Source organism: Canis lupus, chromosome X, assembly GCF_011100685.1.
Source record: "Canis lupus familiaris isolate Mischka breed German Shepherd chromosome X, alternate assembly UU_Cfam_GSD_1.0, whole genome shotgun sequence".
Taxonomy (NCBI): Eukaryota; Metazoa; Chordata; class Mammalia; order Carnivora; family Canidae; genus Canis; species Canis lupus.
The window spans coordinates 75,155,223-75,227,311 of NC_049260.1; the positions used below are offsets into that span (position 1 = coordinate 75,155,223).

At 39.6% G+C, this 72,089-nt stretch overlaps 2 protein-coding genes across 7 annotated transcripts; one reads left to right on the forward strand and one right to left on the reverse strand.

Annotated features, from left to right (window-relative positions):
- Positions 1-6,844: 6,844 nt before the first annotated feature.
- Positions 6,845-30,660, forward strand: CSTF2 (cleavage stimulation factor subunit 2). Of its 4 annotated transcripts, none has more exons than XM_038587849.1 (16): positions 6,845-7,000; positions 8,038-8,116; positions 8,646-8,815; positions 9,516-9,652; positions 10,116-10,235; positions 10,350-10,487; positions 12,356-12,479; positions 17,518-17,580; positions 20,163-20,222; positions 20,403-20,489; positions 20,870-21,011; positions 21,976-22,151; positions 22,694-22,986; positions 26,397-26,507; positions 27,647-27,772; positions 30,445-30,660. In XM_038587849.1, the coding sequence occupies exons 1-15, from the start codon at positions 6,943-6,945 to the stop codon at positions 27,767-27,769; spliced, it is 1,881 nt and encodes a 626-aa protein (XP_038443777.1). In that variant the 5' UTR covers positions 6,845-6,942; the 3' UTR covers positions 27,770-27,772; positions 30,445-30,660. The 4 variants fall into 4 exon arrangements, with proteins under 4 accessions (XP_038443777.1, XP_038443778.1, XP_038443779.1 ...); XM_038587852.1 differs by lacking the exon at positions 6,845-7,000 and adding an exon at positions 7,024-7,188 and having other exon boundaries at positions 30,445-30,649; XM_038587850.1 differs by lacking the exon at positions 20,403-20,489 and having other exon boundaries at positions 30,445-30,649.
- A 416-nt stretch (positions 30,661-31,076) lies between these two features.
- NOX1 (NADPH oxidase 1) lies at positions 31,077-60,106 on the reverse strand. Of its 3 annotated transcripts, XM_038587853.1 has the most exons (13): positions 59,903-60,106; positions 54,540-54,635; positions 49,673-49,783; positions 49,352-49,436; positions 48,859-49,010; positions 48,574-48,755; positions 48,354-48,486; positions 39,423-39,515; positions 38,057-38,292; positions 37,695-37,857; positions 37,145-37,291; positions 36,841-36,965; positions 31,077-33,738 (listed from the first exon to the last, which is right to left on the reverse strand). In XM_038587853.1, exons 1-13 carry the CDS (start codon positions 59,945-59,947, stop codon positions 33,612-33,614), a joined length of 1,695 nt encoding a protein of 564 aa, XP_038443781.1. In that variant the 5' UTR covers positions 59,948-60,106; the 3' UTR covers positions 31,077-33,611. The 3 variants fall into 3 exon arrangements, with proteins under 3 accessions (XP_038443781.1, XP_038443782.1, XP_038443783.1); XM_038587854.1 differs by lacking the exon at positions 49,673-49,783; XM_038587855.1 differs by lacking the exon at positions 37,145-37,291.
- Between the last annotated feature and the right edge of the window lie 11,983 nt (positions 60,107-72,089).

The window sequence follows — 72,089 nt, forward strand, 5'->3', positions numbered from 1 at the left end:
ATCTTCAAAAAGAAGAAAAAAGCTGGAGATAAAACAATCGCAGATTTTAAGGTATACTACAAAGCTGTAATAATCAAAACAGCATGATACTGTCACAAAATATATATAGATTAATGGAACAGAATAAAAAACCCAGAAATAAACCCATGCTTATATGGTCAAATTAATCTAGGACAAAGGAGACAAGGATATACCATTTGTCTCTTCAACAAATGGTGTTGGGAAAACTAGACAGCTATGTGCAAAGGAATGAAACTGGGCCACTTTTTAATGCCATTCACACACACACACAAACTCAAAATGGATTAAACACCTAAATGTGAGACTCGAAACCATAAAACTCCTAGAGGAAAATATAGGTAGTAATTTCTTTGACATCAGTTGTAGCAACATTTTTCAAGATATGCTTCCTCCAGCAAGGGAACCAAAAGCAAAATTAAACTACTGGGACTACAAAAAAAGAAAAAACTTTTGTACAGTGAAGGAAACCATCAAAAAGCTTCTAAACAATAAAAGAAACAAACAAAACGAAAAGGCCACCTACTGAAAGGGAGAAAATACTTGCAAATGACATATCTAATAAGTAGTTAATATTCAAAATATATAAAGAACTTATATAATTCAACACCACAAAAAAGAATCCAATTTAAAAATGGGCAGAAGACATGAACAGTTTTCTAAAGAAGACATATAAATGGACAAAAGACACATGAAAAGATGTTCAATATCCATTTTCATCAGAGAAATGCAAATCAAAACCACAATGAGATACCACCTCATACCTATCAGAATGGCTAAAATAAAAATAAAAAAATAACAAGTTTTAGCAAGAATGTGGGAAAAAAGGAACTCTTATGCATTACTGGTGGTAATGGAAACTGGTGAAACCACTGTGGAAAGCAGTATGAAGGTTCCTCAAAAATTAAAAACAGAATTACCATGTATCCAGTAATTCTACTACTGGGTATTTACCCAAACAAAAGAAAAACTCTAAATTGAAAAGATATATGCACCCCTATGTTTACTGTAGCATTATTTACAATAGCTAAGATATGGATGCAATCCAAGTGTTCATTCATAGTTGAGTGAAGAACATATGGTATATATACAAACACATAAACATATACATACACATACACATACACACACTCTCTCTGAAATATTACTCATCCATAAAAAAGAATGAGATTTTTGCCATTTGCAACATGGATAAACCTACAGAGTATAAAGCTAAATTTAAAAAGTCCATCAGAAAGACAAATACCATACGATTTCACTCATATGTGGAATTTAAGACATAAAACAAAGGAACAAAAAAGACAATAAAAAAGATTCTTAAATACAGAAAAACTGGTCGTTGCTTGAAATAAATGAGATCAAGAGTACACTTATCTTGATGACCAGAGTAACATACAGAATTATTCATTATATTATATTCCTGAAACTCATATATATAACACTGAATGTTAACTTTACTTAAATACAGACATTTTTAAAGAAGAGTAAATTTAATAAAGGAGATGCCTTTAGTGCTAAAAACTAAAAAAGGTTGCTGAAAGAAATTAAGGAATACACAAAATAAATGGAAAGATGGCATCCCATGTTCATGAGTTGGAAGATTCAATATTGGTACGATGTTAATGCCACTGAAAGCAATCTACAAATTCAAAGCAATCCCTATTAAAATCCCAATGACCGTTTTCAGAAATACAAAAATCCAACCTAAAATCCATATGAAATCTCAAGGGATTCTGAATAGTCAGAATAATCTTGAAAAAAAAAAAGTTGGAGGTCTCACACTTCCACATTTCAAAACTTACTAAAAGCTACAATAATCAAAATGGCATGGTACTGGCATAAAGACAGACATGCAGATCAATGAAATAGCCCAGAAATAAACCCTCACATTTATGTTCAAATGATTTTTCAACAAGGGTGCCAAGACCATTCGGGGGGGGGGGGGGGGCGGGGGCGGAGAAAAACATTCTCTCCAACAAATGGTGCTGGGACGACTGGATATCCACATGCAAAAGGATGAAGTTGGACCCTTACCTGAACCATATATAAAATTATCACAAATTATCAAAGACCTATATGTAAGAGCTAAACCTATGAAACTCTTAGAAGAAAACATAGGAGAGAAGTTTCATTACACTAGATTTGACCAAGATTTCTTGGATATAACACCAAATACACAGGCAACAAATAAAATATACATAAGTTCGATTCTATCAAAGTTAAAACCTTTTGTGCATCAAAGGACACTGTCAACAGTGAAAAGGCTACACATAGAATGGGAAAAAGTATTTGCAAATTATGTATCTGATGAGGGATTAGTATCCAGGATTTAAAGAAAAAAAAAGACTCCTACAACAACAAAAAACAATCCCATTAAAAAATAGAAAAGGGGGCAGCCCAGGTGGCTTAGCGGTTTAGCACCACCTTCAGGCCAGGGTGTGATCCTGGAGACCTGGGATCGAGTCCTATGTCGGGCTTCCTGCATGGAGCCTGCTTCAACCTCTGCCTGTGTCTCTGCCTCTCTCTCTATTTCTCTCATGAATAAATAAATAAAATCTTTAAAAAAAATAGAAAAGGACTTAAACAGACATTACTCCAGAAAAGATATACAAGTGGCCAACGGCAGATGAAAACATGTTCAACCTCACTCATCATAGAAAATACATATATGGGTCTCTGCACCTGGCTCTCCATTTAGAACTCCTAAAACCCTTATAATTTCTAAGTGATAAGAGCATTAGTTGTGTCTCTTATTCTAATATTTGGTACTTGACCCTGTCCCTGATACAGGGCTCCTAAATCCCTTGTAAATTCCTAAGTGATAACAGCATTAGGAGTATTGTTTGCCCTAACGAGGCAACTCTGGGTGGATTCCTAGATGGGGGCTGGTCACCAAATAACTAAGCCATAATAAGATGTTGGAATTTTCAGCCCCACCCTTCGTCCGCCAGAGAGGGAAGTAAGGTTGGAAATGGAGTTAACGACTGATCTTGCCTAAGTGATGAAGCCTCCATAAAAATCCCAAAAGTAGGTAGGGAGACTCACAGAGCCTCCAGGTAGGTGAACACATCCGTGTACCAGGGTGCCACATCCCAACGCCATAAGGACAGAAGCTCTTGCACTCAGGACCGTCAGAGCTCACCTTATGTATCTCTTCATTTGGCTATTCACCTGTATCCTTTATCATATCCTTTAAGAAACTGGTAAATATTAGTACCTCTTTTCCTGAGGTCTGTGAGCTACAGTAGCAAATTAACTGAACCGAAGGTTATAACCAATCAGTGAGAAGCACAGGTGACAACCTAAACTTGCAATTGGCATCTGACGTGGGGTGGGGGCAGTCTTGTAGGATCTGTGGGATCTGACACTCTCTCCAGGTGTCAGAATTGAGTTAAATTATAGGACACCCATTTGGTATTGCAGAAAATTGCTTGTTGTGGGGGAAAAAAACCCACGTATTTGGTCACCAGAAATGTCAAAATTAAAGTGTTCCATTTGAAAGCAAAGGAAACACACAGGAGATAACAGTAGGTTTCCCAATATAGTAGTGAAAAGCAAATCAAAACCACAATGGAATACCACTTCACACCTATTAGGGTGGCTATCATTCCAAAAACAAAAAAGTAAATAAGAAATGTTGGTAAGGATGAAATGGGAACCCCTGTGCACTGCTGATGGAAATGTAAAATGATGTAGCCACTGTGGAAAATGGTACAGTGGTTCCTCAAAAAATTATACAAAAAAATTACCATATGATCTAACAATTACACTTCTGGATATATATGCAAAAGAATTCAAAGCAGGAAAAAAAAGAATTCAAAGCAGGAACTCAAACAGGTATTTGTACTCCCATATTCATAGCAATATTATTCACAATAGCCAAAAGGTGGAAGCAGCGTAAGTGTCCATAACAGATGAGTGCATAAACAAATTTTGGTGTGTACATACAATGGAATATTATTCAGTCTTAAAAAGGAAGGAAATTCTAACACATACTACAACATAGATGAACCTTAGAAGACACTATGCTAAGTAAAATAAACCAGTCACAAAAGTAAACATAGAGTGAAGATTCCACTTACGTGAGGTACCTAAAATAGTCAAATTCATAGACGCAGAAAGTAACACGGTGGTTGCCAGGGGCTGGTGGGAGGGGATGATGGAAGATTAAAGTTTAATGGGTATGGAGTTTCCATTTGGAAAAATAAAGAAGTTCTAGAAATAGGATAGTGATGATGGCTGCACAATATGAATATACTTAATGGCACTGAATTGTACATTAAAAATTGTTAAAATGGCAAATCTTATTATGCATACTTTGCTATAATAAAAAAATATGCAGCACACTAAAATAATCTGCCAGGTTTTGTGAGACTGAAGATCTATGTAGAAAAGCTTGGTAATTTGTACAGCCCTTCACAAATACTAGCTCTTTTTAATCATTTTCACCCTGTTTACCCCAACCTGATACCATTATCCACATGTTCTGTCCAGTCATGTTCACTCAGCAGTACACTGTTGGTGTTTAATGTGGTACAGTGATATCCACCTTCGATATCCACCTTCCACGTGTCACTCCAACAGGCTCCCAGAGTTCTGGTTCTGAAACAGAACAAGCCCCCCAAAAGACAAGTTTTAGACAAGCCTCATTAGACTCTAAGAGAAAAAACTTAGAGACTTCCTCCTCTTGCCCAGTTTTCCCCAATGCTTGGTTTGGAAGCAGTCCTCATTCAGCAGCAAGAGGTCACCATGCCATTGCCAAGAACAGGGAAAATCTTCCTCCAATTCAGCTGACCACCTAACTCCCTGGCCTGCTACCAAGCAATATATCTTGTAATGCAGCCCTGGAGCAGGCGAACAATTGGGAATCTTCTGGATTCTAGAAAACAAATATAGGAAATGTATTCATTGAGCATGAATTGAGAATAAAAGTAATAAGAAAAAAATGAAAATACTAAAATTAAAAGACCAGAATGAAGAGCTTGGATGAACTGACAATTCTCTATATTGTAGCCTCAAAGCTGAACCCTCAAATACTCACAGAAAGAATACTGCTGCAGAACAAATGTGATAATGCAGTAGTGCAAAATTTAGGAATGATGTTTCTTTCTGAAAAGCAGGCTAATTGGGACCTACAACCAGATATTTACCAGGATCTGTGTAAGCATTCAGGTGCTACTCATTGAGAATTTCTCCTAACATGAGTAATGCCACAGTGCCATCTGCAATCTTTTTCATGCAATGATATATATCCAGGAGTTGCTGCCTTTGCAGATATTCCCAGGAGGACCTATGAAAGATTTTATTACATGGCTCTTTGGGGAACTTTAAATGTAGATCAAACATGAAGTGGTACTTACCCCCAGCCTTGGAAGTTTGACTTTCTATGACCAAGTCTCTGTGCCCTCACAATGCTAAATGTCTTCGTTTCACTTATGACTTAACCAAGATTCTTATTATCATCAAGACTAAATAAGAATTCGGGACTTTCCCACAAAACTTTCTGCCAATGCCCCACAAATCTTTGTGGCTTCCCAAATTCTTTGACTCTCCTCCAGGCATCCTTTCTCTTCTGCACAAGCTCCCAAATAACACTTATTCTAAATATAGTCCCATTTGTGTAGAAATGCACCTTTCCTAGTTTTTCCCCTTACCTCTTCATACTACACCTATACTCTTGTGTAACTGAAGTTCAGTCATAACACCTACAACAACATCAGACACCCTATCTTCTGTCTTCATTTTGTTATAATCTATAGGCTAAAGGTATGTGTCACTCCAAGAGTGTTGCAGTGAAGGAAAACGACTCTGAGGGACAACAGGCACTAAGGCAGGAGTCACTAGCACACGGCCTGTAAATGAAACCCAAATATACAAAAGCAAAAGCTTAGGAAACATCCCTTGCACACTCCTCCTTTTTTAACCAGTAAAGTAGGGTTGGTTGATGAAGTGAGAGAACCAACAGTCCATTCTCTACAAATGATTGATGGCAGCACAACAAGCCCCTGGTTATAGATGCCTCAACCTGTACTAGCGAAGTTCATTGTTATGAGCCACTGTCCCACAATCCCCAAGTCATACGGTCTAAATCGTTTTCCAAAAATGGTAATAAAATATGTCGAGTCATTCATATTCCCTCAGTTATACTGGGAGGCAATAGCTACAGCAGCTAAGCATTCAGTCTCTGAGCCAAAGCAACTTGAGTTCAAATCATGCTTTAGCTGCTTGTTGAGTACCAGCAGTCAAAGACCTTTTCTAGATACCCCTTTGCCTCCGCCTTCCGCCACCTTGCTCCCTCACCACCACAGAGCACATGGAACCCAGGGGCAGACAGGGATCTGTTCTCCCTTTACCTCCCCATCTCCTCAGCTACGGTGACGCCTTGAATCTGAGCGATCCTCATTCTCATTCCCTAGACCGCCACTACTGTTTCCTCACGTTGCTTGGTACACTCCAGCCTTTACAAAATAACAGGCAAGCTGCGGGGGTGGGACCAAGCACTTTTCCCTGAAAGGGCGGAACTAAAACCAAAGCGCTAAGGTTATTAGCAAATGACTTCCCTGTTACCATGGTAAAGCGGCAGCCGCCATCTTTATTGTGGTCGATGATTCCTCGTGTTGGTCTCAGAAAAAAAGGAAAAATAAGGAATTTTACAGATTAAAATCCTGGAAGCTAGCCTGGGGCCGCTCAAACCTAGTTCGGGAAAGAGTTATCCTCTGGTCGCAACTCAGCTCGGAGGGGTTAATGCTCTTGGGGACGGAAAGCGCGCCGGCTGCAGACCGAATGACGCCAGAGGAGGGGCCATGCTGTTCGGCCCGCCCAGGTGCTTCCGGCTTACGCGCCGTACAGAAGCGTGTTTAGCGCAGAGCTCATGCGCCGTACACAAGTGTGCTCCGGCGCACCGGAAGCTTCCGGAAGAGAGCGATGGCGGGTTTGACTGTGAGAGACCCTGCGGTGGATCGTTCTCTGCGTTCGGTGTTCGGTGAGAGGAATTCGTGAAGCCAAGCATCGGGGAGGGACAGAAAGAGACAGGGTGCGGCGAGGAATGCCCCCTGCACCTCATGAATCGCCGGAGAAGCTGGTGATGGGTCGAGCTTGCAGCTCTACCTGCCTATCCTGTGGGGCGGCCAACCTAGTGGACTCGCGGGCAAAGTGATGCCTCCCCCTGAGGTCTCACTGCCTTTCCATGATGTGGCAGAGGAAGTTAAACTAGCATTCAGCTTCTATGCATTTCTTCTTTCATGAGCTTCACTTATTGTCTGGAATCGAGGGCGCATGGCAACTGTCCCTTACTACTTTTCACCCTCTACCCTAAAATACAGATTATATGCTGAGTGTCTATACGCTCCTTGTGTCCACTTCCCGCCCTTTTATAAGGACTTTTATCCTCTGTTGTTTACTGTGACATTTTAGTTCGATATTGATTGTGGCCACCTTACGTCTTAAGGTGGATTGTAAATGAATGAATGAACGAATGATTAAGACCTTGTCGAAGAAATTTTAAAGAGGATCATAATATTTTGTTTAAGTAACTGTAGTGATTTTTAAAGCTTCTTTTGGAAAGGACATGATAAAATAGTTTAGAATAATTTTTAAACATCCTTCACTACATTCATGGTTATTCTTTGTGTGCGTGCGTGTAGAAATATGGACATAATGAGCCAGTTTTTAAAATTCCAATTGCTTTGGTATTTTTAGTAGTTATTGATAAGACTTGCAGATCTTCAGGTAAGTACCAATGCCAAACTATTTTCACTGAAGTTAAGGAAAATCATCACACTTGTCAGATGAGCCTGAGAACTGATATTTAGAAGTGCCTATACCTTTAGTCTTAGCAGTTTATATGTTTTGTAATTAAAGTCAGCAGACAAGATTGAAATCATGCCGAAATACCATGGAACTGCAATTGTAGGAACACTATTTTGAGATATTTGTTACATTTTCAGTAGGTGGACACTGTTTACTTACAAGGGAAATAGATCACAAACTCAGAATTTTAATGTCTATTTTCTTCCATAGTGGGGAACATTCCATATGAGGCTACTGAAGAACAATTAAAGGACATCTTTTCTGAGGTTGGACCTGTTGTTAGTTTCAGGTGAGATTCTCCTTTGACTACTTGGGGTTTTCTTTAAAATCACAAATTTAGGGACACCTGGGTGGCTCAGCGGTTAAGCGTCTGCCTTTGGCCCAGAGCGTGATCCTGGAGTCCCCGGATCGAGTCCCACATCAGGCTCCCTGCATGGAACCTGCTTCTCTCTCTGCCTGTGTCTCTGCCTCTGTCTCTGTGTCTCTCATGAATAAATAAATAAAATCTTTAAAATAAAATAAAATCACATATTTGGCCCTTAGCAATAATGGCAAGGTTTTTACTGGTGACTTTTCACATGCATCCTTCTGTTTGTAACAGCCTTATTCAGATATAATTCACATACCATATAATTCACAATTACTTTTACTAAATGATACTTTTTTTCATTTAAAAATGTTTTAAAAATATTTCAGCAAAGCAATCAGAGTAATAAAGTTATTTGTCTTACAGTGAACCAAATTAGAACATGGCCGTGTTAGCAGGAACCCTGTATGTGTGTAGCATTTGTGCCTGATACTTGGTTCTACCCTTCCAGGTTGGTGTATGATAGGGAGACAGGAAAGCCAAAGGGTTATGGCTTCTGTGAATACCAAGACCAGGAGACGGCACTTAGTGCCATGCGAAACTTGAATGGACGTGAATTCAGTGGGAGAGCCCTTCGAGTGGACAATGCTGCCAGTGAAAAGAACAAAGAAGAGTTGAAGAGTGAGTATAAACCTGATTTATATGCAACGTGAGTTAGTAAAGATGTAACAAGATTTTTCCATTTATGATGTTTTTAGCACCTGCTGAAATGGTTAGGCACATAGCTTCTTGACCCACTTGAGGCACCTGCATTAGGGAATTGTATATCTTTGAGAAATAAAGTTGACTTTAGGAGTTGTTCAGGTGTGAAGGAGTTAATTTACAGTTGAAGATGAATTCAGGTTCATCAAACCATTAGTTGCACTAACTATGTCATTAGTTTACCACTGCTGTAACTATTTGCCAGATATGTAATTGGTGGGATTACTAAGGCATTCTGGGTCTTTTCATGTGGTAACAGACCAGGAATTCCATTTTGAAATTAGCATCTTTTTCTATTATTTTGTTTCTAAAAATTAGCATCTTTATTGTTTCGTTTCTGGAGTGACTTGTTAGAGGAAATTAATATGCCTCATCCCTAATTAGGTTAACATTTTCCATCTGTGTGATCCTAGTCCTAGCTTTCTTCTAAGAGTGGAAAATATACTCTGTCACTTTCCTCTACAGAAATAAGAGACTTGCAACTCACTTATTTCTCAGTTCCAGAAAATGTAAAGTTACAATGGGTCCTAGAAAGAAAGTGGCCCTAGAAGGTAGATACTTAAAATGATTTAGCTCATAATTTTGCCTCCTTAACTTTTTGTACTTTCTTCCCGATCAGGCCTTGGCACTGGTGCCCCTGTCATTGAGTCACCTTATGGAGAGACCATCAGTCCTGAGGATGCCCCTGAGTCCATTAGCAAAGCAGTTGCCAGTCTTCCACCGGAGCAGATGTTTGAGTTGATGAAACAAATGAAGGTGGGAGGAGGCATTAGGTTAAGAACAAATCAAATCACATCAAATTTTCATAACTTTTGTTAATGGAAATAATTCCCTGAGCTCAAATATAAGGTGTGCCTGTTGACCACCATTTCTTGCACCTTTGATATGCCATACGTGCATAGCATATTTTACATTTCGTGAAAAAAGCTTTCCATTTTTGTACACTAATATAGCTATACAATCTGGCTTTTTGTGGCCCATGGATATCAGATATAGATATTCAAATGTTAACTTTTCTCCTAAATGGTGGTTTTATGGTATTTGAAATGCCTCTTCCTTCTCTTGCCTGTCATGACCAAAATTTTGTGTGCTGCGCAAAAACTGATGATAGTTTAAAAAGCCTCTTGAGTATTATATTTCTCAGATGAAAATAGTTCTAAGTCACTGTTACTTTCTAAGTAATTATTGAACCTGATGATGAATCCATTTATCTTCTCAGCTCTGTGTCCAGAATAGTCCCCAGGAAGCACGGAACATGTTACTTCAGAACCCTCAGTTGGCTTATGCTTTGCTACAAGCACAGGTAGTGATGAGAATTGTGGATCCAGAGATTGCCCTGGTGAGTGCTTCTTATTCTTCTATGGAAACACCATGGTAAACCTTGAGTGGGGTAGGAACTGCCTGTTTGCGTTGTTAAACAGACAGATCATAGATTTGTCTTTTCATTTTTTAGAAAATTCTGCATCGCCAGACAAATATCCCAACGCTGATCGCAGGCAACCCTCAGCCAGTCCACAGTGCTGGGCCTGGCGCAGGATCCACCGTGTCAATGAACCAGCAGAATCCTCAGGCCCCTCAGGCCCAGTCTTTGGTAGGGCTTTATCTCTTAACATTTCATTTTACCTGTTTGAGAATGCCATTTTCATTTTAGTTCTTTAGACTAAAAGAACAGTCAGGAGCTGACGATAATTTCAGTTCCTGGACATAAAAGCAATTTTCAGTTTGCAGAGTACATGACCTCTGAATGAATATAGATTTGATGCCAAGTTTGTGAAACAAAGAGATCCTTCCTGTGTGTCCTTTTATATAGGCTAATTTGGTGTTTATGTGCATGTGTAATACTACGGTTGGCACTTTGTTATTCTGCATACATTATTTCTTTTAGTATTTACAGCAATTGTATGAGGTTGGCACTCTTATTATCTCCTTACCAATGAAAAGAAGTAGAGCTTGCTTTCCAAGCATGACACAAAACTAAAGCCATAAGAAAATAAATAAATTTGGGACACCTGGATGGCTCAGTAGTTAGGCATGGTACCTTTGGCTCAGGGCATGATCCTGGGGTCCCAGGATCGAGTCCCACATGGGGCTCCTTGCATGGAGCCTGCTTCTCCCTCTGCCTGTTTCTCTGCCCCTCTCTCTCTGTCTCTCATGAATAAATAAATTAAATCTTTAAAAAAAATACGTTTGAAAACTGAAAAATTTCTGTATGGAGAAAAAGAAATAAACACAAAGACAAATGACAAATTGGGAAAAAGTATTTGCCACACACATGATGGACAACAGGCTGATTAACAGTCCTTAATCATGGGCAGCCCGGCTGGCTCAGCGATTTAGCACCTGCCTTCAGCCCAGGGCGTGATCCTGGAGGCCCCGGGACCAAGTCCCACGTCAGGCTCCCTGCGTGGAGCCTGCTTCTCCCTCTGCCTGTGTCTCTGTCTCTGTCTCTCTGTGTCTCTCATGAATAAATAAATAAATAAAATCTTTTTTTAAAAAAAGAGTCCTTAGTCATGTTCAAGAATGTTTATTGCCACATTATAATAGTAAAAAGTTGAAATATCCTTAATATACATCAGTGGAAGAATGGGAAAAATATTGCATATTTATTCAGTGGAACACTTATAATGGTTAAATAAAGGACACGTGTCACCATGAATGACTTTCAACAAACATAATTCCATATAGCAGTAAAGATAAACTAGGATATATGGTATCAACACAGATAACTCAAAAGTGAAAAAAGTGAATGTGAGAGCTTTCCCAACATATGGGATATATGTGTTTTCATATATCCCAAAAACCCGTTGAATGAGTTGCAACTATGTTTAGTATGTAATGATTTACATACAATTTCAAAACATCTGTAAAAATTCTTAAGTGGAAAAAAAATTCTTTTTTTTTTAAAGATTTTATTTATTTATTCATAGAGACAGAGAGAGAGAGGCAGAGACACAGGCAGAGGAAGAAGCAGGCATCATACAGAGAGCCTGACATGGGACTCGATCCAGGGTCTCCAGGATCACGCCCTGGGCTGCAGGCGGCGCTAAACCGCTGTGACACCGGAGCTGCCCCGGAAAAAAAAATTCTTAAGTGGTTGTCTTAAGAAAGGATGCACTTGGGAAGACCATACGGGAGATTTCAAATATATATATTTATTTCCTAAACTGTACGTTTATTTTCTCTACAATTTATATATCTGGAATGTTTCATAATTAAAGTGTTCAACCTCAAAATACGGTAAACATAAACAGAAAGAACAGTAATTACCATTTTTACCATTCAGAGTGGGGGAGGTAAACAACTTGAAGTCAACCATAGGTGCTCCATATGGCCTCACAACTGATCAGATTTGTCAGTCTCTTTTCAGATTATGGTCCATCTTAATTGTGTTCTATTAACCAGGCTCATCATGTGTATTGTCCAGAGGTGTGTACATACTCTATTTTTTCTTTTGGTCAGGGTGGAATGCATGTCAATGGTGCACCCCCTCTGATGCAAGCTTCTATGCAATCTGGAGTTCCAACACCAGGGCAAATACCAGCAGCTGTAACAGGACCTGGTCCTGGTTCCTTAGCTCCTGCAGGTATGTTTCATTTGCAGTCTTCACCGTTTTGGTATTTTGCTAAAGTTTTGTTGTAGCAAATGTTATAATGTAGCCAAATTATTACATGGTAATGAGATCTTGATATAAGATTAATATACAGGGGTGCCTGAGTGGCTCAGGCAGTTCAGCATCTGTCTTCAGCTCAGGTCATCATTCCAGGGTCCTAGGATTGAGCCCCATGTTGGGTACCCTGCTCAGCAGGAATCCTGCCTCTCCCTCTCCTTCTGCCATTCCCCCACTTGTGTGGAGTCTCTCTGTCAAATAAATTAAAAAAATATTTTTTAAAATAAAAAAAATTGTATATAAAATTAACATACAGTTAGGAAATGTGTATCGTAGGTGGAGGAAATAGTTGATCTCTTATACACGGAAAGCAGGGAAAAGGACCACAAAATGAAAAAGTATGGTAAAACTTCCAAATTAACAAGGGGGAAATAGAATGAATGGAAACTAGATTAAGCCAGCAAATAGAAGGAAAAGAAAACAACATTGTGAAGTAAGTAATAATAAATGTAGAGTAAGGAGGAAGGAATAAATTTTCATATAGTTGTTATTCTGCTGAATGTGAATGGACGGAATTTTCCCACTAAAAGCCAGAGACTTATATAGGTTAAAGGGACATTTAAAAAACAGACACAAAATACATAGTCACATTTGTTATTATTATATTTAACAGATGTGAAATTACATTTCATTAAATATAATCAGACCAAACAACAGAATTTTTAGAACTGTATTTTCATTGAAAGTAAAACTCTATATTTTCTTTGAAAGAAATTAATGGAGTATTGCTATTATGCTTGTAGCTTTTTGTCATTCAGCAATCATAACTACAGGCACTGAGTGGGGCACATGACGGGATGAGCACTGGGTGTTATGCTATATGTTGGCAAATTGAACTCCAATAAAAAAATGTAAAAATTAATTAATTAAATAAAAAATAAAAAGAATTGAATGAAATAGCGATTCCCTATATGAAACTCTTGTATGAACACATGACATATATCAATATTTAAAGTTTTTTATGCAACAGATTTGCCTCTTGTTAATTATCTAATCTGGGTTAGATTGACTACAACATACTCATAGAGGATAATTGAATCTACATTGTTCTGTTCTGGGGCATCTGGATGGCTCAGTAGTTGAGCTTCTGCCTTTGGCTCAGGTCATGATCCCAGGGTCCTGAGATCGAGTCCCACATCAGGCTCCCTGCAGGGAGCCTGCTTCTCCTCTGCCTATGTCTCTGCCATCTCTCTGTGTCTCATGAATAAATAAAATCTTAAAAAAAAAAAAAACCTTGAAATATCTTTCAATGAGGGGCACCTGGATGGCTCAGTTGGTTAAGTGTCTGCCTTCAGCTCAGGTCATGATCCCAGATCCTGGAATTGAGCCTCACATTGGGCTCCCTGCTTGGTGGGGAGTCTGCTTCTCCCTCTCATTCCTCTTCACCTCCTCAACTAAATAAAATCTTTAAAATATTTTTTTTTAATGAAAGAAGTAGATTCTGTATTTTATATATTTTTAAGTTATGGGTGCCTAACTTTATAATATCTTAAGTGGTCCTACAACACATGACAAGTATGCAACCCATGACATGTGTAGCTCATAATGTGAGTTGAAAAACACTCAAAGTGGTCTATATCTTTTTCAGTGAGACAAGTGCATTGATCATGCACTTGGATGTCACAGGAGTGTCAAACTGTTGTAAAAGTTTCTAAGTGTCTGCTCTCCATTTCTGCACTTATATTGTCATAAATTGTTAACATGCAGTGTGTGGATCAACATTGTCTGTGGACCACACTTTGAGTACTTTTGTACCAATAGACAAAAAATAAGACACTGAGGGAAAAAGTACTGGAACCAATAAGCATGATTTATCATGATTTATATTGGGAGATTTATATCTTCAAAGAATACACTTTCGCCCCCAAATGACCTTGGAATAGTAAAAAAAAAAAAAAAAAAAAAAAAAAAAAGAAAAAAAAGAATGACCATGTACTTGGCCATAAAATAAAAACAAATTTAAAAAGTAGAGATTTTACATTCCATGTTCTCTCGTTATAAGCCAATAAGATTAGAAATAATTAAAAGATGACTGAAAATAACCTTTACTTGGAAAATTCAGGAACATATACTAGGTAATCCTTGAATTAAAGAGAAAATAAAAGGAAATTTTTAAATCATCCAAAAGATGACAAAAAGTAGTGTACTTTATACAAAAAAAGTATGACAAATAGTGATGGCAGTACTTGAGATGAATATCTTCAAATGCCTGTGTTGTTAAAGAATAAAGGAACTCTACTAGTTTTAAAAAATTAGGAAAATAAATTTTTTAAAGAAACAAGATACCAAGAAAGAATTAGGAAATATAGAAGCTGATGGGGTGCCTGGGTGGCATTGTCGGTTAAGCGTCTGCCTTCAGCTTAGGGTGTGATCCCAGGGTCTTGGGATCGAACCCCAGTTAGGCTTCCTGCTCAATTGAGAGTCTGCTTCTGTCTCTGCTTCTCCCTCTGCCTCTCCCCTGCTCATGCTCGCTCACTTCCTCTCAAATAAATAAAATCTTAAAAAAAAATAAATACAAAAGTTGAAAATAAGTGTGAAAGGAACTTAAATTACTGAATTTTCAGGTGGTATTTTTTGTGAGCTTGTAGCATTTCTGTTTCTTAAGTTACTAAAACATCACTAAGATTCTTGAAATACCCTGTACAAAACTCTATGACAGTTGAGGAGGAGGAACAGCCTAATAGAAAAAGTAGGCAAAGAAAATGAGTAGGCACTTCATGGAAGAGCAAATCCAAATGGCAACAAAATCAAGCTCATTTGTAGTCATGGGATTGCAAATTAGATAACAAGATTTCACTTAAACCCATCAGACTAGCAAAAGTTTCAAAGAGAGATGATACTATTGGTGGAAAAGTGGTATCATAAATTGCTAGTGGAACTGTGAAAGTATTCAGCCTTTTAAGAAAATAGTCTATTTAAAATAATCATGTACTCTTTGACCCACCAATTCCACTTCTGGGAAGCTAGCCCATACAAATAAAAGTGTCACCTTGTGATGGAGTATAACATGAGAAATTATGCCCATAAGTCCTGCCACTGCTTTCCTCAGACCCTAAATCTTTGTATTGTTTTAGCGAATGGTCTGAATAAATCATAGAATGGTTTGTGGTTAGAAGAGACCTTTGAAATTATTTAGACCTGTGGTTCTCAAACTTTAATGTACATTAGAATCACTTGATTAGCTTATTAAAGTACAGATACTGGTCCCCATCACCAGACTTCTAAATCAGCAGGTCTGAGGTCGGGCCCTGGAATTTGCAGTTCGTGGTTTTGTTTTGTTTTGTTTTGTTTTTTGTTTTTAAGATTTTATTTATTTGAGAGAGGGAGACAGCAGAGCAGGGGGGAGGGGTAGAGGGAGAAACAGACTCCCCCCAGGGAGCAGGGAGCAGAATATGGAGCTCGATCCCAAGACCCTAAGATCATGACCTGAGCTGAAGGCAGATGCTTTACTGACTGAGCAACCCAGGCACCTCTGGAATTTGCAGTTCTAACAATTCTTTAGTGATATTGATGCTTCTGGTCTGAGCACCACATCCTGAGGACAACCGGTTTAGACCAACTCATTTACTTTACAGATGAGTAAGCGTGGGCGTATGTTAACTTTATTAAATCACTTGTTCAGAATCACAGTCACTTAGTAGGAGTAGGGCTAGGACAGGTTCAGGCTCTTAATCCATGCTTTTGGTGCCTGGCATGTTAAATAGAACAAGAGAATATGATGTGTACTTGATATTTTAGTTAAGCATTAATGAAGTGCAAATAGTTCAGCTTGTCTTTTCTCCCTACTCACAGCATATGTATTTCCTTTGAGGAAAAGAAAATTGCTATGTAGAAAGGACAAGACAAGGGCTTGTGGCACATAATTATTCTTTGTATAGCAGTCCTTATATCCCACCTGGTTAGTGTAGGGTAGAGCAGTGGTTCTCAACTCTACTAGACCCTGTGGCATCTTTTCACAACAGATATTTTGCAGTGACTTTTTACTATCCTGAAATGAAATGCACCAGATGTAATCTACTTAATGTGATTTCCAAAAAAATATAATACCTAAACTATAATAGAAAGAAGTAAAAGGAAATTAACGTATAATAGAAAATATTTTTAATATTCAAGTGTTCAGGCACAACTACATAAGAAACCAAAAGTAGCAGTCAGGTACTTGCACTTACACCATCAATGTAAAAGCTACAGATGTAGACAAATACATTGGTATGTAGGTATCTTGTTTGGCAATGCAAATGCCAAAAGGACTGTTGACGTTAGTGTTGTGATTGTCTCAAATGATGAAAACTCTTGGTAAAGTTCTTAACAAAACAAAATGCAATGCCTGTAATTGACTCAGTAATTGTATTTCTGAAAAATTCAGTATGTATGTGTACATATGTAAATAGAGAAAAGAATTTTTTTTTCTTACAACTACAACAGGCTTAGGTTCTAAGTTCAGATGACTGTAAACAGGTTTTCATTTGTGTTAATGTTCACCAAGACATTTGAAAATTTTGCAAGACAAGATAATTCTGGATTTGGGAGGACTATCTCAGACATTGCAGGGCACCTAGTATCCCCATTGGCTTCTCATTAAATGCCAGCCATGCCCCATAAATCTTTTCATAACTAAAACCCACACATTTACAAAATACCCTAGGAATAGTATTGTCTCGTGTGAGAGGAATTATGTGGGTGAGTGCCATTGTTCCTCTATATAACAGAACTTCTCCCAAGGTTTTGGAAGCCAGTGAGATTAAGTATTCTCCTTTAACTCACTTTTCTGTCACTGAAGCATAGAGTTTACTAACAAACTTTACCTTCTGTACAACTGCATTGTTTAGTGGTAGCTGTGATCTTTGTAGTTTTCTGCCTATGAGGCAGAAAAAGGAAATTTGTTAACTCAGCCACTGTCCTTTTTCTCCACTGTCCTAATTTGTGTTTTTCTTTCCTTCCCTTCATCTCCTAGGAGGAATGCAAGCCCAGGTTGGAATGCCAGGAAGTGGACCAGTGTCCATTGAGCGGGGACAAGGTAAATAAATATCAATAACTGAGTAATGTGGACTGGACTCAGAAATGTTGCATATCTGCACTATCTTAATATGGCAGCCACTAGCCATACATGGCTATTTGAATATTTAATTAAATTTAAATCAAAATTAGGTGGAACTTAAAATTCATTTCCTCATTCACTCTAGCCACATTCTTTTTTTTTTTTTCCTAGCCACATTTTAAGTGCTCAGTGGCCAACTGAGGCTAGTGGATACCATTACTGGATATTGCAAATATGGAATATTTCCCTCATTACAGGATATTATTGAACACCTCTAGTCTAGACTTTCCATCTAGTGACTCAGAGCCAGCTCTACAAGAATTGATAAAGCAAATGCATCCTTTGTTTCTATTTAATTTATGTCACCTTTTCCTAATAGTCTAGTAATTCTGCTGACATGTTCTGTCCCACTCTGTGGATATCTATTGATCAAGTAAGCCATTTTAATAATGAGCATATAACATGTGGCTGGGCATGTAGAAGCTTAAATTTAAACCTCAGAGAAAACTGGGAAGGGAATCAAAGGCCTATAAAGCCCACTCGATAAGGGTATGTTGTACTGTGGCAGTAACACTGGGTACCACAGCAACAGCCACTCCAAAATCTCCATATTATTTTCCTCAGTTGCTGGAGTTTGAAGAAGCAGAAAATGCAGTGGTTTGACAACATTAAGAGGAGAGAGAATAAGAAAACAGAAAGAACTACCAATAAAACTGAGTGCATACTATAGGCCAGGCACTTTAATGTTCATAAACAACTGTGAGTTAGGTGGCAGCACCTCAGTATTCAGGTAGAGATGGAAGCTCAGTTTTTTTAAATAATAAATTTATTTTTTATTGGTGTTCAATTTACCAACATACAGAATAACACCCAGTGCTCATCCCGTCAAGTGCCCCCCTCAGTGCCCGTCACCCATTCACCCCCACCCCCCACCCTCCTCCCCTTCCATCACCCCTAGTTCATTTCCCAGAGTTAGGAGTCTTTATGTTCTGTTCTGGAAGCTCTGGAAGCTCAGTTTTAAGTTACTTATTCAAGGGGACGTGGTAAGTAAATCCTGCCATCTGAGTAGGGTGGATGGGACTTGGGGCACTCACCTCCTCCAGCTAGTAAGTGGCAGAACAAGATTCTGAGGTCTCTGACTAAAATCTTCCTCTTTCTGAAAATCCACACCGCCTCAATCAACTTCCAGAAATACTCTTCAGTGTCTTCTATTCCTTGTCATCTTCTCATTGTGATGAGAAAGAACTGCTTTGGACAGCATAGAGAAGTTTAAGTTCCTTCTTCTTAGCATATGGCCTATAAGTGAAACCCATTTTTTAAAAGCAAAATATTTAGAGGCCTGTGTACTATATTCCTTGTCTACGGTTAGTTCATTAGGGTTGATTGCTGAAGTGACAACTAAGAATCTTGTCAGATGTTTGACAGTGGGACAAGCTCTTAAACAAATGCCTCATTTAAGCAGCCTGTGCTTTTGTGCTGTCATGGCCCATGCCCTTGGCCTCTCTGAGTGTGTGTAACCAGAGTATTTCTGCATGAGGGAGAAGGAATTGGGGTTTCAGGCATATTTTTCTTCTTCCCAATCCATCAGTCATTCAAACTCTAGGTGTTTAATACATATTTCCACAAAGACATATTCTTTCCTGCTATAGTTTTCTTCACCTCTCCGGTCAAAAGCTAGCAGAGGGAAATGACTTGATTTTTGAAGGTATATCGAGTATGTCTTCTTGAAGAGAGAAAATGAGATGAGTTTCCCTTTATAGTTTTTCTTCAGTACCCAGCAGAGGAAGCAAGAATCTTTCCACTTGTACCCAGTTTTCTTTCTTTTCCTGGAATCTATGCTTCTTATATGCTCCTTTGTAATAGTGAAAGGAGATAGTGAGATGCTTAAGAAGATACTTCTTGCCTTCTGCCACCTTTGTATAGTGTTAACACCCTTGTCATCTCATTAGTCTTTGTTTGCTGTTGTCATGGTGTTTGGTTATTACCAGAGACCTATAGTGGCAGTGTTTTTTGAGGAGTGGTAGTGTCTTTGTCTAAAGTTCGTTTGCTGCATTTCTTGCAGAAATTTTTGTGCTTTAAATTATGGCAGAAATAGTACGGTCCATCTCTGTTATGGGCCTCTTCAGAATAAATCTTGCCTTCTAGATTCAGTACAATTTCTTTCATGTTTTGTTTATGAAAATATGTTCTTTGCCTAGCTAGAGATTCAGAACCATACTTTTTATATTTTGCTTCTTTTCTTACAATGGCATAAGGAGATTTAGGTGGGCTCATAGTAGCAGAGGTCAAACTTGAAAGGGGCCTAATAAAATCAGTGGCCCACATATTTCACCTTAGGAGACAGTCTCATTACAGCAGAACAGTTTCAGATCCCCAAGAAGCTACTATAGTTTAGGAAGATGTTGTAGTCTGAGGCGGTTCCTGAACTCTTGGCTTTTTTATTTACCTGTGTACATCTCCAGTGCCTGTATGTGTATGATTGTCTGTGTATGTGCGTGTGTGTGCGTGCAAGCTATTTTAAGTGTCTGCTCTTTCTCCTTTTGAACTTACTGCTCACCTAGGAACCCTACAGCACTCGCCCGTGGGACCCGCCGGGCCTGCATCAATTGAGCGAGTTCAAGGTACCCATTGTATCTACGGGTTTCCTTTTGCTTATGGTGTTCAGGGTGGGACGTTGAGAGGACAAGGGCTGCTTGGCAGTCATCCTCACGTTCAAAACCCAAAAGGGTAGTGTTTTGGGCTTTTGTTTTTAAATTTTTTCCTGTTGGGGCCACAAGCCTAAGATTGACCTCTTCACACAGGGCAGAGAACATGGATGATATGGGCATCTGTCCGAGGCTGTACTCCCTCCCTACTGGTGTCAGGAGGCTTGGATGGAATAGCAGTCTGTAAGGAGACAGCAGGTTCTTGCAGAGCCATGGCAGTGTTCACAAATGCCAAGACCCTACCTCTCTTTTGTGACTCTGGTCCTTGAACTAAGGTTGATTATATAAGGAAAACCAGGAGCATAAGTTTCTACAGGTTGAAGTGCTAGTCCTTGGCAGGTTGCCCCCCACTTTGCTCTTTATATAATTCCATCCATACCTCTGACATGGCACAGATTCTGCCTACACCCTGCTTCTGTTCTTGAGCTGCAAGAGGAGTCTGCTGTGGTGAGGTTTCACCCACTCTCAGGTGTCTGAATTATGTTGTCAGTGGTATATAGAGTCATTTCTTGTTTCCTCATGTGTCCTTCACAACAGTAACTCCCTGTTTGTTTCCCTGTCAGTGCCGATGCAGGACCCCAGAGCAGCTATGCAGCGTGGGCCCTTGCCTGCCAACGTCCCAACCCCTCGAGGTTTACTAGGAGATGCTCCAAATGACCCACGTGGAGGCACTTTACTCTCTGTAACTGGAGAGGTAGAGCCTAGGTAAGCACTAACATAGAAAGGAAAGATTGAGGGAATCTTTCTCGATTTGAGAACACAGTCTTTCTGTACCTATTTGCCTACTTCAAAAGGTAAGTAAATATTCACGGCCGCTGTCCAAGGCTAAGCACTTCTCCTTGGACAGAACTATGTAGTTGATTATGTCATTTTGAATGAACCATGGCTACTCCATCTTTAGAAATTTGAAATTCTCAGGTGCCTGGGTGGCTTAGTCAAGTGTCTGCCTTCGGCTCAGGTCATGATCCCAGGATCCTGGGATTGAGTGCCGCATCGAGCTTCCTGCTCCGTGTGGAGCCTGCTTCTCCCTCTCCCTCTGCCTGCCATTCTGCCTGCTTGTGCTCTCTCTTTCTCTGTCAAATAAATAAATAAAATCTTTAAAAAAAAGAAATTGGAAATTCTAACACATATCTAAACAGGAAAATCTTCTTGCTTATCAGTAGTAGTAATAATAATAACAATAATATAATGATGATTGATATTAATGAGGATTATGCCTCTGACTACTGTGAGTACTTAGATTATTTCATTAAATCCACATTGACAGTAATATCAGTCCTATTTTACAGATAAACTGAGGCATAGAGAAGTCAAATAAATGTGCTCAAGATTACACAGCTAATAAGTGATAAAGCTTAGATTTGAACCCATACAGTAACCCGTGTTCTTAAGCACTGTACTCCATATTCATTCTGTACAATGGATGTCCATAACCTCCTCCTTAATTATGAGTGCCCTGACCAAATATAAAATTCCAGGATATACAGGTTTATTTATCCATAGCTGTTGTTTTGTTTTGTTTTGTTTTTTACCTATTTGGTGTTAATCCTCTTAGCATTTGTAACTAATGTTAGCATCAGTTCTTTGATTTTTTTTTCTTACTGATCTCCTGGTTGACACTTTTTTTGTTGTTCTATTTTAAAATATAACTTTTTTTCTCCATCTCTAGAGGTTACTTGGGACCGCCTCATCAGGGTCCACCCATGCACCATGTCCCTGGCCATGACAACCGTGGCCCACCCCCACATGAGATGAGGGGAGGACCATTAACTGAGCCCAGACCTCTAATGGCCGAGCCAAGAGGACCCATGCTAGATCAGAGGGGTCCACCCTTGGATGGCAGAGGTAAGGGGAGACCACATCACAAGGCTGACTGCTGGTTGTGGGCTGATAATAAACCCAGCTATCTTAGGTTCTAATCTTGGATAAAAGAAGGCTAGGGCAATGGGGTTGACAAACATTTTTAAGATTTATCTGTAAAACTGAGACAGAAAGCAGTCCCTGAACAACACATTTGAACTACGCAGGTCGATTTATACATATTTTTTTTATAAATACAGTACAGTACTATAAAGGTATTTTCTCTTTTTTACAATTTTCTTAATAACATTCTCTTTCCTCTAGCTTATTTTGTTGTAAGAATGCAGAACATAATATACAAAACACGTATCAATCAACTGTTTATGTTTTTGGTAAGGCTTACCATCAGCAGTAGGTTGTTAATAGTTAACTTTTGGGGGAGTACTCCAATCCTTGCCTTGTAAAAGGGTCATCTGTAGTTGGGGGGAGATGTGACTGGAGAAATAAATTTCTATCTTTGACTATTGGTTCTTTTTGCCATAAAGATGAGTAGTTACACAGTGGTTTTCTTACAACTTTCTTTATAGGCGGTAGAGATCCCCGAGGCATAGATGCACGAGGGATGGAGGCACGAGCCATGGAGGCTAGAGGATTAGATGCCAGAGGATTGGAGGCTCGAGCAATGGAAGCCCGTGCGATGGAGGCCCGTGCAATGGAGGCCCGTGCAATGGAGGCCCGTGCAATGGAAGTCAGAGGGATAGAGGCCAGAAGTATGGATGCAAGGGGCCCAGTCCCTGGCCCTAGAGGCCCTATGCCTAGTGGAATCCAGGGTCCCAGTCCAATTAACATGGGGGCAGTTGGCCCCCAGGGATCCAGACAGGTATGTGCAATACTTCTTGCTTCTATATGAAATCTTGATCTATTCAGGAATTAACTATTGAAGCTGACTGTTACTGCTTTCCGACTTGGACTATTTCTCAGCTTGTTAAAACAGGAAGATTAGAAACTCCCTTCCTCTAGTTTCACTGTCCCTTAAGATGGTTATTTTCTGGCCACCATTGTAGCAGCTTTGTCCTACCATTTAAGGAACTCTTCCATTCAGAGCAGAGCACCCACAGATTTAGGAGGCAGCGTGTGTATCACTAGAATCTAGGCATGGATATTTGAAAAAACCTCCCCCAGGTGATTCTAATGTACAACCGTAAGAGCTGCATTAGAGCATGTGAAGAGCTGTTAGTAGTCATTTCGATAATCTTAGGTTTGCAGAAACCTATTTTAATTTGCTTTCATCACACAGCCTAAGTGGACAGTGGAATATGAAAGGCAGTTTTTACTAATGTTCACCTTAAAACCTGTGGAACTGAATTCTTATCTCTTCTTTCTTCTTATCTGGCTCTCTCTAGCTATGTGTATGTATATGGTGATCTCTGATTATCTGTGTGTTGTTATCTCCTCCCTCTTCAAACACAATTGGTTGTGGGGAGATGGTATGTGAGTGTCTTCCCTGAATTTTTACGTGCTGGCACCTTCAGCTCCCTCTTGCCCCTGCCAACCTTCCTTTTTCTGTATGTCTTCCTCCTTCCTCTACCATATGTTATGTGTCTTGGTCCTGTGTGTGTGTGTGTGTGTGTGTGTGTGTGTGTGTGTGTGTAAGGGTGGGGGGAGAGTGTCACTGGAATGGAATATGTCAGTCATCCAGTTCTCTCATTTCATAGGTTTGGAAACTGAGATCCAAGAATTCAGCTGACTTGTCCAAATTCACACAACTAAAAAGTGACAGAGCAAGGACTAGAACCCGCTATTTTTTTTCACTGTACCACTCTGTCCTGTTAGCTGCACATTATGTATGTGTATGTGTGTGTCTACCTCCCCCTCTTTAATAGGAAATATGAATATGTTGTTTCCTGGTATGTGTAAAAGAAAACTGTTTTCTATTTTTTTTCCAAGTTGTGTTTTTTAAACATGTGTTTGTGGGCCTTGATGTTTATTCTGCCCTCTATGATCAGTAGCTTTGTAATAAGAATGGGTTTTATGCATCTATTCAGTCCTTCAACACATATTTATTGAGCATTTACTGTGTACCAGAGAGAGCTCTAGATAACTGAGGATATAGCAGTGTGAACAAAACAAAGTCCCTGCCCCTTGGAGCTTGCATTATAGTGGAGGAAACTGACAACAAATAAGTACATGATGTCCTTATATAATTCTGTCAGTCGTTTTGTGGAGAAACACATTGAAAATAATGGTTGGAAGACCATTTCTGGATTAATGTCTTGCTGTTTTATCTCTGCTAGTGCTTGAACTCATTCTGTAATATTGGATTCATACAGTTTTCATTAGTAGATTGTATAAAGCCTATTAGATCTGAATAGAAAAAATAAAAATTTTATCTTCATTTTTATATTGTTTAAATTAATATGTTCACTCACATATAAAAGATATACAGTGAGAACCTTGCTTCCTGCCCTGTATCCATCTCCCTTGTGACCCCAGTCCTAGAGAGAATTGCTTTTATTCAATTTTTGATGTATCTTTCTAACAAAGAAGAGTATATTATTAGGAAAAATGCATATATTTTTCCTTTCACTGTTCAGTGCCTTGTTTTTTCACCTAATGGTATATCCCTAATTCATAATTTCAAATCAGATTTTATTTTATTTCTTTTATTCATGAGAGACACAGAGAGAGGCAAAAACAGAGAGAGAGAAGCAGGCTCCCTGTGGAAAGCCCAGTGTGGGACTTGATCCCAGGACCCCAGGACTACGCCCTGAGTTGAAGGCAGACGCTCAACCACTGAGCCACTCAGGCACCCCTTAAACCAGATTTTAAAATTAATTCCAGTTCACCTAGTTGGGAACTTGTCAGTAAAAGGCTTATTATTACTAGGGTGATTATATGACTTATCCAAACAGGGACATGTTTGAGAGTGAGAGTATTTATTAAGTTGTTACTCTGGGGCAAAAGCATAAGCTGGGACTATCTTAGGTAAACCTGGATGTGTGGTCACCTATATTGTGACTTGTCTGCCTAGAACAGGCACTCCTGGAAACTTTAAATGACCATTATTGAATGGTTAGATCACGATATAATACCTCAAATTAGTATTAACTGAAGCTTCAAAAATGTTATGGATGTGTCAGATCTGTAACATAACATTAAGATTCGGACCAGTCTGGATTCAGTATTGATAAGAACAGAAAGTGATAATGCAGTGTATTATGTTTCCTTCCCTTCTTAAACAAGATATGAAAAATGATTTAACCATTTCTGATTACTCAAGATTATCATTAAATGTACATATTATTGTATATGCTATAATAGAAAATATAGTCATCTCCTGTTTGGTTTCTGGTCTCCTTCACCATCAGGCTGTCGCCTGGCTCTTCACATTGTTGTCACGGTATCTGCTCCTAACAGTTTATCCACGTTTCTTTTTGTGCTTTGCTGCTTCTAATCTGCTGGGGAAGCAGGTAACAAGTTTGTTAACAGTTTGTGTTTCTTAAGAGTACCTAAACTCTGGGTGAATGCCTGAGTGTGAACATAACAACATAGGGCCTTTAACAGTTATTCTAGGTGCTCTGAGAAGCCTTTTCTCTTTCCTAAGATCGAACTCACCAAAGATCTTAAATAAGTGTGATACAACTGCATTTTGTTCTTTTAACCTGGGTCCGTCATGTTTCTTGTTCTGTATTTAGCGGAAAACATCTGTTGCACATTCTCTCCAGAAAGTACTAAAAAGCAAATGTTGGGCTAATAGTCTTTTCCACAGAGGCCTTCCCATCTCCTTCCTGCCTCTGCCATTATGATCATCTCTGCCTTACTTGTAGGATAGGGCCCTTTGGGACCAACTGCCTATGTCTGATTGAACTAGAGGTAGGCAGTATCTCTGTAAATGTAGCTTCCCCAGTGGACCAACATACAGTATCTCTAGAATCTGCTGGCTTTCATTTCTCTTTCCACTGAGCACTAGTTTCTAGGATGCTGTCAGTTTTCTCTGTGCTTATGCGGCTGGATTTTGCTTGATTTGGTGGTATCTGATTGTGCTGTGTGATATTTGTTGATGCTGGAGCTGTTGTAAGCAAATGTGTCTATAACTCGCTAGTTGATCTCTTGCTAAACCCTGCCTTCTGCCATTGCTAACAGTAGGAAATGATCTTCTGAGTCATTAATTTGCTTTTTTTAATTTATATCTATAATCAGATCATATTTTTCACGTTGCTCTTACTGGATTCTGAATACCTCTGTGAGAAGTTCTGAAAAACCTCTCCTCGTCTCTCTTTGTGCCCATAGGTTCCAGTCATGCAGGGAGCAGGCATGCAAGGAGCAAGCATTCAGGGTGGAGGTCAGCCTGGGGGCTTTAGTCCTGGCCAGAACCAAGTTACCCCACAGGACCATGAGAAGGTAAGCAATACTATCTATCTCCAAAGGCACACATCTGTTGGATTCCTCTTTTCAGTTATGATGTTCCTTTAGAGTTCCTTTAGAAGTCATGTTTACTTTTACTTTTGATGAACCTGTTACCTGAAAAATGTGTAGGCCTGATCTTAAATGAAATTAAAATTCTTAAATCGATGTATGTACATGGGAGCTTATCTTATATTTCAGAGTCATCAGCCAATAACTTTTTTTCTGCAGGCCAGAGTGACCTGAAAATCCAAGTACCCCCCCACCCCCCATTTTGCCTTATCCCTAAAAACAAGAGCAGATTCCCCATGAGGATTATCCCTAAAAACAAGAGCAGATTCCCCATGAGGATGTCTGTTCCTATATTTGACCATTGTGGGGAGCTCGTGTCTGATGAAAAGACTTAAACTTGTGAAATAGAGACTTTTAAAAATGGGATTAAAGGGACACCTGAATGGCTCAGTCATTTAAGCATCTGCCTGAATTCAGCTCAGGTCATGATCTCAGGGTCCTGGGATTGAGCAGCATCAGGTTCCTTGCTCAGCGGGGAGCCTGCTTCTCCTTCTCTGCCCCTCCCCTCCCCACCACCCCACCACCGCTCATGCTCACTCTCTCTGTCTCTCAAATAAATAAATAAAATTTAAAAATCTCTAAAACGAGATTAAGGGCACCTGGATGGCTCAGTGGTTGAGTGTCTGCCTTTAGTCCAGGTCATGATTCTGAGGTCCTGCGATCAAGTCCCACATCAGACTCCCCACAGGGAACCTACTTATCCCTCTGCCTCTCTCTGTGTGTCCCTCATGAATAAATAAATAAAATCTTTAAAAAAATAAGATTAAAAACAAGACTTCCCAAGGTTCATAGATACCATGTTAGTTTACAGGAACTTTGGGTTCATGTAGTGTCTTTCTGATTTGAGTCACATAATCTTAGGTCTTACCGTACTTGAGCTTTTCATTGGGCCTTTTCTCATCAGCCCATTTTGGTTTGATTTGATTTGGGGATTTTGGGGGGGGGGGGCGTTGTTTTTGCCTGCAGTATTCCATGCGTGAAGTATCTTTCCTTTTTGGATGGGAGCTGTGGTGTTTTTTTTAGCTGCTGTCATTAAAACTCATTCCCTTTTTTTCTCTTCACAGGCTGCTTTGATCATGCAGGTTCTTCAGCTGACTGCAGACCAGATCGCCATGCTGCCTCCTGAGCAGAGGCAGAGTATCCTAATCTTAAAGGAACAAATACAGAAATCCACTGGAGCACCTTGAAAGGTGAGCAGACTTAACCTGCATAAGTTGGACAAGCTGCTTGTGCCTTTGGAGTATTAGATACTTTCTTTTTTTTTTTCTTTTTAAATTTTTATTTATTTATGATAGTCACACAGAGAGAGAGAGAGAGAGAGAGGCAGAGACACAGGCAGAGGGAGAAGCAGGCTCCATGCACCGGGAGCCCGACGTGGGATTCGATCCCGGGTCTCCAGGATCGCGCCCTGGGCCAAAGGCAGGCGCTAAACCGCTGCGCCACCCAGGGATCCCAGTATTAGATACTTTCAGCCTTAACCAGCAGCACTGTCCTAATCTAAACACTGTCTGAGGACTACACTCCTGTTGGCTAGATTCTTCACCCTTCATTAAGTCAGTTCCTGTCAGGATAGGGGAAGGCAATAGGAGATCTGTTCAGTTGTCAAGTTGGTTGTAGTCTTGTTTAATCTTTCTTCCCTAATGGCAAAAGTAATGTGATCACTTTTACAAAATTAATCATACAGAAATGTAGAAAGGGCAGGATGGGAAGCTCTGCTTCCTGAATCTCATTCCCCAGACAACCTCTAAATATAGCTTGGTGTGTCTCCTTCCAGAATCAGTTGTGTTATTTTATTCCAACTGTCCCATCAAAATGGAGAAACTACAAAGCATTTCAATAAAATGTATAAATATTTTGGTTTCCAGTATTATTTATATTGACTATTTTGATGTTAAACTGTTAGAGTGCATATTTCAGGGTAGTAACTATACACCACCACCATCAATGTCCCTTTACATTTTAGAGGTTGCTGTCACTGCTGCCCTTTATTTTTCTTGCTTATCTGTTAGGTAAAAGGGATCACGATCATGGAATCCCTTAACATCTTATATTTCATAAATAATTGTTTTTTTTTCTTTAAGACTCTTCTATTTTCTTATTAAAGATTTTTCTTATTTTTAAGTAATCTTTGTACCCAAGTTGGGGCTCAAACATAACCCTGAGATCAAGAGTCATATATGCTCTACCAACTGAGCCAGCCAGGTTCTCCAATAATTCTGTTTTCTAAAAAACAGCTTAAAAAATAAAATAAAATAAAATAAAATAATAAAATAAAATAAAATAAATAAAAAATAAATAAAATAAAAACAGCTTAAAATTTTCATTGTCCCAGTATCAGCTGGAATATCACATTTTGAATTTCTACTTTTTACCCCATCTGTATTATAATTCCCATCCATATATTATATAATAGTGAACTCATTTACGCTAATTACCAATCTTTACTAAATATATTGTATTTTAATCCATATTTGCAATATCATTAAAACATCCAAACCGGAAACATGCATCTTATTTGTAGACTTAATTTTTTTTAAGATTTTATTTATTTATTCATGAGAGAGGTACAGAGAGAGAGAGGCGGAGACACAGGCAGAGGGAGAAGCAGGCTCCTCATAGGGAGCCCGATCACTCCCTGAGCCGAAGGCAGATGCTCAACCACTGAGCCACCCAGGCATCCCTGTATTTAGACTTTAAATAACTAAACTATAATAGGAAGCTATCATAGATGCATAGCTAGCTAGACTTTTGATATGACCAGTACTTTAACTTTTTAGTCCAGATACCTGAGGCATTTTCTTTAGTAAAATTATAGGCTATTTTATTCAGATGAATACATTAAAAACCATTTCCCTCTTTTACTTTTTCTAATTTATTTATGTCATAGAAGGCATTCCTTACAATATGAGGAAATTACTATTTTTGGATAGTGGAGATAGAAATGTTTTTAAAAGTTCTTCCATTACGTATTCTAGCTTATAAAATATTTCAGAACCCTTGCACATAAACCACAGAGCAAGGGTTTTTGTTTTACATTTTATTTTGGAATAATTATAAATTCACAGAAGGTTGAAAAAATAGTACAGAGAGCCTTATGTACCCTTCCCCCAGTGATAACCTCTTCAGAACCCATTGTGCAATACCTTTTTGGTTTGTAGTACAAAACCCAAAAACTGACATTGGTATATTATTGTTAAGTAGACTACAGACCTTATTCAGTTTTAACCATTTTTATTTAACCATTTTTAAAACCTACATTAATGGGAGGAGGTGGTGTTATGTGCATGTAGTACTATACAGTTTTACATGGGGGAGGTTTTAATGTATATTTGCTGTTACTTGTGCATACTGCGGCCAAAATGTTGGTTCTCCATCCATCCTGCACCTTAGTAGTTGTGATCCATTTCTGCTATCACTTGACAGGCTTTTATACCATTAACATTAGATTAATAGTTCTCAACCAGAGGCAGTTTTGCTCCCTATGGGACATTTGGAAATGTCTGGAGACATTTTTCATTGTCACAACTTTAGGGGGCATGGTATACTACTGGCATGCAGTGGAGAGCAACCAGAGATGCCTTTGAACATCCTATAGGATATCCACCCCTCACACCCCCCACCACCCTCCACATAACAAAGAGTTATCTATCTCCAAATGTCCACAGTGCTTAGGTCGAGAAACCGTGCTGTAAGAGGTGATTACTGTGGGGATCCTGGAGGCAGACACCTTAGCAATCTCTCCCTGGTAATTTGCTCTTTTGGCATAGCCTCCCTCCCCCACTTTAAATTTTTTTTTCCTGATGTTTGGGGAAGAGAACTTTGTCTCCATCTCTAATAGCTTTCTCCCAACTTTTCCTTACAGGTTTTCAAAAATACCTGGCAACAAATCGGGACACTAATTCCATAACTTTGTTGGAACGTTGCAAAAAGATGACTTCTGCATCCTAACCCTTGAATGACTCAAATTGGTGCCAGGTGGAGGATTCACATCACCTTCTCTCAGAACAAAATCAGTTCATTCTATTGTCTTAGTTTGTATATTTTCTGTGACTTGAAATAAACTTTGAACACAATTTTAGTATACTGTAAATTGATATACACGACCTTTTTGCTTTTAAAAAGCTGAACACCAGGGGTGAAACCTTAGATATGTTTTCAACCCTTACCGCAGTACTGTGCTTTAATGTTATATTGCCATAATTCTGTTTTTCCTTTAAGTTAACCACTTATTCGTCTTGGTGTTATTTGAGAATTTCTTAGAAGCAATGTTTTCTAGAACTTAGTTTTTTGCTTTGTTTGCTTCCAGCAGGAATAATAAGATTTTCCCTTTGAGAACTTGCTAGAGCTTCTGAGTTTACTGGGAGAAAATAGTCCATGCTTAGAGCTATAAAATTGTCAGAAGGCCCACAAAGCAAAGAGCCTAGTAGAGCAGTGTATGTACTTAGTTTAGAAAAATCCAATGATCAGAATGCACTTTTTTCAATCAATAGCAGGTTTATTCACATGCACCATTCAGAGTTAAGACAAAAATGTTGTATTGGCACTGGTTCAGGTGTATCGGCAACACAAGAGACTGTTGACATTTACCTGTCTTAAAACTCTTCAGTCTCAGTAGTCAACCATAAAAGTTTAAAAAGCCACCAATTTTTCACATGTTCAAAATGAAATAAAAACAAAATAGAAATCAAGTGAACAAAATACATTTCATTCTGCCTTCTAGATAATCACTAACCTACAGCCTTCCCCCTATAACCAAATTTATTCTGGGAAATTAAAACATAGAAAACCCTAAAACTTTTACATTCTTCTCACTTATTTTAAGAGGACCAGATGTAGAGCATAAGAGGTCAGATTGCCCATTAGGCCTGCCCCTGCCTGCTGCCTTGCAGATAGATGTGACAATAATTAGTGCCACTTGCTCTAACCTATGGCTCCTCCTGCCTAGTATTCTCTCATAGTGGTGTTAAGGAGGAACATGATTTCTCTCCATCAGGCCAACCTCAAGAGGTTAAGAGATGCCTTAATAATTAGTAAAGTTCCACTGGAACTATTCTTTGAGCCTATTTGTATTCTCAGAATCCTACCCCCTTCTGGGTTAGGATTATGGTCAAGTGAATTAAAAGCCTGCCATAGGCTTAGAGAATGTAATAGCATATTGCTTACATGTCAAGCAAAAGAATGCAAAGATAATCAACTTTATGAGAGACATTGAAATTGTGAGGGATTTTTCTACTCTGATGTAAACATTTACTACCAACAAAAGTTTGCTGAATAAGCTACTTCATATTACAACCTAGGAAGAAAAACTTGCTCAAAACAACTGAGGAGATTTCTGGGTATCCTGCTCATCCCTAATTCTGGCTTGGATGTTGATTATACATAGGATTTATTATTATTACCTTTTCTGCCTACTTCCATGAATATTCTAGGCCTTAATATGTTGATTTTAGCAGCAGTCATATCTTGAAGTATTGATATATTTAGACATTGAAGCCAAGAGCAAAGCCCTTTTTATCAGGAATTCATAAGTTTCAAGGAACCCTAAGATTCCAAATCAGAGTCAATGAAGATCAAATTTTATGGTCAGCAATTGTCTAAGGAATCATCCAGATTCAATTGTGCATTTTCCAAAAGCCTTATTCAATTTAATTTAGGTAGTTGAAATCCAGGAAATCAGCAACAGCAGGGGTATTCTAATCTATTCCTATGTAAGTACCCAGTACTATTTTTTCCTGATGTCCAGTTAACAAATGGAACATGATTAGCCACTGTGAGTTCATGACACCTTTGTTTTGTTCAGACTAGTTACTGAAAATGGATCTTACTAATCCTTCAAGTCATACAAGTTTCTGGATAATTCAAAACAACAATTTATTCATTTTTGGTCACTTAATTGTAGAAGAAATAGGTTACTAAGTTAGAATACTAAATACTAAGTCAGTAGAAACATTCTTACAAATTTAATGAGTGGACTTGTCTGGGCACAACAAAGTAAGGGTTTTTTTGGGGTTTTTTTCCCCTCTCTTTTAAGGGCCCCAGTCTTTGCTTCTACTGACTCACTGGGACTACTAACATCCCCGAGCCAGGTGGATGGGGAAATAAAAAGCATTTTGATAGGAGAAAAGACATGTTGCTTATGTCATTAGGTGAATGATTCTTTAATAAAGAGGGAAGAGCCCCAAAAAATGGTATCAAAATTGTAAATTACCTTTTTAAAAAACTAAACATTAATAAACCCCCCTTAACAAAAATGGCGATAAAGAGCCCCTGTTGACCAAGTCATCTTAAGATGGAGTTCAAGTTTTTGCAATTATTTCCAACAGAACAATGTAAGCTAATGACAATATATCTTTCAGTTATAATTTCCATTATAATTAGCATAGCTCCCAAGATTTTCTTTCCCAAATGGGAGAACCTAGATTAAGTAATCAAAGATTCATTCATTAAGCAAAGGAAAAGCAAGGATAAGTAAGGCATAAATTGCTATTCACACTGGATAAGAACGTGTTTAAAATAACAGTAAGAAAAAAAAAACAGTAAGAATGTACATAGTGTTATATAGGGATGGAGTTCTTGGTGATTTTATGTTCATTTATTATTTATGCTTATTATGTTTTGTCATTAATTCTTCAATAAATATTTTATTTAAAAAAATCACCCTATTTAGAAATCTTCTTTGAAGGTGAGAGGGAGGGGAAAATATGACCAAAGGCTGGGAGATACTAACTCTTGGAATCAACGATATCCCCCAGGGCCAAGTTGTGTAACTGTCAACCACCTCTGCTATCAGGCCTTGTTAAAGTCATGGCATTCCAGAAGGATTTATAGTTCTTTTCCTAAGAAAGGATCCATGACCTTTGCAATTATCATGACTTCATGAAAATCAGTGATGTCCAAGTTGAATCCAGTCAAAAACAGGGTGCCAGGGAGTCAGAGCTTAAATGGCTGTCCCAACCCGATCAAACCAAGTAAGTTGCTAGAGATTCAGAGGGGAGACTAAATGCAGATGATCATCCTTGTTCCTGTAATTCAGAAGTTTTCTTTGTTGAAGTAGAATTGAACCTTCCTGGGATCCAGGCTGGAATATTGGCAACAGCATTTGCTCAGGCTCTTTGCCAAAGTCTGAGGACCGCATAGGAAGACTCCCACCACAGACCTGCGGGAATAGAACAATCGTAAGGGCTAGAATACAGCAAAAGCTTCTATGCTAGTGAGGATGGAGAACCTGCCTCTGCTAGGCCTCTACTGTTCCCAACGACCTTGCATATTCAGCTGTTGACTCTTTCACATTCTTCATGGTAGTTTCCTTACCTATTCTGCTCTTAGGCCTTGTCCTCAGCTGCAAGCCTTGCCTATTCCATCAAGAACAGATACTCAGAAGATACTGTGCAATGTCGAGGTTTAAGTGCTAGACCCTTGAGCCCCGCTATCTGGGTTGAAATAACCATCTCTGACACTTATCCCAGCGGTGTGACTTCAGGCAAGTTTCTTTTAACCTCTCTTTCAGATTTATTCCATGTAAGATGAGGATAAAAATAGTACCCACCTCACAGAGTTGTTTTGAGGTTTATTTTTTTTAAGGTTTTATTTATTTGTTCATGAGAGACAGAGACATAGGCAGAGGTAGAAGCAGGCTCCCTGCGGGGAGCCTAATGCAGGACTCGATCCCAGGACCCCAAGATCATGACCTGAGCCAAAGGCATCTAGATACTCAACCATTGAGCCGCCCAGGTGACCATGCTTTGGGGTTTAAATGAAAAGCATATGTAAAGCAATTAGAAAAACGCCTGGCACATAGCAAGTGAATATGTGCTAGCCATCCATTGTGCATCTTTCCCCACTTCAAAATTCTCACACTGAGGAGGTGATGAGCCTTCTTGCCAAGAATAAGCTTTCTAACTGTGCACTGAGTCTCACCCTCACCTTCCCTCTCTCATACCTTCCTCTCCCCTTTTTGACTTGAGAAAGAATTCATGTGTCACAACATTCATCTTTTTAAAGTGTGCACTTAGTGCTTTTTTTAGAGAGAGAGAGTGCAGGCAGGGAGGGATGGAGGGAGGGAAAGAGAGAATCTTAAGCAGGCTCCATGCTCAGTGTGGAGCCTGACTTGGGGCTCAATCTCTGGACCCTGAGATCATGACCTGAGCCAAAATCAAGAGTCAGGCCCTAAACCTACTGAGCCACCTGGGCACTGCTACAGTTAATGCCTTTTAGAATAGCCACAAAGCTGTGCACCCATCACCCCTACCTAATCTGAGGACATTTTCATCATCCCCAAAAGAAACCCCATACACATTAGCAGTCAATCACTCCCCATGTCCTCCCAACCACCTCCTCCCAGCCCTAGACAATCAAATCTCCTTTTTCTCCCTAGATTTGCCTATTGTGAACATTTCATATAAATGGAATCATGTAATGTGTGGCCTTTTGCATCTGGTTCTTGTACTTAACATGCTACTTTCAAGGTTTATCCATAGCACGTGTCAGTACTTCATTCCTTTTTTTTTAAGATTTATTTATTTATTCATGATAGACACAGAGAGGGAGAGAGAGAGAGAGAGAGAGAGAGAGAGAGAGAGAGAGAGAGAGAGACAGGAGGAGGGAGAAGCAGGCTCCATGCCGGGAGCCCGACGCGGGACTCGATCCCGGGACTCCAGGATCATGCAGTGAGCTAAAGGCAGGCACTAAACCAGAGCCACCCAGGGATCCCCCTCATTCCTTTTTAATAACAGGATAATATCCCACTGTATGGATATACTATATGTTGTTTATCCCTTCATTTGCTGATGGATGCTTATTTCTAGTTTTTGGCTATTCTATATGCATTCATGTTCAAGGTTTTGGGTAGATAGCAAAGGCTGTTTTCAATTCCCCTGGGTACATACTTAGGAATGAAATTGCTGGGTCACATGGTAACTCCATGTTTATCATTTTGAGGAAATGTCAGAGTTCTTCCAAAATGCTGCACCATTTCACATTCCCACAAGCAATGTGGAGGAACTCTCCTACAATTTCTCCCCTTCCTTACCAACTCTTATTGCCACTCCTTCACTATGGTCAGCTCAACACAATAATTAGCATAATCTCTTTTGTTCAAATGCTGCTTTACTGTTTTTTTTAAGATTTTATTTATTTATTTATTCATGAAAGAAAGATAGAGAGAGGCAGAGACATAGGCAGAAGGAGAGGAGAGGCAGGCTCCCTGATGCAGGACTCATTCCCAGGACTCTGGGATCATGACCTGAGCCAAAGGCAAATGCTCAAACACTGAGCCATCCAGGTGTCCCCTGCTTTACTGTTTCCAGAGCATTTTTCATATATGTATTGCTTAACTGTTTATAACCATTTTTCAAGTGAGGAGAGAAGGCATTTACTAATATAATTCCCATTTTATAGATAAGAACTCAGAAAATCGGAGGACTTTCTAGCTCAAGGTCTCAGAAATGGAGTGTCAGAACTAGCATTAGCACCCAGAATCATCTGAATCTAAGCGACTGAGTGTTCTCACCACTGCCTTCATGAACCCTGCCCTGATCACCCCATGTGGACAGAGACTTTCCTTCCCTCCATGTCTATGTATCTGTTTCATGGAGTGCATCATTCTGTTTTGAATTGATTGTATGCATCACTTATTAAAATGTGTGCTCCTTGAGGGCAAGAATCATATTCTATTTATCTTTCAACCTCCAAACCTTCTAGAATAGTGAATGCTGAGCTTATAGAAGGTAACCAGTGTTTGTGGAATTGAATTGATCTTCAGCTGCCAACTTGTCCCAGGAACTTATCTAATGATCACCTTATTCTCCTTCCCATTGGAATGGCTGGTTTCGTGGCACCCGGTTTTCCTATATGCTCAAGCATGTCTCAAAGCTCTTCTGAAAGACTGAGTTCAGGTCATCAGTTAACTAGACAATATACTCCAAACCTTTCTTACTTGCAGTAGGAATTACTGAAGCCAGAAATGATACATTTGAATTTTTCCAATTTTCCATTTTATTTGGTAATGCTAATGGGAACTGAGTCCCCTTGCCTCACTGTTTGAATGGGGACTTGTAGAGACAGGAAACATCTCATCCATTACAAGGTCACCACCCTTATTTGGCTTAAATCTCAGATGAATTTTTTTTCAGCTGTACGCAAGAATCCGAGAATGGTGCAAATAGTTTCTGCCCCAGAGATCTTTTTTCCCAGGATGCTGCGATATCTTTCCTAAACCTTAACTCTGAAAACTCAACTAACTAGAAGAGAATACACTTACCTGGGGTGGGCATTAGCTATTGTAGAAAATTCATTGTCCCACATGGGTCTCCCAAAGGAAGTTTTCTGTTTCAGACCTGTCAGGATGTCAGTGGCCTTGTCAAAGTTTAATGTGGCATGACTGGCCTGAAGTCAAAGAAATAAAAGTTAGAGAAAGCAGGTCCTGACAGGTCTTCCTGTCAGCCACTTTTAAACTTGGGATAAGGGTGAGGCACTGGAAATAATTATTTCCAATCAGCATGCATGACCTTGTCTGACATTCATCTCACATCTAACATCAGAATTAATGTGTTGTTTGAACTTACAATATTGCTGTCCCATCCGGTGAGGAAGAGACGGTAGTTTAGAAAATCCACTTTGCCTAATTCCTCCATCTCACATTCCAGAGAAGCCAGCAGGTCATTGAACCAGGCAAAGGCACCTGTCTCCCTGCAGATCCAGTAGAAATAGATCTGGAATCAGCAAGAGAGAACATAGCCTTATTAAGTGTCTTTAAGCTGTACGTTGTGGCGACATAATTATTATATATACTTTATATTTGTTGGTCAAGTCTACAGGTGACCTGAAAAATCAGATGTACAGAGTGGCATGAATGTCCAGAGTTCTTACAACTTCCCTTAAGGAAAAAGACTTCCAACATCCTTTGGTTCAAGGTAATTTTAAACTCCAAATTGAAAATGAAGACCCCATTCTTATGATGAATCTGTAGAAATGGATGCCTTGGCAGAGTAGTGATCACTCACTCTCATAGCTCCAGGGATGGTTACTCTTTTATCAGTTGTAAAGAGCTAAAAGTCACAAAAGCAATGGATCTTTCAGGCCCAGACCAGATTAAAAGTAGCATAAGGGACTTACCGTTTGTGTTTTAAGGTTGTGATCTTCATGCCTAAATTTGTACCAGATAGATTTTAAGATGGAAGCAAAGGGGGTGACCCCAATTCCTGCTCCAACCAACACAACCACTTCATACTGGAAAACATCTTCACTGACAGTGCCAAAGGGACCATCCACCTCAATCCTGGCAACAGACAGAAGACAATGGGCAAGTGAAGTCTCACCTCCACCCCCAACCTCAAACATTCTCCCAGGACATAGCTGTTCCCATGGCTCCTTTAGTGCCTGTTTATTTTAATCATATTCTATTGCACCAGACAAGGTTCAACAATGAATCACCTCTTGCAGAAGCCTCTGGGTCTCTGCTGCTCTCAGGGACCTACCTGGGAATTGGTGAACACTGCTGCTCAAAAGCCCTTATGAGATTTTCTGTCCAGTCCCCCACTGCCCTGATATGAACGGAGAAGAAATCTTCCTCTGGAGCCGAGGTCAGAGTAAAGGGATGCCACTCCAAGTAAGAGACTGAGGGGCAATTAACAAAAATATACTGTCCCACTTCCATGCTGAAGCCACGCTTGATCATCTGCAATTCCAAAACTTTGGATGGGTGCATAACAACCTATGAACAAAGCACAGAGGCAAATTCAAGTGGTGGTGGGGGGGGGCTGCTGGTGATGGTGGTGAACTGTGAGCAGAAGTCCTTTCTAAAGGGGGCAGAAGCTGTTAGCAAGCAATTCAACTCTCTGAACCATCAGTGTGGGGGCCAACCAAAGCATGTCTGTGGGCTCACCCAGGCCACCTGTTTACAGCCTCTGACAAAGAACCATGCTGATGATTTCTGCCAAACTCTCTTCCCCCAAAGTTCTTTCCAGCACTGGAGGAACTAAAGTATGTTGCCCCTGATTCTTTTTTGTTCCCTTCAGGGCGACAACATGGCAATCTAGTCCTATATGCAGGAAGAAAAGAACTCTTATCACTGCTAGAGGAAACTGTATGTTCTTTTTTTTAACTTTTTAAAAAAGATTTATTTATTTCTTTTAGCCAGGGGTGGGGGTGGGGGAGAGAGTCCCAAGCAGACTCTGTATTGAGCATGGAGCCTGACTTAGGGCTCCATCCCAAAACCCTGAGATAAGGACCTCAGCCAAAACCAGGAGTTGGACACTTAACTGACTGTACCACTCAGGTGCCCCAAGTGCATATTCTTTTTTAAAGTTTTTTTTTTAAGGGATGCTTGGGTGGCTCAATCAGGTGAGTGTCATCTTCAGCTTGGGTAATGATCTTGGAGTCCTGGCACTGAGCTCCACATTGGGCTGCCTGCTCAGCAGGGAGCTTGATTCTCCCTCTCGCTCTGCTCCCCAGCTCCTGCTCTCTCGCTTGCTCTATCTCAAATGAATAAATAAAACCTTTTTTTAAAAAATAAAGTTTTTATTTTTTTTATAAATTTTTTTATTTATTTATGATAGTCACACACACAGAGAGAGAGAGAGAGGCAGAGACACAGGCAGAGGGAGAAGCAAGCTCCATGCACCGGGAGCCTGACGTGGGATTCGATCCCGGGTCTCCAGGATCGCGCCCTGGGCCAAAGGCAGGCGCCAAACCGCTGCGCCACCCAGGGATCCCCCAAAAATAAAGTTTTTAAAAGTAATTCCTACACCCCTTTTGAGACTTGAACTCATGACCCCAAGATCAAGAGTCACACGCTCCTCCCACTGAGCCAGCCAGGCACCCCAGAAAGAGCATATTCTTTACCTTGGTAATCACAACCTTCTGCTGCGAGCGGTAAAATCGGAGAATCCTTTCAAGAATATAAAGAACACCTGGTGCAAGGATCCACTTCCAAGACTGCAAAGAAAGAATAAAGAATGAGGTTACATGTTAATCTCTTATTGAGGATTCATATGTGTTGCAGTTCGTTTCTTCATTCAATAATATTTATCGAGGGCAGCCCGAGGGGCTCAGCGGTTTAGCGCTGCCTTCAGCCCAGGGTGTGATCCTGGAGACCCCATATCGAGTCCTATGTTGGGCTCCCTGCATGGAGCTTGCTTCTCCCTCTGCCTGTGTCTCTGCCTCTGTGTGTGTGTGTGTCTCATGAATAAATAAATAAAATCTTTTTTAAAATACTAATATTAATACTACTAATAATAATATTTATCAAGTTCTCTGATATGTATCATTATTAAGCCACTAATTTCACCAAATTTTGAGGACGGAAATGGAAAGGAATAAATTACAATGGTTTTGTTTGCTAATCTGTTACTCATAAAGCAGATCATTTCCTGAAGTTTTACAAGTCTTACCAGGAAGCAAAAGTACAGAAATAAAATATGTGGTAATTATACATATAATGCAATACAAGTCTTACCAGGAAGCAAAAGTACAGAAATAAAATATGTGGTAATTATACATATAATACAATAATAATAAGAAGAATATTATTCTTAATTCTTAAATTATATATACATTTCAATTTTAAGACTCCAAGACAGTCTTCCAGGACAATTTGTCCAATCTGAAAACCCAACAGAGAAGATAGATAGACATGACATAGAAGCAGATGATTAAAAACAAAACAACCAACAAAGAAGGGAAAGTGTGAGTGGCTGATACTATTGGTAACAATCTATAAAACTTGGTATTTCTTTATACATCACTTCTTTTCTCAGGTGCTCAAAACACCTAACATAGTAATACACTTTTTATCTTTTCTACATTTTTTAAAGCAGCATTTCTATCCTGAGATCCTCTCAAAGGTAACAGATTGCTTCCATATGCACAGGAGCTACTAAAAATGTATTTCCTAGCAATGCTAAGTCATGTCCTTTTTTGCACAATTGCTTCAGTGTGACACATCGGAGCTGTATAGAATGAGGTCTTCTATGCCATTTCAGGCAAACAATTTCTTGGGTATCTCCAGGGAGGAAAGGGGCAGAGATGGGGCAGGTGAACTGGACAGTGGGAATTATACAATTTGATGCTACTCCTTATTTGGGAAAAATTCCCCATGTCTTCAGATAAAAACACATATATATACGTTTTTAATGATATATGATATATATATTTAATGATATATACACACACATACACATATGAATGGCCAATAACAATGTGGTAAAAACTTTTGACCTCAGAAGTAATAAGAGAAACTAATATTAAACCAAAATAGCATTTTAACCTCTCAGATTAGAAAACAACATTAAACAATAATGCCCACCATTAACTGGGATGCAGAGAGATGGGCACACTCATATGTGCAGCCAATGGAGGGACAAATTAGTAGCATCTTCCCAGAGAGCAATTTGGCAATACATCCCAACAGCCTTGAAAGCATTCCTTCTATTTGACCCAGAAATTTCACTTCTAGTAAATAGACCATAAAGATATAATTAAGGCATGCCCAAAGTATACAATATAGGAATGGCCATATCATTTACTAAGAAAAAATGACAAAAATGATAAACTACACAGATTTTTTTGCAAATACCCAACTGTCTTTTTTAATTTTTATTTTTATTTATTTTTCTGTATTGAGATATAATTGACATATATCATTATATTAGTTTCAGGTGCACACCATAATGATTCAACATTTGTATATGTTGCAAAATGATCACAATAAGTATAGCTAATATTTGTCACCATACATCATTGCAAAAATTTTTTTCTTGTGCTGAGAACTTTTAATATCTACTCTCAGCAAACTTCAAATATACAATATAGTATTATTAACTATAGTAACCATGCTATACACAACATACCTATGACTTATTTATCTTATAACTGGAAGTTTGTACCTTTTGACCACCTTCACCCATTTTGCCCACTCTCCCACCCCCTGCCTCTGGAAACCACCAATCTGTTTTCTGTTTCTATGAGCTACGTTCATTAAAGTAAGATTCCACATATAGTGCAATCATACAGTATTTGTCTTTTTCGGTCTGACTTATTTCACTTTGCATAAAGCCATCAAGGTCATTAAAAATGATCATGTAAAAAAATTGACAAAAATGGTATACCATAGAGCTTTTTAAAAAACAAATGTTTCAGGGCAGCCTGGGTGGCTCAGCTGTTTAGCGCCGCCTTCGGCCCAGGGCGTGATCCTGGAGACCCGGGAACTGAGTCCCACATTGGGCTCCTTGCATGGGGTTTGCTTCTCTCTCCACCTGTGTCTCTCTCTCCCTCTCTCTCTCTCTCTCTCTCTCTCTCAAATAAATAAATAAATAAATAATCTTTTTTTGGTATTTTTTATTGGAGTTTGATTTGCCAACATATAGGCATATCACCCAGTGCTCATCCCATCAAGTGCCCCCCTTAATGCCCATCACCCAGTCACCCCGTCACCCTGCCCACCTCCCCTTCCACTACCCCTTGTTCGTTTCCCAGAGTTAGGAGTCTCTCATGTTCTGTCTCCCTTTCTGATATTTCCCACTCATTTTCTCTCCTTTCCCCTTTATTCCCTTTCACTATTTTTTATATTCCCCAAATGAATGAGACCATATAATGTTTGTCCTTCTCCGATTGACTTACTTCACTAAGCATAATACCCTCCAGTTCCATCCACGTTGAAGCAAATGGTGGGTATTTGTCATTTCTAATGACTGAGTAATATTCCATTGTATACATAGACCACATCTTTTTTTTAAGATTTTATTTATTTATTAATGAGAGAGAGAGGCAAAGACAAAGGCAGAGGGAGAAGCAGGCTCCATGCAGGAAGCCTGACATGGGACTTGATCCCAGGTCTCCAGGATCAGGCCCTGGGCCGAAGGTGGCGCTAACCCCCTGAGCCCCCCGGGCCCATCTTCTTTATCCATTCATCTTTCGATGGACACTAAGGCTCCTTCCACAGTTTGGCTATTGTGGACATTGCTGCTATAGACATCGGGGTGCAGGTGCCCTGCCGTTTCACTGCATCTGCATCTTTGGGGTAAATCCCCAGCAGTGCAATTGCTGGGTCGTAGGGCAGATCTATTTTTAACTCTTTGCGGAACCTCCACACAGTTTTCCAGAGTGGCTGCACCAGTTCACATTCCCACCAACAGTGCAGGAGGGTTCCCCTTTCTCCACATCCTCTCCAACATTTGTGGTTTCCTGCCTTGTTAATCTTCCCCATTCTCACTGGTGTGAGGTGGTATCTCACTATGGTTTTGATTTGTATTTCCCTGATGGCAAGTGATGCAAAACATTTTCAAATGTGCTTGTTGGCCATGTCTATGTCTTCCTCTGTGAAATTTCTGTTCATGTCTTCTGCCCACTTCATGATTGGATTGTTTTTCTTTGCTATTGAATTTAATAAGTTCTTTATAGATCTTGGATGATAGCCCTTTATCTGATAGGTCATTTGCAAATATCTTCTCCCATTCTGTAGGTTGCCTTTTAGTTTTGTTGACTGTCTCTTTTGCTGTGCAGAAGCTTTTTATCTTGTTTAAGTCCCAATAGATCATTTTTGCTTTTGTTTCCCTTGCCTTCATAGATGTATCTTGCAAGAAGTTGCTGTGGCCAAGTTCAAAAAAGGTGCTGCCTGTATTCTCCTCTAGGATTTTGATGGATTCTTGTCTCACATTTAGATCTTTCATCCACATCAGGCTCCCTGCATGGGGCTCACTTCTTTCTCTGCCTGTGTCTCTGCCTCTCTTTCTCTCTCTCTGTGTGTCTCTCATGAATAAATAAATAAATAAATTAATTAATTAATTAATCTTTTTAAAATGTTTCAATGAAGCAGCAGAAAGATAATAAAGAAACATCAGGGATGCCTGTGTGGCTCAGCTGCTAAGCTTCTGCCTTTGGCTCAAGGCGTGATTCTGGAGTCCCAGGATTGAGTCCCACATCGGGCTCCTTGCATGGAGCCTGCTTCTCCCTCTGCCTGTGTCTCTGCCTCTCTCTCTCTCTCTCTCTCTCTCGGCCTCTCATGAATAAATAAAGTCTTTAAAAAAAAGAAAGAAACAAAAAAAAAGAAAGAAAGAAACATCACTTACTATTACACCAAAAATAATAAAATACTTAAGAATAAAGTTAACCAAAGAAGTGAATGACCTGTACTCTGAAAACCATAAAGCACTGATGAAAGAAATTGAAGACAACACAAAGAAATGGAAAGACATTCCATGCTCATGGATTGGAAGACAAATACTGCTAAAATGTGCATACTCCCCATAGAAATCTACATACTTAATGTCCTAATCAAAATACCAACAGCATTTTTCACAGAACTTGAACAAACAATCCTAAAATTTACATGGAACCAGAGAAAATCATGAATACCCAAAGCAATCTTGATAAAGAAAAACAAAATTGGAGGTATCACAATTCCAGACTTCAAGTTGTATTACAAAGCTCTAGTAATCAAAACAGTATGGTACTGGCAGAAAAATAGACACATAGATCAATGGAACAGAATTTTAAAACCCAGAAATAAACCCACAACTGTATTATCAATTAATTTTCAACCAGGGAATAAAGAATATCCAATGGAAAAAGTATCTTCAACAAATGGTGTTGGGAAAAACTGGACAATAACATGGAAAAGAATGAACCTAGACCACTTTCTTATACTGTCCACAGAAATAAACTAAAAAAATGGATTAAAGACCTAAAAGGAACCATACAAATCCTAGAATAGAGCACAGGCAGTAATTTCTCTGACATCAGCTATAGCAACATTTCTCTAGATATGTCTTCTGAGGTAAGGGAAATAAAAGTAAAAATAAACTAATGGGACTACATCAAAATAAAACACTTCTGCACAGCAAAGGAAACAACCATCAAAATTAAAAGGCAACCTTCAGAATGGGAAAAGATATTTGCAAATGACATATCTGATGAAGGGTTAGTATCCAAAGTATATTAATAACTCACCAAACTCAACACCCAAAAACCAAACAATCCAGTCAAAAAATGGGCAGTAGACATGAATAGATATTTTTCTAAAGAAGACACACAGATGTCTAACAGACACATGAAAAGATGCTCAACATCACTCCTCATCAGGGAACTGCAAATCAAAACTACAATGAGGAGAGGTCGGAAGCAGCCAGCTTCCGCCAGCTTCTGGCTGTGTCGTGTGGCCATGGTAAGGGAAACTGCATGACCTAAGGTGGGGACCAGGACCCAGGGTGATGTCTGCAGCACCTATCTCTCACTTCTCTGGAGCTGTTAGTGAGGTTTAGGAACAGAATTCGGAGATGATGGTGGCAGCTACAGGAAGAGCTATGGCCTCAGACTGCCAGGTATAGCCAGTACATGTGGAATGGGAGTGCATTCAGAATATCCTCACCACGCAGCACAGAAGCCAACAGCTATTCCAGTGCATGAAATATCCAGAATTCCAGACCTGTGTCTGCTCATGAAAATGAGCAAAATTATTCTACTTGTTATAAGAATGAGAAAAGATTGAGAAGAATCTAAAGGAGAGTCGAAGAAAATGTGGAAGTGGAAGCTGAATAAACAGAAATCATAGTGAATTGGCAAGAGCTGTGAAGTGTTGGACTAAATCCATCACCAAGGGTCAATGCAACATTATATGAGGGACTAGAAGGGAGAGACAGTGGACTGGAGAAAGGGGTTGACAATGGCCATTGATGATAACATGATCCTATAGAAATCTGAGAAAAGAAGAATAAACAGCCAAATAGAAACCATTGGGAAAGTCCGATTCAATACTGAAACTGATCCTGAAACAAGCCATGGACAGAGTTTTACTAAGGAGGGTGGAGACAGATCTACAGTGATCTGGAAATTTACTAAATACAGAAGATCCTGAATATTCCAAGTCAGGAAAAAAAAACCCTAAAATGAGATATCCCCTTAGACCAGTTAAAATGGCTAAAATTAACAATACAGGAAATAACAGGTGTTGGCATGGATGCAGAGGAAGGGGAGCCCGCTTACACTGTTGGTGGGGATGCAAACTGGTACAGCCACTCTGGAAAGCAGTATGGAGGGTCCTCAAAAAGTTAAACATAGAACTACCCTATGATCCAGCAATTACACTATTAGGTATTTATTCAAAGGATACAGAAATACTAATTCAAAGGAATACATGCATCCCAATGTTTATAGCAGCATTATCCACAGTAGCCAAATTAAGGAAAAAGCCCAAATGTCCATCGACTGATGGATGGATAAAGAAGAGGTAGTATAATGGAATATTACTCAGCCATAAAAAAGAATGAAATCTTGCCATTTGCAAGACGTGGATGGAGCAAGGGAGCATTACACTGAGGGAAATAAGTCAGTCTGAAAAATACAAATACCATATGCTTTATTCATATGTAAAATTTAAAAAACAAAACAAATGAGCATAGGGAAAAGAGAGAGAGGCAAAAACCAAGAAACAGACTTAACTCTAGAGAACAAACTGATGGTTATTAGAGGGGAGCTGGGTGAGGGGGATGAGTGACATAGGTGATAGGGATTAAGGAGTGCACTTGTGATGAGCACCGAGTGTTGTATGGAAGTATTGAATCACTAAATTGCACACCTGAAGCTAATATTACACTGTATGTTAACTAACTGAAATGTTAATAAAAACTAAAAATTTATATATAATAAATTTTAATATATATTTATTCAAATTTATTTTACTTTCTTTTCTGGCTTTAAGGTCTTTTTAAATCTTATTAAGGAAATATTTTTGTTACCCCTCCAATATTAGAAAAAAATTTCTCATGTGGTGTTATGAGGCTTTTATGATTTTTTTCCTTTCTTTAAAACTTAAATCCTTGATCCATGCAATCTAGATTCATATTTTAGTGTAAAGTGTGGAATCAAGACTCAGCTTTTCTTCCTGGGTGTATAACCTATTATCCTAAAAAAATTATTTAATGATATATTTTTTTTCCCAACTGATTTGAAATGCCAACTTTAGGGGATTTTTTAAGATATTGTTCTCATTTTAGATGAGGATCAAGCTATAGCTCTTAATTCTGCAACTGATTTAAAGACTAATCACCCTCAGAGCACTTTGAGACACCACAAGTCAACCTTCCCTTTCCATTTATACCTCCAACCTAACATATTTTACGAGCATGCAAAGGTAAACCATGATATCCATAATAATCATCCCAAGGCACACCTTGAGTTCCCTGGAACCCAGTTTCTTGACTGTCCACTATTTAATAATAATTTCCAAGCATGTTCTTATAACACCAAAGAAAGCTGACTTCGAGAATGCTTTAAAAAAAAAAGTTGAACTGGATCCCTGGGTGGCTCAGCAGTTTGGCGCCTGCCTTTGGCCCAGGGCGCGATCCTGGAGTCCCGGGATTGAGTCCCCGTCGGGCTCCCAGCATGGAGCCTGCTTCTCCCTCCTCCTGTGTCTCTGTCTCTCTCTCTCTCTCTATGTCTATCATAAATAAATAAATAAATCTTAAAAAAAAAGTTGAACTCATAGAGAAACAGACTAGAAAGGTGGGTAACCAGAGCCTAAGACTGGAGGTGGGGGAGTGATGGAAAAATGCTGGTCAAAATGTATGTGCCTTCAGTCATAAGATGAATAAGCTCTGAAGATCTAATGTAAAGCATGGTGACTACAGATGATAATACTATAGCATACCTGAAATTTGCTAAAAGAGTAGATCTTAAGTATTCTCACCACACACGCACACATGCAAAATGGTAACCATGTGAGGTGATGGATGTGTTAATTAATCTCATCATGGTGATCATTTCACAAGGCATGCATGTGTCACTCACCACATTGTACACTTCAAATATATACAATTTTGTCAATTGTACTTCAATAAAGCTGGGGGGGAAGAATGCTTTCTTTAAAAAAGATTTTATTTATTTATTTATTCATGACACACACACACACACACACACACACAGAGGCAGTGCACAGGCAGAGGGAGAAGCAGGCTCCATGCAGGGAACCCGACATGGGACTCGATCCCAGGTCCCCAGGATCAGGCCCTGGGCTGACAGCGGCGCCAAACCGCTGCCCAAAAGAATGCTTTTCTTCCCCTCAAGAAAAGTGACTGGGGATCCCTGGGTGGCGCAGCGGTTTAGCGCCTGCCTTTGGCCCAGGGCGCGATCCTGGAGACCCGGGATCAAATCCCACGTCGGGCTCCCGGTGCATGGAGCCTGCTTCTCCCTCTCCTTCTGCCTGTGTCTCTGCCTCTCTCTCTCTCTCTTTCTCTGTGTGACTATCATAAATAAAAAAAATTAAAAAAAAAGAAAAGAAAAGTGACTGGATTTCAGAGCTAAGCTTTGGTACAGTAGTACAGTAGTCAAGAGCACAGTCTTTGGAATCTGCAAAGCCTGAGCTTGATTTGCAGTTCCACTAGTTACTTACTGTGACAGCTTGACAATTTAATCGCTTTGAATTTTAGTCCTATTGTCTCACAATGGAGACAAAAAAAATACCTACCTCTTAGATTATTGCTACGTATAAATGAGATAATCCATATTACACAGCAAACCTGTCCCATGGTAGACACTATAATAATGGGAGATATCATTATCACCTTTGAAGAGGGTCTCACAACATGCAATAACCATCAGTCCTTCCTCTACAGGATCTCCTGCTAATGGTAATTTCCTAGCCAGTGACACTGGAGTTCCTTGATGGTAGGAGACTTGTAGCAATATCCTCCACAGGACTCAGCACAGTAACAATAATAAGAGTAATAATAACAACAATAACAACTCCTAACAAAAGTTTATCCTTGTCTGTGGGGTTCTTACCTCAGCGGGGAGCCCTTCAAATCGGGGATGCTTGCAATGGGAATCATGATCATCCCACTGCTTGAAAGATTCTGCACACCTGTGAGGGTGACTCTCATTCAGGCTCTCTTCGGTCTGACCCCGGACAATTCCACTGAAACAAACAAAGAAGGACAGTTTGGACAAAGAATTATGCAAGGTCAGGGGCTGCAGCATGAGAATGAGTGTTTGAGGACCTTACCCAATGCCGTGAATCCCTAAGCCAATGAAGTAGATGATAAAAATATGGTGTGTATACCAGAAGACCTCAAAATAACTCCTCCGGATAAACTCCATAGCTGAAGTCACCATGAGAACCAAAGCTATCGTGATGATCACTCCAGTGAGACCAGCGATGCTGGTAAATGTCACATACTCCACTGTCTATGAAATGAGAAATTTCAGCCTGACACAATGTGTGCCAATCATATCATGCCCTTCCTACTCATGGCCAGATCCCAGATGCTTCGCCATTGAGTCAACTCACCATGTTTGGGGACTGCATAGGATTTAGCCAAGAATCTTCCTCTTTCCCTTGATGAGACAGGGTGGAGAGAATGGAAGCAAGGGATCCATCTGTGGCCTGTCGGCTTCTGCTGTACCGTTCAAAGTTAAACAGGTGTGCAATGATGTGAATAGCTAAATGGAAAGATGAAGAGGATTGAAAGGTGTCTCAGAAGCATCATTGCAGCTTGCCCCCAGTAGCAAAGGAGAATTCTACGTATAATGCCTAGCAGAATTCTGAGTCCACCGAAGGTGACCAATAAATCGTGATTACAGTGAGAACCAAGATCTTTCCTATTCTCATTCTGTTCCCCCAAATAATCAAATGTAAGTTCTACGAAAATAGGCCTACAATAGTGCCTGACAAATAGTGCCAGGTGTTCAATACATACTGTTTGAATGTCTAAATGCAGAGATGAATGAAACTACACTCTGAATGCCCACAAGCTTGCAGTTTTGTGGTTTGCCTCAGTCACCTGTGTGTAGGCAGATCATATATGCTACCAGTTTGTGGAAGGTGAGGTTGTGATCCAGTTGCTTTCTCAGGGTGCGCCTGCAAAACTACAGATGGAAAGTGATCAAGGTCAGGTGTCTCTGGGCAGATTATAAAATTCAGTAACATGTCTTAAACAAAGCATACCAATACCCACCCACGCTTGCCTACCCCCTTGGCTACCAAAGGAGACCCCTGAATTCCATTCCTAAGGGTTTGAAAGTATCGGGTTGTCCTACTGTGGAGGAGTTCAGGGTCTCTTGTCTTTAATGTGGAAGTTGACCTAGGAGTAGTTGGGACTCACAGAGCAGGTACCCCTCAGGAAGGACAGTAGATTTCGACACACAGGAAGCAGTATCAGCATGCTGTTAAAATTCAGGCAGCGAGCAGAGGCTCGGGCCCAGGCCAACGTGGACTAGAAGAGATGAGAGAAGAGACTATCAGGCTGCTTCATCTCATCATCTAGTAGGTGAGCACAGCCCAGTCCACTTGTCTGAGACCTGGAGATGGGCAGGGCGGCATCTTCCTCACCCTTTTTTCAGTAGCCAGCACACTTGGTCCATGCTCTCTGCTTTGCAAAATGACAAAAGATTTGCTGAACTTAATAGCAAATTGAGAAATTCTCATGACAAGTGGCTTGGAAATATTTGACTATACATCTAACAATATGAAAAAGAACAGGATTTAATAATTTCACGTTAACAAATACATCCCATCGATGGATACTTTGCAACAAGTATCTTTGCTTAATACACTCAATTGTTGGGGCGCCTGAATGGCTCAGTTGGTTAAGCATCTGCCTTCGGCTCAGGTCATGATCCCAGGATCTTGGGATCAAGCCCCGAGTCGGGCTCCCTGCTCATTGAGGAGTCAATTTCTCCCTCTCCTTCTGCCCCTCCCCCCGCTCATGTTCTCTCTCTTGCTGTGTCCCTCTCAAATAAATAAAATCTTTAAAAAATACACCCACTTATTATTTTATTGTTTGTCATTTGTAAAACAACCTTGAAGATTGTATATGTTCTTATTTGCATTTTAAATAAAGCTTAGATATTTAGAGGTATAATTACAGATGGTGACTATTCCCTCTTCTATATTTTCTAATGTTGCAATTATAGGCATGTCATAATCATCCAAATGAACAATAAAAAATTTAACCATTTATATTTGAGATGTCTTTAATAGGGACACCTGGGTGGCTCAGTGGTTGAGCATCTGTCTTTGGCTCAGGGCATGATCCTAGGATACTGGGATCGAGTCCAGCATCAGGCTCCCCACAGGGGCTCTGCTTCTCTGTCTGCCTATGTCTCTGCCTGTCTCTCCATGTCTCTCGTGAATAAACAAATAAATAAAATATTTTTAAAATTTCTTTAATAAATGAATACAGCTTAGGCAAGACTAATGAACCCCTCAGAGCAAACATTTTAAACTTAGGTAAAGATCTGAGAAAGGAGAACTTCTGAGAACAGAATTTCAAACTGATTTCCTTAGGTGGCCAGACAGCATACATCAAGATCAATCTGATCCAGCAGTAGAAGCTGCCAGAAAAGGACACAAGGAATGAATGCTTCAAAGAAGTATCTAGTGCCAAAACAGGCTTGATTAGGTATAGGCTGGACAGAACAATGCTCAATCCCATGGTAGTCAAATCCAGCTTCTCTACTTGACTGTGCAACTGGTCTCTGAGTCAGCTCCATGTACTTGGGACTGCAAGTTACAGAGGGCAACAATCTCACATCAGCAGCAGAAGTGGTGGCAGCAGCCAGACAATTTGTGTCTCACTTTAGCTGATTGGCCAGACTTACCTGTGTGCCAATCAGCAACTCGAAGAAAGGAAGAACATGGGTTAGAGTTCACAATCCCCCCCCCCCAACTCTCCTTTTCTTCTTCTTTTCCTCCCTGTTTCTAAAAATCTCTCCAGCACGAAAATTATTTTTCCATATGACACCTAAACCCAGGGCAATGTGACATCAAGCCAAGTCGAGATCTGCCTAACATCCCTAATGGCTCACAGTGTTAAGCAGTGCAGCGAACAGAAGCTGCCCTACTGTTTTCCATTTCTGGCTCTTCCATATGACCTGTATTTTCTCCCTCTGCTGAGTCACACTCCAACTGTTTTTGAAAGAGACATTCTGTTCCATTTCTGAGTAAATTTTCTCTGCTCATCTCAAAAATCCTGCATTTCCACACTGGTGTGCACAGCTTGCTGACTTGAGACACAGAGGTTTCTTAAAGCTAAAATCGGCAAGTGAATGGAAGAGATAGGACTACAATTTCACAGTTCCATATTCTGTAGGGGCTATCTCTATGGGGATAAATTCTTTTTAGAGGACATCTTTTTTCCCCATTGCAGCACATTGGAATATCCCAATTTATGTGCACTTTTCAATATCAACCCTACCTGATGTTCAAATTCAACTGCTGCTGTCATTAATGTCTCGCTATGAATTTAAATTGCTTCTTCTATTATTTATTTGCTCTGCTTCATGGTGAATCAAATAACTCTCTGTATTTTCCTAGAGGAAGCACAAATTTAAGAAATAACTACAGAATGATTAAACAAATTATGGCCCATCAATGCCATGGACTGTTAGGTGCTTAAAAGGATGAAAGCTATATATGCAGTGGAGTAGGAGTGGTAAATGTTTAACATCCAGCTTTCAGGGAAGAGGGGAAGTCTTGATTTCCAGCATTTGTCAATTTACATGATGTAAATACTCCCACCGTGGCAGATTTCAAGATACCAATTGGATGTCATTGAACACCATTAAATATAGGGGTGGGAAGAGATGCACATAATTGGCTATTGCAAGCTGGCATGAGCTAGTTCCAGCATATCACTAGTTACATACTCACATGGAAAGATATCTGAAATATAATAAGAAGCAACTTCCAGCCAATATCTATGATGTGATCCCTTTTTCAATTAAAACAAAAAACTCTTTGCTACTGTATGTGTCTATCCAAACTCATAGAATGATACACCAAAAAAAAGCAAATTTTACTGTATACAGGAAATATAAAAGTGAATAAAAATAGTACCTACCTCAAAACAAAACCTGTATGTCTGATACATTTGTGAGCTTATGCCAGAGCATCTAAAGAGACACACACCCCAGAATTATTTTTTAAAGATTTATTTATTTATTTATTTATTTATTTATTTATTTATTTATTCATGAGAGACACACAGAGAGAGGCAGAGACATAGGCAGAGGGACAAGCAGGCTCCCTGTGGGGATCCTGATGTGGGACTCAATCCCAGGACCCTGGGATCACAATCTGAGCCAAAGGCAGATGCTCAACCACTGAGCCACCCAGGTGCCCCCCTGCCAAAATTATTAACAGTGGTTATCTTTGGGGAATGGGATGGGAGGGCAATTTTCACATTTTAGTTATACACTTCTGTATCATTTGATGTCACTGAAAGCATTATTTATAATTAATTTTTTTAATAGAGAGGATTTTTTTTAAAAAAATGAAATGAACAAGATGTCCACAGGATATCAGCATGATTCATTTTTCTGCTGCTGACTTTTTTGGTCATAAATAAATTAAGCTCTTAATAACTAGTCACATTTATTGCATCATTCTTTTATTAAAAAGCTTTTTAAAAATAAATTAACACTTCCTTTGGAGTTATAGTTTCCAAAGAGGGCTCAAGGACCAACATTTAAAATGGAAAACAGCAGGGTGAAATAAGCCATGAACAGAACATTCAAATTAGTTGTGATCTCAACATGGATCTTTTGATTTTAGAGAGAAAAGGATTTTTTTAAAAGGACAAGCTGTCTTTAACCATGTACACTGGATGGGTCTTTGTGGAAATCCAATGATCTAGTCAAGGTGAAAGTGATTTAACCAAATCCCTTACCCGTTACTGAAAAACTCACTAGAGTTAGCAGTCAGTTTTGCTTTTCTAGTTGGATAGTGTCCAGATTGATGAGCCTGTGAGATGATCATTTTCACCTCCATGCTTCTTCCTGGTCATCACCAATGTCCCCTATCCACCTCCCCCCACCCTCCCTCTTCTGTTCTTCATCTATCTCTTCCACAGCCTTTTCCATCCTGTTATCCTCACCTGACCCCTGCTTTTCTTCAGCCCTTGAGTTCTGCAGTGCCACTCACCCCACAGACCCCCTAAATCTCCCTCTTGTTTGATAGAGAGGTATTATTCTGTGAGAGCAGTCTACAGCAGTGGTTTTCAAGTTGTTTGTTTACTTGTTTTAAACCAAACTCTTTCCGGAAATCATAAGCAAGAGTCCATAAGACAGGTAAAGGCTGCTTTGGTTAAAGTAGGGGCAGGGGCACTGTTAGCTTAACTGCAAAGTTAACTGCAAAGTTAGCTTTCCCCTCACACTCTATAGGAGTACTTGGGTCATTTGAAAAATGACTGCTTAGGGGTGCCTGGATGGCTCAGTCAGTTGGGTGTCTGCCTTCAGCTCAGAACATGGACCCATGGTCCTGGGATCAAGCTCCACATAGGGCTCCCTGCTCAGCATGGGGAGCCTGCTTCTCCCTCTCCCACTCCCCCTGCTCATTCTCTCTCTGGCAAATAAAATCTTTTTTAAAAAAAAAGAAAAGAAAAGAAAATGACTGCTAAATAATTTTCTTTATTGTGTGTTTTTATTATTGGGTCTGGGGAGTACACCCTAGATAGGGCTGTCAGATTCAGTGAACAAAAATACTGGATGTCCAGATAAATTTGAACTTCAGATTTTAAAAATCAAATAATTTTTTAGCATATCTATGTCCCATGCAATATTGAAAATATACCAAAAATGATTTATTTTTCTGGAAATAAAATTTAACTGGGGCGGGGAACGGGTGCCTGGGTGGCTCAGTCTGCCTTCAGCTCAGGTCATGATCCTGGAGTCCCGGGATTGAGCCCCACGTCAGGCTCCCTACTCTGTGGGGAGTCTACTTCTCTCTCTCCCTCTGTTCCTCTCTGCACCCCCCTCCCCACTCATGCTCTCTCTCTTTCACTCACTCACTCACTCTCTCAAATAAAGTCTTTAAAAAAATTTAACTGGGCATCCTGTATTTTCTTTTTCTGGGAACCCCAGCCCTAGAGGAAATCAGGGCATTGGGTCTCAAAGGAGCCCAGGTCGCAAATAACAAACAAAAACAAAAACAACAGAGGTTCTCCATATCACCACAACTGTGATACTCACCCCCAGGATTTCTCTGGTATAGTAGTACTTATCAGCTTTCTCATATGACAGGAAGGCATGTACAAACAGGAAAACATTCAGCCCCAACCAAGTAGCCTAGAGGAAAAAAAAAACAAGCAAAGAATCAAGAAGAATTTGGGTATGGAAATGAATAGGTAAGGGATAGGAAATAATGTCACCATTTTGGCTATTTTGTTTCTATCTGTTTTCATTTTAAATGAATACAATCCATCTAGCATCTAACTTATTTTCAGAAAGAGTTAACACTTAAGAAATGCATTAGACCCTAGCAATCAGGGTCAGCAAATCAAGGCCTGTGGGCCAAATCCAGCTCACCACTTGCTTTATACAGCCTACAAATTAGGAATGGTTTTCATTTTTTTTGTTTTCACATGTTTAAATGGTTGGAAAAATCAAAAGAAGAATAATATTTCATGATATGAAAATTACATAAAATCCTAATTTCAGCATCCATAAATACAGTGGTATTGGAACTTAACCATACCTTCTTATTTTTATATTGTTTATGGATGTCTTCATAATTCAATGGAAGCATTGAGTAGCTGTGACAGAAACTATATGGCCTCCAAAGCCTAAAATATGTACTACCTAGCCCTTTACAGAAAAGATTTGCCAACTCTGGTCTGGGAGCATTTGAACTATTGTGGCTAAAAGATAGCAATAAGTGAATAAATGGATTTCTAAAGAAACAAGGAATAAATTTAACATCTGTAACAATACCCATCTGAAAAGGACTAAACCGTTCCAGATGGGCCTGCCTCTTTAATTACGCCCTGACACACATTTTCTTGTTTTTAGATTGTGAGTCTCCTTTCAAATTAACCTATCATTGCTCTGGACTCAGTTGAGCTCTTAAGTCTGCTTTTGTCTATCCCAAGCTCTGTCTCTGCATTGGCAAAGGGGGAATTTGGAACCTACTGCCCCATTGCCTTGGAGACCAACTAATGTGGCTCTAGCTCAAGCTTTGAGGCTCCAGTTTGTTGTTGTTTTAAGAGTCTATTTGTTTATTAGAGAGAGAGTGTCTGTGAGCACAAGCAGGGGGAGCAGCAGGCAGAGGGAGAGGGAGAAGCAGACTCCTTGAAGAGCAGGGAGCCCCAACTCGGGCTGGATCCCAGAACCCTGAGATCATGACCTGAGCCAATGGCAGACTGAACCACCCAGGTGCCACGAGGTGCTAGTGTGTAACTGAGCAGGACTGTAGGTCACTAGGATGCCCCTAATATATATTGTTGGCCCCAGGGTGGATCAGAACCATCTTAACCCCACAAGTAGAGGGTCCTTTAGCCTAGGACAGGGCCCATTCAGATTCCCTAGATCTGGACCACTCACACACCTCCAGTAGCATAGCATAATGATTTAAAGTGATACTGGAGTCAAACTCCTTGGGCTCAAATTCTAGCTTCACTGCTTTCTAGTTCTGTAATCTCAGACAGACATGTGATTTAATTTCTCTGAGCCTTAGTTTCTTCTATACAGTGAGGTTAATAACGATATCTAACTCATAGCAATGCTGTGGGCTTATGTGAAATGATGCATGTGGAGTGATTAACCATGGTCGGTGCATACTGGGAGCTCAATAAATTCTAATTATAGACTTGTGTCATTACCAGGCTGGCTTTACTAACCAATTTCTTCCTGCATTCTTTGCTCAGACACTATTTCCAGAGTTGAGTGTCTTTCAGAGATCCTTTGATCCTAATAGAAGAGGAGAGGTGAAAGCCACAGACACCTCAAGAGTTCCGAAGACTGAGTTTTTTTTTAGAGAAAGCAGAAATAGTTCAGGCTCCGAGAGTTCTTTGCCCCCATGGCAGACCATCCCCAACTGTAGGCAAGGTGAATACAGTGACATCTGGGAGTAAGGAATTGCATTTCCCACCCTCACTCTCATTTCCTTCCATCACGGGTGGAAAGTGAAGTGGAAGCCCGGGCAAAAGGAGGAGTCGGAATGTTTTTTGGAATAATCTCTCTTTGCTTTTAAAAAATAGCGCATAGGGGGAGCCCGGGTGGCGGTTAAGTGCCCAACTTTTGGTTTTGGCTCAGGTCATGGTAAGTGGTAAGTGGTAAGATCTGGTAAGATCAAGCCCCGAGAGGGCTTCCCGCTCAGCGGGGAGTCTGCTAGAGTTTCTCTCTCCCTCTCCCTCTGCCCTGACCCCCTGCGCACTCTCCAGCACACATGCTTTCTCTCTCAAATAAATAAATAAATACATCCTTTAAAAAAATAGTGTGGGGCGCCTACGTGGCTCAATCAGTTAAGCATTTGCCTTTGGCTCGTGTCGTGATCCCGGGATGCTGGGATGGAGCCCCGCATCAGGAGTGTGCGCCTCCTTCTTCCTTTGTCCCTCCCCCTGCTCATGCTCTCTCTCACTCACCCTCTCTCAAATAAATAAATAAAATCTTTTTAAAAGAGTGCATAGGGGGCAGCCTGGGTGGCTCAGCAGTTTAGCGCCGCCTTCAGCCCAGGGCGTGATCCTGGAGACCCGGGATCGAGTCCCACGTCGGGCTCCCTGCGTGGAGCCTGCTTCTCCCTCTGCCTGTGTCTCTGCCTCTCTGTCTCTCTGTCTCTGTCTCTGTCTCTCTCACTCTCTCTGTTTCTCATGAATAAATAAAATATTTTAAAAAATAAAGCGTGCATAGGAGTATATGTCAGAGATAGTAAGAAGTCTGAGCCTGCCAGCAAGATTGGTAGGGGGTGGAAATTCAAAGCTACAGAGTTAAATGTGAGTCGCCATATTGGGTGATGAGCTCTATGAGAAAAACCAAGAGAAGGGTACAAAATGCAGAGGATTTTATAACTAGACACAGGCTTATACTTGTATCTAGTCTAGTTATTTAATTTACCTCCTCCCCCCAACACACATATGCATAGGTGATGTGAAGTGTAGAGAACATAAATAATTTGATCAAGATCACTCAACAGGCGAAGTGAAACTAATCCTCAGGTTCCCTGTCTCCTAAACTAGTGCAAAAGGAATTAAATACACAACATTGAGCATTGAAAATATAAAGCATAGGGTAACATACCAAAATAAGTACTTGGCCTTTTGTTAAATGCAAAACAAACAACCCTCCAGGGGAATATGATTGCCCTTTACACTTTTCTCCCTTGAATACCTGGGCAGTCCTTGGGGACCCAAAGGAAACAATTGAAGAAAAGAGATAACCCCAGAAGGTGTGATGACATGAAGATCTAGGAAAGTGAGAAAGAACACAGGGTGTTCCAAGTTCAGGGATGGCTCAGAAACGGATGAACGAGAGTGGGGATAGGTGTGTGTGTGTGTGTGTGTGTGTGTGTGTGTAGAAGGGGATTGTGCATATATGGTATGGTAAAGAACACTGGGAAGCTGGATTTGAGTGATGGCTCTGCAATCAATTCACTGTGTAACATATGGGTCTTATTTTCCCTTGTAAAAAATAAAGGAACTGGTTTGTATCTGCACTATGCAATGCCATAGCCACTACCCACATGTGATCACTTGAAATGTGGCTAGTCCTAATTTAGATATGCTGTAAGCATAAAATACATAGAGGGTTTCAAAAACTTAGTAAAAAAATACATTAAACGATCTCATTATTATTTCCTTTTTTAAAAATATTTTTTGACTGTAAAGTTTATTGGAAAATCTATGTGAAGCATAATTTAAAATCATTTAAAACAAATTAAAAACCTCTATAAAGGAATGCCTGGGTGGCTCAGCGGTTAAGCATCTGCCTTCGCTCAGCACATGATCCTGGAGTCCCCGGGGTGGAGTCCCACATAGGGCTCCCTGCATGGAGCCTGCTTCTCCCTCTGCCTGTGTCTCTGCCTCTGTGTGTGTGTGTGTCTCTCATTAATAAGTGAATAAAATCTTTTAAAAATAAATAAATAAATACCTTTATAAAAGGTCAGGACATTCAGTATTTTAAGATAAAACTTATTAGGAAAATTGTAGTATCATGGTTAAGAAAATAATAATTATGGGAAGCTATATGTTTGTAAATTATAGAAAACATTAAAAATTAAATATCTAACAAAATATGTTTTGCTATTGCTTTGGGAGAGAATATGGGGACACATTTTTTATTTTATTTACATATACTTATTAAAAGATTTCCCATATGACACTGCAAATAGTCCCATTTCCCTTGTATTTTGCTATAATACATGAATTCCCACAAAGGGTATGGAATACATAAAATTACAAATATGGTAGAAAAGTAAACCATATCACACCCAAATACACAGTGAATTACTGCAAAGTGCATACCTGAACATATAAGGCACATTAGTTTTAGAAAAAGAGCACTGCCCATCCCCAACATGTTAATATTTCTTAGATGTATTTATTTATTTATTTGACAGAGAGAGAGAGAGGGAGAGAGAGAGCACAAGTAGGTGAAGTGGCGGGCAGAGGGAGAGGGAGAAGCAGACTCCCCGCTGAGGAGAAAGCCCAATGCAGGGCTTGATCCTAGCACCCTGGGATCAGGACCTGAGCCAAAGGCAGACGCTTAACTGATTGAGCCACCCCGGCGCCCTCATTAATATGTTTGATATTGATTATCTGTTAAAAGGATAACATTGTTCATATATTGGGTTAAACCAAATATATTACTAGACATTAATATAATCTAATGTAGGTACTAGAAAAATTTATATTTACATATGTAGCTCACATCACATTTCTATAATGGACAGCACTGGGCCATGATCTCCAAGTTTAGTTCTATCTCAAACATTCAATGACTTTATGAAATCTCAATGAAGATGAGAGAAGTACAGTGGTAGTACAGAAAGGATGAAGAGAAATGAATGTGCATGGCAGTGGTTAGAAGTGAGATGGAAGAGAAAAAAGACAGAAAATGAAAACATTGAAATTCCAAATACTTGTGGTTTATATCATTTGTCTCTTTACCAACCAATTTCTCGAGTTGGAGTTTTTCCCTTTTCTAAAATGGTGACATATATCATACACAGATTTTAGAAAACATACATGTGTAATCTTAGAGCTGGGCTTTTTAACTGATAAAACTGGCCTTAATGGGCCCAATACTGGCATAGAATATTTCCTTTTCGAATAACTTTAGAAATATTAACAAAAATAATCTCTCCTTACTCTATTAAGAGTGATTAATAGATAGTGAAACATGGGCATGTAGGTGGCTCAGTGGGTGAGCATCTGCCTTCCGCTCGTGTTGTGATCCCAGGGTCCTGGGATCGAGTCCCGCATCGGACTCCCTGCATGGAGCCTGCTTCTCCTTCTGCCTTTGTCTCTGCCTCTCTCTGTGTGTCTTTCATGAATAAATAAATAAAATTTTAGAAAAGATAGATAATGAAACAAAAAAAAAAATAGTGAAACATTACTTACCAGAAACAAAACTGAGAACCAGTGGTTAACTACCCAGTTGCCCATGGTCTGGAGGTGGTTTAGAGTCTCTCTAGGCAGCAGGAAGATTCAGCAACCTGGATTCTAGAGAGGTTCTTCAAGGTTAGCACCTCTGTCTAGCTCAGAGTATGTGAGTCTTTAAGATAGGAAAGATGCACAATTACCCAGAAAGCTTCAAGGAATGAAATAAGTGCATTCTGCCTTCCTCCTCTGGACGGAACTATGTTATCGGCTTCAGTAGACCAGCCCTACTTATGAGAACCACAGGGGTTTTCCCTAGTGGGGATTTATCCCTTCAGGAAATAGCAATCTTCTTGAGTGAGAATATTCTCTCTCATCATCTTATCAACATGACCTAGTATGAGGCATTTCTTTCCTGATAAGACAATTGCTAAAGCTTGTCACTAAAGGCTGGGGCTACAAACAGATGACCTCAGGAGAAGCAGAGCAGGAAGCAAGCCTGTTAAGCTTTAAGAAAAGCTGCCACATCTGCACACTGGATTTGGACCTCAGACCAGCTAGCTCAGAAACGTCACCATATGTGTTCCCCTGGAGGATGATCTGGCTCTCCAGAGAGCTAGACTGGCTGGCAGGACAAGTGAAAAAAATGGCTAAATAAATAAGAGAAAATTTAGGAGCTAAATTTGGTTCAAAACAACAAAGACAGAGGGACGCCTGGGTGGCTCAGTCGCTTAAGCATCCGACTCGATTTCGGCTCAGGTCGCGATCTCAGGGTCCTGGGATTGAGCCCACGCCAGGCTCTGAGCTCATCGGGGAGTCTGCTGGAGGATTCTCTCTCCCTCTCCCTCTCCCTCTGCCCCTACCCCACAAAAAAATAAATAAATCTTAAAAAAAAAAAAAAACCCAGAGGCAGAATACTCTGACAGGTGATAGTTTTCTAATATGGATTAACTAGAGTTGCGTGTTCAGTTCTGGGCACTGATCTTTTTTTCCTTTTCTAAAATGGTGAAATATGTCACACACAAAAGCATGCATAAAACATATATATGTACTTTAAAGAATAATTTTAAGGAATGAATATTTATGTACACACTACCCAGGTTTAAAAAATAGAATATTTATTTCCAGCATCTTAAAACCCTCTGTGTGTCCCTCTTTTATTACAATTCCCATATTCCTCTCTCCCTCCACCATCAGATGTGACTACTATCTTGAAATTTGAGGTAATTATTGCCTTGTTTTTCTTCATAGGTTTACTAACTGAGTGCGTCCCTAAACAACATACCATATTGTTTGATTTTTCCTGTTTTTGAGCTTTTTAAGAAATGAGACCTAGTTGGTTGTATGTATATAGGTCCTTGTGATTTGCTTCTTTCACTCAATATTGTGTTGGATGATGATAGAACAATGTTGATAAAATAATGTATATATGCTACAGTTACTCTAGAGTATATATATCCTGGAGTGAAATTCCTGGGTCCTGGGATTTGCACACATTCAACTTTACTGCGTAATGTCAACTTTCTCTAGATGCTTACCAACACTTGATATTTTTTATTAGACTTTTTTATTTTTATGATTCCAGTGATAATAAAATATTACTTTGTTGTGACTTTAATTTTCATTCCCTGATTACTAATGAGGTTGAACATCTTTTTTTAAAGATTTTATTCATTTATTTGATAGTGAGAGAGAGCGCAAGCACGCAAGTAGGGGGAGGGGTAGGCAAAAAGAGAAGCAGGCTCCTGGCTGAGCAGGGAGCCCCATGCAAGACTTGATCTCAGGACCCTGGGATCATGACCTGAGCTGAAGGCAGATACAACTCACTGAGCCACCCAGGCACCCCAGGTTGGGCATCTTTTAACTCAACTATTGACCCTTTGAATTTTGTCTTTTGAGAAGTGACCATTTTAGTTTTTGGCCTATATTTATATTGTTTCATTTTTCTATGTTTATAGATTTGAGTTCCCTTTATAATCTGATATTAATCCTTGATCGGTTACATTTATGGCTTGTCTTATCATCTTCTCAATAGTGTTTCTTGATAAATAGAAGTTCCTAATTTTAATGTACTCTGATTTATCAGTTTCTTTTGTAATTTATACATTTTGTGTCTACTTTTAGAAATCCTTTAATACCCAGAAATCATTAAGATGAGAGACTCCTAACTCTGGTAAATGAACAAGGGGTACTGGAAGGGGAGGTGGGCAGGGGAATGGGGTGACTGGGTGACGGGCACTGAGAGGGGCACTTGACGGGATGAGCACTGGGTGTTATACTATATGTTGGCAAATCGAACTCCAATAAAAATATGCATATTAAAAAAAAGACATTTTTTTACAGGGACACCTGGGTGGCTCAGCGGTTGAGCATCTGACTTTGGCTCATCCCAAATTGAGTCCCAAATGGGGCTCCCTGCATGGAGCCTGCTTCTCCCTCTGCTTATGTCTCTGCCTCTCTCTCTCTCTGTGTGTCTCTCATGAATAAATAAAATCTTTTTAAAAAATTATTTTGCATTTTCTTCTAAAAGTTTTATATTTTTGCCTCTCATATTTGTTTTGACTCCATCTGGAGTTGATGTTTTTATGTATGGTATGAGGTAGGGGCCCAATTTACTATTTTTCCATATGGAAAACAAATTGTGCCAGCACTATTTTTGAAAAGTACACTTTCTTCACTGATCTAAATGTCAGTTCTATATACAGGTGGGTTTATTCTTGAATTCTATTCAGTTTACCCCATGCCATGGCCTTAATTCCTATGGTTTTATAATAAATCTTGACATTTAATAGGACAGGTCTCCCCACCTTGTTCTTTAAGAATGTTTTGGCTATTCTTGACCTTTTGCACTTTTATGTAAATTTTGGATTCAACTTCCCCTTGCACCTCCTTTGTTACATTTGTTGCTCAGTACTTTATATTTTTATAGGATTATAAATCATACCTTTTTAACTTTTAATTATAGCTATTACTTAAAAGGGCAACTTATTTTTACATATTGATTCTTATATCTAGCAATGTCGCTGAACTTATTAATTCTAATATCTTTGTATTTGATGTTTTGGATTTTTATAAACTAAGTCTTATTTTTGGTATAATGACAATTTCATTTCTACCTTCTTTTATCTTTTATCTTTTATTTCTTCTTCTTCTTCTCCTTCTTCTTCCTTTTTGGCTTGCTGCACTCACTAGAACTTCCAATACAATGTTGAGCAAAGATAGTAACAGTGATCTTGTCCAATTCCCAGTCTCAAAGGGGATTCTTTCCACATTTCACCCTTAAGTATGATGTTTGGCATAACTTTTTGTCAATACCTGGCTGTATGTTCCTATTTTACTTTAGGCACAAAAGTGAATATTTAAAATAAGAAATCACAGCACATTTTTGACAGCTTTATTGATGTATAATTTATATACCATAAAATTTCCTCATTGTAAATATACAGTTCAATGAATAGCACATTTCATATTTTACAAAGCTAAAAAATCTCTTCAATAGCACAAAACTCACAAAAAACACTTTTAGGGACGCCTGGGTGGCTCAGCAGTTAAGCATCTGCCTTCAGCCCAGGGCGTGATCCTGGAGCCCTGGGATCGAGTCCCACCCACATCAGGCTTTCCGCATGGAGCCTGCTTCCCCCTCTGCCTGTGTCTCTGCCTCTCTCTCTGTGTGTCTCTCATGAATAAATAAATAAAATCTTAAAACAAACAAACAAAAAACACTTTTATTAGCTTTCTAACACACATGCAACTTAGTGTCACAGTGCTATGTGAAATCAGCACAGTAGGTGGTGAAGTCATTCCTGTATTAAGACAGCTAGCAATCAGTTAACTATGAAAGTATCAGTGCACCACATAATATATATTCTTCAAAATCCAAACTAAATATACCACCAACACAACTTCCCTTTAGTTCTATCCAGAAATGCGTATGGCCACTCCAGTGTGGCTTGACATGAGGGGAAGTATGACAGAGGGGAAGGAGGAGCAGAAAGAGACCATCATCTTAACCAGGTGTGATAAAAGTATCTTACTTCTGCAAATTTTACAGAAGCACTTGAACACGCTCAAGACCACACCTTAAAAGAGAAACTAAAGCTTGTCCTTGGGAGGGTAACCAGAATGATGTAATGATTTGAAACCATTTTATATTAGGAAGTGTTAAAAGATTTAGGGAATTTGGCCTGGAAAAGAGGTTTGTGGAGAAAATGAACTTATCTACATTTGGGTTTTGTTGTTGTTGTTGTTGTTGTTTAAGGTTTAGTTTGTTTTGTATGTGGTTCCAAGAGGTCAACCCAAGATTGAAGACTCTAAAGCAGCAACACATTTTTTTTAAAGATTTTATTTATTTATTCAAGAGAGACACACACACAGAGAGAGGCAGAGACAGGCAGAGGGAGAAGCAGGTTCCATGCAGGGAGTCCTACGCGGGACTCGATCCCGGGTCTCCAGGATCACGCCCTGGGCTGAAGGCGGCGCTAAACCACTGAGCCATCCGGGCTGCCCCAGAAACATATTTTTGTTCAATAAAAGCAAAATTTTCTCACACAGGTGTTTAGAAAAGTGAAGAGGTAATGAGTTTTCTGTTAATTTGAGATGCTGAAGGAAAAATGAATGCCTTCTCCCCAGCTATTTTATAGGGGGAATTTCAGCACCAGATGGATGGTTAATTAAATGTCTTTGAAGTATCTTCCAATGTTGAGATCCTGTGATTCATGAGAGAATGATTTATAATCTAGATGACAATTTATGTATTATCTGAACAATTAGACATGCCACACTGAATGAAGCCTTGTGTCTGGAGGGAGGGGCCCCTATTCCTAATATTAGAGTATTAGAAAGTCAATTGATAAATTGATGAGTATAGAATCTGGCAAAGACTGTCTGATGATTGGGGCACCTGGGTGGCTCTGTGGCTGAGTGTTTGCCTTTGGCTCAGGTTGTGATCCTGGGGTCCTAAGATCGAATCCTGCATCAGGCTCCCTCCGAGGAGCCTGCTTCTTCCTCTGCCTATGTCTCTGCCTCTCTCTGTGTCTCTCATGAAGAAATGGAATATTATTAAATTGCAGCAGCAGGATCATTTGTGCCCTTTCAAAATAAAATTATATTAACCCAAATAAAATATTCATGCCCCAAATCTGAGGCTTCTTTTTCTTGGGCAATCGTGAATACACTAAAAATTTCTTACTGGTAACCTCCCTTTTTTGGTAAATTCTCCAAGAATTGTTTTCCTTCTTTTGGCTGTAGACTTTATAATACCGCCCTTCCCTTATGTTTTACCAGACTGTCTCAATGTTTGCATTTCCCAGGTTTGTAGATTGACAAGTTTGAGGTTGACCTCTAGGGAGTACTTAAATGTCATCAGTAACTTATCTACAGTTATACTATAGGCTGTAGTCTTTTGGAAAGATTTCCTGTAGACAGTTGATCCCACCCACCTCAGGTGGATATTTGCAAATTGCAAACATAGAGCCCCTCCCTCCCTGACTTGCCTGCCTGTCGTCTTCCTGATCACTTGCTTCTGTCACTGTCCCAAAATTACCTTTACTACTGTTACTTTATACATCTTTTCCAGGAATTAACATGTAACAGTAATAGTACTGAATTACTTAACAAACATGTGCTTAGGACACCCAGGAAAATGCTTTTAAGAATTCTTTTAAGACTGTGTTGGAAAGTACCTGGCTGGCTCAGTCAGTAGAGCATGTGACTCTTGATCTTGGGGCTGTGAGCTCAAGCCCCATGTTGGGTGTAGAGATGACTTAAAAAATAAAAATCTTTGGGGTACCTCAGTGGCTCAGTTGGTTAAGCATCTATCTGCCTTTGGCTCAGGTCATGGTCCTGGGGTCCTGGGACCTAACCCTGCATTGAACTTCCTGGTCTGTGAGGAGCCTGCTTCTCCCTCTCCCCTGCCCCTGCCCATGCTCTCTCTCATAAATAAAATCTTAAAAAATAAAAGTCTTTAAAAAGAAAAAAGATTAATTGTTGGTTTTCAAAAAGAAAAATTTAAGCAGCCATGATGAAAAAAATTGGCATTTGTGTTTATTTTTCCATTTCTAATTGTAATTATTATTGTTTTTAATTTGAATCTGTAGAGGATGGTGTGGGAAAGACAGCTTTCTCTTTTTTAGAACTTAGAGCTTCTAAAGGTATTAATCTGGCCTTGATCACAGTGTCTAAAAACAAAACATCCCATAATGATAATGTGATATTGTTTGAAACAGATTCTTTTATTATTTATTATTCTTTTAAATTCTTTTCACTATGTTGGATCAGAATCAGATCTCACAAAGTGGCCTTTATTAAAGACATGATGTGATGAAGCTAGATTTAAATCCCAGCTCCCACTCACTACCAATGTTGCCTTGGAAAAGTCTCACATATCGCAGCCTCAGTTTCTTCATATGTAACTTAATATGTTGGTTCCTCATGGTAAAAATGTCTAAGCAGTAGTCTACATTAATGGGCAGAAAGTGAACTGGTATTAGGGAAGAGGCAGTGATCCAGTGTGGTATAGAAACAGATTTCAAAAAAGAAAGAAAGAAAGAAAGAAAGAAAGAAAGAAAGAAAGAAAGAAAGAAAGAAAGAAAGAAAGAAAGAAACACAGATTTCAGAGCCAGTCTATGCAGGTTTGAAGTCTGCCTCATTTTACTCATCCATAAAATGGGCTGTTGTAAGAATTTAAATGAGTTAAAATATGTAAAGCAATTATAACAATGCACTCCATAGTTGCCTATTGCTATGATGATGATCCCTAAGAAACTGTAAGCAGAGGGCCTGAACCCAATGGTACTTTCTTTTACCTTTGAAAAAGAAAGCAGAAATTATTAATTAGAAGCCAACCTTATATCAACTTTGTAAGATTATGGAACATTTGCCACTCCCTTATGTCTATTTGCTTTATCCCCTGTTTCTCCAGAGTAGTCAGCAGATAAACTTTAAAATTAAATGAGCCTGTATGCTTGGCTTCAATGGCAGCAAGTAAGTGGGGGAGGTAGAAAGACTGTCTCATTCTGCATTTAGGCTTAGAGAGACAGCTACCAAAAGGAGAGAAAACAGGGGTGTCCCTGTGGCTGCTAGGAAAAAGGAACATAGGGATCAGAACTGGACCTGGAAGGGGGCCTGGGGACTTAAAGATGGCAAGGTTCATGTGGTTCCCTGCCCTCCCTACATTCCATTATGGGGCTGTGGTGAGCACCAAAGAGCTTATGACAGTGCTTTTTTTTTTTAATTTTTTTTAAATTTTTATTTATTTATGATAGTCACACAGAGAGAAAGAGAGAGAGGCAGAGACACAGGCAGAGGGAGAAGCAGGCTCCATGCACCGGGAGCCCGATATGGGATTCGATCCCGGGTCTCCAAGATCGCGCCCTGGGCAAAGGCAGGCGCCAAACCGCTGCGCCACCCAGGGATCCCGACAGTGCTTTTTAAGCTGATAAGTGTTATAGTGACATCACATTAAATAGCAGGGAGTACTTTCACTTTACAACTATTACTTTGGAAAGCTGCACTCAAAACTGTGTATTGCTAAGAGATAAACTGAGGCATATTAAAAATACTGACAGTTTATTTGAACAAAGATCAATTCTAACTGGGGCAACACCAAACCGGAAGTGGTTAGGAGCAATCCCCTGGCTGGAGCTAGGGGAAGAACTCTCCTAGAGAAGGTACAGAAGCAAAGAAAGGAAATTATTTGATTGACTATAGCTTAAAGCCAAGGAGGGCACTTGATGGGATGAGCAATGGGTGTTATACCATATGTTGGCAGATTGAATTTAAATAAATACATAAATACATAAATACATAAATAAATAAATAAATAAATAAATAAATAAATAAATAAATAAAGCAAGCCTAGTTGGCTGTTTTTGATTGGTTTTCCTTAGGTTTCTATTTCTTAACCTTGAAGCATTTACATGCAGAGGTTTTAGTTTGTTTACTTACATAGGCCACCAAAGCATGATAGCCACCTCAGTCTAATGGCTTCCTTGTTTAATTAAACAGTACGTAAAACTTGTTCAACACACTGAACTCAACATTTTGATATCATTGGAACAATATTCAAACTTTTTTTGAGACTGACTGAGCAAGTTCTGCCTCTTCCAGGAAGCCTTCTCTTAACTCATCAATCACACCACACCCTCTTCTAATTTTCATAGGAGTTCCTCTTTTCTTCTTACCGCTCCTGCAGCCTGTGAACCTTCTATGGTTATTTACCTTTCTCTGAATAAGTCCTATCTCATCCAGATGGCTCCCTAAGGGAGAGCAGAAAGCTCTCTATTCATATAGTAGGTATTCAAAAACTATTTGTCAAGTGATGGCATGGTAGGCAGTATAATGGGCCCCTCTCAAAGATGTCCACATCCTGATCCCTGGAACCTGTGAATATGTCACTTTATATAGTAAAGGGGAACTAAGGGTGCCAGTGGAATTAAGGGTGATAATCAGCTGACTTCAAAACAGGGATACTGGATTATGCAGATCAGCCTGATGTAATCACAAGGACCCTTAAAAATGGAAGGAGGCAGAAAGATAGGTCAGAGTGATATAATGTGAGAACATGATCCTCTTGCTGGCTTTGAAGATGGTGGAAAGAAGCCAAGAGCCAAGGAATATAGGCAGGCTCTAGAAACTGGAAAAGGCAAGGAAATGGGTTCTCCCCCAGAACCTACCAAAAGGAATGTAACCCTGGAAATACCTTGATTTTAGCATAGTGAGACCCACTGCAGATTTCTAACATCCACAAGGTTAAGCCACCAAGTTTGTAGTAATTTGTTACAGCAGTAGTAGGAAACTAATACAGATGGCAGGAAATGAGTTTTCTATGACTGTATTCACTGGCTCTGAACTTCCTACTCAGCCCAAGAAAGAAGATAAAGCCTCAAGTTTGTTTTTTTCTAAAGATTTTGTTTATTTATTCATGAGAGCCACAGAGAGAAAGACAGAGACATAAGCAGAGGGAGAGGCAGGCTCCCTGCAGGGAGCCTGATACGGACTTGATCCTAGGACCCTGTGATCACAACCAGAGCCAAAGGCAGACATTCAACCACTGAACCACCCAGGCTTCCCAAGCCTCAAGTTTTCAAAGCTAAAGGTCGAGAGTCTATAGTTCCTATTATTAACATAACATGTGCTATGGCAAAAATGAGTTACAACTATTTTGGTTGCAAGTAAAGCAGGATATAAATGATTGGTCATTTTAATAAGGAAAGGTAACTGTTTTAAAAAAAACATTTTCCTCTATTCTATTAGAAACATTTAGCTCATTCTAGGGGTAAGGGAATACTCCCAAAAAAGGATGCAAATATTTGCACTCCCTTCCAGAGAGCACGGGATGAGATTATCTAAATTTTGAAAACTGAGCTTTTCTTACTGTCAGGAAAAGGGTTTTTGATTGTTAAAAGTTAGGAGTCTGGTTTCAGGCTCTTCACCATGGGTTAACAAAGTCTCTTGGTGAAGAAAATAGAACTGGGTTTTGGATAGAGAGGAGGTATCTTGAAACCGAGGGTGGATTTGCAGCATGGGTTGGGGGGAGGGGTGGGATAAGTGGAGACAAGGAAGAGAATTGCTGGATATGTTAGGGCAAGTGGCCCAGGGGCTCTGGAGCTCAATCCTAGAAAGCCATCCTCACACCTATAGCTAATCAAGTGCACTAATAGAATAGCCACACCAAAAGGTAAAACCTGAACCCAAAACCTGTGCCCATTGGTCTTCCATGGTCTGCACATGAGCAGGAACATGATTCCATTCTGCCCAATGCTTTACCAGCCGACCATCCTGTGGGAGGGAGCCAATGCCTGGACCTCAGATTTTTTTTTAATTGCAGTAAAATACACATAACAAAAAATTCACCATTTAAAATGTACAATTTAGGGGCATTTAGTACATTCACAACATTGTACAACCATTACCAGCATCTACCATCATTTCACAATGTATACAAGTATCAAATCATTATGTGTATACCTGAAACTAATATGATATATGTCAATTATACCTCAATTTTAAAAAAATAAGATTTTTTTCCCTGTCACCAACCACCTGTTCCATGCAGATATCTCCCCACAGTACTCACAAACACCACTTGTTGGTGCTACTCTTCCAAGAATCTCTTCCACTCCTACAAATCTTGCTGGATATGCCAAAGATGGAAGGTTCCAACCTGCTCTTTCCACAAGGCATGTCTCAGAGTTACTTATATTTGCAGCCGTGAGAGAGGAGGTATTACTTACCCAGAGACAAAAAGTAGGCTTTCTTCTGCTTGCTATAAATCAGTGAATCCACCAAGCTGAGTGTTCCTTGGCCACAAAGCAAACCTATTCCATGCACAGCATCTGCCTGGTCCGACCCTAGCCTGTCTACACCTCCCTGTGGGACTTGAGAGGCATGGGGAACCCACACAAAACAACATGAAGCTCCTGCTACTTGATGTGCCATGAGTAATAAAGTCCAATGTCTCTGACCCAGTAGTCTCGGGTCTTTGCCAGCATCCATGACACATATGGTCTCACTTATTAGCCTGTAAGTAAGGTAAAATCCTGGAGCCTTCAGTTCTTTTTTTTTAAGATTTATTTATTTATTTATTTATTTATTTATTTATTTATTTGAGAGCGTTTACATGAGTGAGCACAAGTTGGGGGCAGAGGGAGAGGGAGAAGCAGACTCCCCACTGAGCAGGGAGCCAGATGTGGGGCTCAATCCCAGGACCCCGAGATCATGACCTGAGCCAAAGGCAGACACTTAACCAACTGAGCCACCCAGGTGCCCCATGGACCCTTCAGTTCTTGACACCTATAAGCCTTAGATATCTATATTAGGGTAGTGAAGGTGAGCTTACACATCTGTTCTGGGAGGGAATGTGAACTGAGCAAACTTAAACCCTAGGGCTGGGATACAGCATTTTGGTATTTTTAAATGTCTCTCTACAAAGTATTATTACTTAATCATAGAAGTCTTGCATATTTTTCTCTATATTTATTCCTAATAATTTATATTTATTATTGCCTGACAATTTGGATGATAATTTAGATATCGCTTTTATCTATTGTTTCATCTATATACGATTCAACTGATATATTTATTTTGTATCCAAGAACCTAGCTCAATTTTTAAAAATTCTAGTATCTAATCCGGACATTATTTGGATGTTATGATTTGAAAGTTAATGAAGTTTGTGGCCACCTTATAAAAAATCATTATTGGGGCACCTGAGTGGTTCAGTTGATTAAGCCTCTGACTCTTAATTTCAGTTCAGGTCATGATCTTAGGGTCATGAGATCAAGCCCAGTGTTGGGGCTCTGGGCTCAGCAGGGAGTCTGCTTGAGATTCTCTCATTCCCTCTCCCTCTGTCCCTTCCCTCTGTGTGCGTGTATGCACTCTCTTTCTGTCTCCAAAATAAACAAATGAGTCTTTTTTAAAAATCATTATTATTTAATTCAAGTTAGACAATATTTTTCAAACTATAAAGTCTATAGAGAGAAATATAAGGTAAGAAGTCCTAGGTGATGAAAAGATTGGGATCAACTATGCTACTGATCTTGGGGACTTTCATTCATCATAGAAAATGGAATTTTATATTTGATATTTATTGAACACTTGTTATATACAAGGTGTGAGAAAGTCAGAGATGAATGAGACATAGTCCTTTCCTTCAAGGAGATCACAGTGTAATGGAAGGGATAGAAGGAGTGGCTTTAATGTTCTATTTATGTGGAAACCACTGACTTCATAGCCTCCTATTCATTTATCCCTCTAAGCTCCAGTTTTTTTTCCTTCATTACTGCTTATTTCTTCACCTTTGTGATTCAAAGAACAGAAACTGACTCAAAGTACCGTAAAAAATAAAGAGGGCCTATTTTCAGGTGTATTTTCTGTTATTTCTATGGATTACTTTCCCTCTCATCTCTATACAGTCTCTGTTCTCTCACCAATGTACCTGAGAATAGAATTTGATTGCCTGAGCCTTTCTTATGCTACATGCCAGATGTGTGTGGTCGCTGGCTGTTCTATTGGATGGGATTGCCTATCCTTGTGTTATGTTACCATCCAATCAGTTAATGTGACTATTAGTGCAGGAGCTGGCCACTGAAGCAGGAGGAGGACACGAAAAGACTAAAGTATAGGTATGGCATAAGTAGAGCAGACAATCTCTAGTATGCGAATTTCTCTCTCAAGGGGCCCATTTTTGTTCCTAGAAATGAGCATTGGA

What these genes read in the sequence shown, in the direction of transcription:
- CSTF2 (XM_038587849.1), top strand. Translation starts at nt 6,943, where the DNA reads ATGGCGGGTTTGACTGTGAGAGACCCTGCGGTGGATCGTTCTCTGCGT. An exon ending in GTCCATTGAGCGGGGACAAG is followed by an intron (nt 17,581 to 20,162) that starts GTAAATAAATAT and finishes CTGCTCACCTAG; the next exon opens with GAACCCTACAGCACTCGCCC. An exon ending in TCCACCCTTGGATGGCAGAG is followed by an intron (nt 22,152 to 22,693) that starts GTAAGGGGAGAC and finishes CTTTCTTTATAG; the next exon opens with GCGGTAGAGATCCCCGAGGC.
- NOX1 (XM_038587853.1), bottom strand. Translation starts at nt 59,947, where the DNA reads ATGGGCAACTGGGTAGTTAACCACTGGTTCTCAGTTTTGTTTCTG. An exon ending in GGTTCTCAGTTTTGTTTCTG is followed by an intron (nt 54,636 to 59,902) that starts GTAAGTAATGTT and finishes TTTTTCCTCTAG; the next exon opens with GCTACTTGGTTGGGGCTGAA. An exon ending in ATAGCTAATGCCCACCCCAG is followed by an intron (nt 33,739 to 36,840) that starts GTAAGTGTATTC and finishes CTATTCCCGCAG; the next exon opens with GTCTGTGGTGGGAGTCTTCC.